Source organism: Gossypium hirsutum, chromosome D09 (genome assembly GCF_007990345.1).
Source record: "Gossypium hirsutum isolate 1008001.06 chromosome D09, Gossypium_hirsutum_v2.1, whole genome shotgun sequence".
Lineage (NCBI taxonomy): Eukaryota > Viridiplantae > Streptophyta > Magnoliopsida > Malvales > Malvaceae > Gossypium > Gossypium hirsutum.
The window spans coordinates 6,392,376-6,448,830 of record NC_053445.1 but is presented as its reverse complement, the minus strand read 5'-3'; the positions used below and the strand labels follow the sequence as shown (position 1 = coordinate 6,448,830).

The window sequence follows — 56,455 nt, the reverse complement described above, 5'->3', positions numbered from 1 at the left end:
TAAATAGAGGCCTCCCCCTTCATTTGTATCATCCCATTATATTAAGTTATTCTTGAGTTAAGAATATATTGAGAGCATTTACTCAAATACTTGTGTCCATTACTTCTTGTGGCTTTACAACTCTCTTGTTGCTTTTTTTTCGTTTTGAGTTGCTTTTGCTATATTTTTTGGCTAATTTTTTGAGAGCTAGGTTGACTTAGATAAATTTGAAGCGAAAAAATCACCAAAAGCTGCACGAATTTTGAAACTAAATTTCTAGCTTCATGACAATTGGTATCAGAGCTAGAGTTCAAAAGTACTGGTTGAGATGTTGAAAGGAGTAGAAGAGCAAGAGTCAATAGAGACTCGTGGGAGGAAGCAAGTCCATCAAGGGATATGCTATCAATTTTAGATGGTAGAGTGGCCAAACTTGAAGGCTCCACATGTGATGTAAAGGATAACCTCTAGGAAGTTGATGGGCGTGCCACAAAGCTGGAATTAAGGCAAGATTAGCTTAAGGACCAAGTGGCAGAGGCCCTCAATGACAATATGGATGTGATTCAAGTATCATTAAGGGTGAGCTTGTAACCTTCTAACCTGACCTAAATGTTATGGCTAGATTGAGAAGGCTACATTAGCCACAGAAATGACTAAACTAACTTACGTTACTTTTGGAGACCTTAAATAAACTCATTTTAGAGGAAACCGTAGTTGTACTCCGGGGCGAAGCCAGAACAATCTTTTAGGGGGGCCGAATGAAATTTTAATTTTTTATAGTCTATATCTTTATAATTTTTAAAGGATTAAATCAAATTTTTATAATTTTAGGGGGGCCAAAGTACAATTTTACCTTTACTAATTTAAAATTTTTAAAAAAAATTAAGAGCTTAAATAACAATTTTACATTTTAGGGGGCTGGGGTCCATGCTAGCCCCCTTTTAGATTTGCCATTGGTTGTATTTTGAGTTAGCTTAAAAGCATTCATTTATTAGCTCGTGTATACTTAGGATTCATTTTATTTTTGATAGTGTTGTTTTAGAAAAACCGTTTGCTTATCGTTTTTTTAAAAAACTTGACGTTAAACTAATGCAGCGACAAAATCATTTTTCAAGTCATTTTAGAAACTTAGTTGCCTTATAGATTTATTTTTCAAAAATGGTTCCTTTGCAATGTAGCGAAAACTAGGGAACAATATCAAATTTTAAGTAAGCCCGGTATCATGCGTTATCCGATTATTATGCTTGAGTAATCCATGCATGCAAAAATCCCATAAGAAAAGTTACCAAGCCACAAACTAAAAGTCACCAAAACCAAAACCAAAACCAATAGAGACTGATTAATACTTATTAAAAATAGTTTGAGGTCCAAGGAGATTCTTCGAATACCGAGTCTGGTCCTAATTTCGAGGTTTACTTGAAAAGTTAAATTCTATTAGAGGGTGAGCTTAAAAAAAGCTTAGTGTGAGTCAAATAATTATTTAAACAAACATAAATATCGAATACAGTAAAACAAATTAGCTTTAACAGAAGGAAGGCCTCTATTAGGCCCAAGTGGGCCCACACGATCGTGTGGCCCATTTAGCCCAAATTCAAACACGACTATGTGAACTACATAGCCTAGTCCAGTATTTGCCACTTAACGTAGATTCTATCCGTGTGGTGCCCACGAGCCCATTGGGCCCACATGACCCATTTTAGCCCAACGAGGCCCATAACGACCCAAGAGCATGAGAACGCTCGTGCTGGCCTCAACAGTCAATCGTGCATAATTGTGGGCTTAGTTTACCACACGAGCTTTCACACGCCCATATGGCCTCAATCGTCATATTTTTGGCTTTTCGGCTTTTTCCGATTTGCAGTAGAGACAGTGTGATTACACACACTTTTGGCTTTATGATAGTAACGATTTACGGTGTACAGTTACACACCTGATTACGTAGAGTACTAGAAATCCACGCACACCAAAACCTTGACTAGACCAGTCTACTGTGATTTGCTTACTTGATCTTGAGCTTGGTGTAGCCACCCTTTCGCATCCTGGCAAAAAATCCCGAACAACCGACACCTTACGCCGCTTAAACTTGGGAGTGGAGGCTGCGCGCTCAAACTCAGCCGGTACCTTTGCCATCACTTTATTACTAGCACCCTCTTCACCCATCGAAAGTTAAGCAATTATTCCCCTTAGATCGCTGGTTGAAAACGATCACCTATTGCTTGCCGAATATCTGTGTTACAAGTGCACTCATCTTAACCACGATTGTTTAAACCCAAAGGTTGATCATACTCACAAAACCTCTAGGTAAAGGAAAGTAATATTCAACCACAATAAAATATACAACCAACACACTCTAAATTGAGCACAATAATAGCAATAGGGTTACCTTCAGACGAATGACAATAGGAACATTTTGAAATGCTTCAGTATTTCTTGAGTACTCCTTCACTCCTTTTGGAATTCTAGGACCTGAGGAACACAATCGACAACAAGAAAATCAAGAGGAGAAAGAAGTATTTGGCTTAATACCAAAAGAAAGAGTGATGATAGAATCGGTTAGATAAAAAAATAGGTGTATTCGGCCGAGCACAATAGAGAGAGGAGATGATAAAATGAAAGTACTTGAAAGGCCTAAGATGTGTTCGGCTAGGATTGTGAAGGAATGGGAAGCAGAGAAGTAAGTGAAGAAAGGTGGGGAGAAGATTCAGCTTAGAAGAGAGTCCAAAAGGAAAAGAATTAGAGAGGAAGGGGAGAAGCACTATTTGGTTTTGAGAAACAAAGAAGTAGAAAGAATGGAAGAAGAAAGATGATTTGACAAATATTGAAAAGTGAATTCGACAATACTAACCAATTTTCCCCAAATGGTCAATTCGACAAAACTTCAACAGCCAAAACGGAGAATAGAAAACTATTTCAGTACTTAAGTATTTAGAGCAACCGATCAAAAGAAAAATGACCAAAAATTGACCCAAAATGAGAGGAGAAAGTCTCCTAGTCGAATTTCCCATACACCAACATACCAATTGGAACATCCTTCTACAACTCAAACTCCTCATTTCTCTCCACAATCCACTCCTAAAAATCCTCCCTGATATCCTCCATATATCACTCCAACCTTTTATCTATCAGAATTTTACTGCAACATAACCACTAGTTGAACCAAGCTGCAAAATAAATACCCCATTGCACCTCATAGTTACACAACACGCCACCTTGCCACTACACCACAAGCTCTTTTTGTGTCACATTTAATCTTCAACTAATTAAAAGGTCTAAATGCCAAAGTCAAGGTTCCTTTAAAAGAGCCAGGACTTGAACTAAGGCTCCCTTGCAACCTCAATGACACCACAACCACTAGACCACAAGCTTCCTTGTGTTATTTTTTTAAACACAATAATTTAAAAGGCCTATATCCAAGCATCTAGGGTTTTGTCCATTTAAAACCAAAATTTTTGCTAAAGCCCAAGTATGAACCTAGGACTTTTCCAACTCCTCTTAGGACCCTTAACCACTAAAGCAAACATACTTTTGTGTCATTTCCTAGCTCACATAAACTTTTATGCTCAGCTTCCTAACCGTTTCCTTGCTCAAGGCCCAATACTTCTAGGCCCAAATTTCGGGGCGTTACAGGAAATTACAATATCTATCGATTTTTATAGAGAGAATTACTTTGAAAGTAATCAATTCGTTTCTTATTCTGTGTTTGGTTCGTGTTGTTCAAGCCTACACTCGACATAATTAATTGTATGAGGATAGCAAAAAAGGTCATTCGGTTGAAAGCTGAGAATGAATCAAATCCGTCTAACATAAAGCACAGGTGTAATACCCCAAAAATTTTACAGTGAAATATTATCTTTGATATAATAAATAAGGAAATAAAGTGACAAAAAGGGGAAATTTTGGAGTTATGTCAACATTGGAAAGTATATTATGACATATTAGTTCAAGGAAGGATTAAATCGCAAAAGTGAGAAAAGTTTTGTTGCCCAAGAGTAAATACTCAAAATTTGAGGGGTTAAAGTGTAAATATGAAAAAGTTGAAGGACCAATGGTGTAAATATTTTAAGAGTGGAATGATCTAGAAACTAAGTAAAATGATGGATTAGGACCAAATTGAAAAAGGTGAAGAATTTTGAGGGACTAAATTGCAATTTTACCAAATTAAGTGATGACTCAGGGATGGAATTTTAAAAGATTATAAAGGGCAAAATGGTCAATTAGAGAGAGAGAATTCTAAAAGGTAATGATGATGTTGGTGATATTTTTAATTAAATAATTAGATAAATGTTATTTAATTAATATTTTATTAAGATTTTTAGTATTATTTTATTATTAAATGATTAATATAAAAGGGAGGAAAGATGAATAGAATTCATCATCTTTCCCATGCACCAACGTGAGAAGAAGAAGAAAGAAAGAAAGTTTTCTTTTCTTTACAATTTGGTCCTTTTTACCAAAAATCCCCCATTTTCACTTAGAATTCAAAGAAATTTCCATAACCACCAAGGGAGAAAATTCATAAGGAGACTATGGGGAGCTAGAATATCAAGTTAGATTCTAGAAATAGAGGCTGGAGGAGAGAGAAAATCAAGCTAAAGATTGAAATCAATAGAGCAAGGTAAGAACATCAAGTTTTCAATATATTTTTGAGTTTGATATTATTGAACAAGTATGAAATTGATGTTATTGCAGGATTTTATTATATAAGGTTCTATGTTATTGATATGTTAGTGAAGAAAAATAAGAGAAAGTGATGAGAAATACTATAGAGAAAGGGAATAAGGGTGTTATAAATTTAGTAATCAACATTTTGCACTAAAACAGTTATGGACAGCAGCAATAGGCTAACTTTTAAAAATCACTATAAATTGTGTAAATCGAATTAGAGGGTGAAAAAAACATGAAATTAAATATTATTTAGTCTAGTTTCTCATAAAAGAAACGGTGTAAGCAATGGAATTGTAAATAATGAGGTATAATAAAGTATGTGAGACAATGTTAGAATGATTTCGGGTTCTCCTGTTCTAACTTTGGAAAATCATTAAAAATTGAATAAAGATAAATATGAGCTTAAATTTATATGTTTAAAATCTTGAATGAGTCTATTTTCAATAGAAAGAAACGGGAACATCATCTGAATCCCGTACAAGGAGATAATTAATTTTTAGTGAAGAAGGGTCGAAACTGTCAGACAGCAGAACAGGGATGACTTTAAAGAATAAACTGTACATATTGGCTAAACTAAAAATTCTGAAAATTTTATAGTAAGAATATATGAGTCTAGTTTCAGATAAATTTAGCGGATCTTAATTTGGAGTTCCGTAGCTCAAGATATGAATAATTTAGTGATTATTACTCAAGTGGACAGCTTTGAATGAATATATAAATAAATGGTGAAATTATAGATAATGTTACATATAAGCATGTTTTATACATTAAGGATGTGGAATGGAGTGAAGGAGGAGGAAAAATATATGTGAATATTCAGCTAATATGAGTTTACTTTAAAATAGCTAATTTACATGTTTTAGGTTCAGGGACTAAATTGAATAAAAGTAAAAGTTTAAGGGAAATTTTATAAAAATGTCAAAAATGACCAAATTGCATGAAATGAATTGTTTTATCATTTAAATTAATAAATTGAATAAAATATTAATTTAGATCAAGATTGAGTGGAAATTTGAAGAAAATAGAAAATTACCAAAATGTCCCTGAATTTTGGTATTTCTGCAATTTAGCCCGGTAAGTTCATGTAACTTGAATTATATTCTTAAATGTTAAAAATGTTTGTTATTGATATGAATATGATTTGAATGTTCATTGTATGAAAATTTATAAAACATTGATATATTTGATAAAAAGGGGAACAAATCCCAGTTGAATGGAAGGAAAATTCGATGGATCTCTGAAAAGGATTTGACGGTAAAAAGGATCTAGCCCGGACGGGTGATCCTATCCTGATATAGCCCTCCCGAAGAATATGTGTGAAAAAGATCTATCCCGGACGGGTGATCTTGATATAGCCCTCCCGAAGAATATGTGGAAAATGGATTTAGCCCGGACAGGTAATCTGAATTAGGGTCTGAATTTAGCCTGGACTGGTAATTTAGATCCAAGATCGTTAGATTAATTGTCGTTGCAGGGGATTTAGCCTGGACTGGTAATCCCGACAATACTCTATGAGTTTATATTACAGGGGATTTAGCCTGGACTGGTAATCCCACTGTAAGGAATAAGGTTCGCAGGAATGTGCTCTCTTGCAGGGGATTTAGCCTGGACTGGTAATCCCGCTGCAAGGATGAGGTTCACGGGAGTGTGCTCTCTGAAATGGAAATGTGTGCACATGAATATGAATTGACGGACCCGGATTTGTACACTAAAAGTGTACCTCTGAAAATCCATCGAATTTCCAAGAAATTCAACGGGATAAATTTGGTAAATAATAAGGGTAATAGAAAACATGGAATTGAATCATTATTGGAAATATATTATCGAATTTAAAACCCAATTTGGATTGAACACGGGATTGAGTACAATCGTTCTGTGCCAAAGGATAAATTGACGGCAAATTACCCAAGTAAACCGAGGTTCAGCATTTGTTGCGGACTTTCGTGTTTATTATCTGTTTAGCTCTCATGAGCTTACGTTCAGCCTTTGGCTTTTGAAAACGATGTACTCATATTCGTAAGTCGTTCTTCGATACAGAAAGAAATGGTAAAAGACTTATGTGGTTGAATTGAAAGATTAAAAGATTATTATTGGTATTGATCTAAAATAAATGTAACCATTGATATTTAAATGATATAACGGGTAAAGTTCTGAAGTGAGATAACATGAGTTTGAAATGAACTATTACCGGTATGTATGCGAAATTCATGAAAATGATGGTACATGAAATATCGAAATAATGAAATGAATGATATATGCCTTTAAAGAAATGATAAGAGAATGATATGTATCATGACATGTAAATGTATGATTATCTTTAATATGTTGATACAAGAAAATTATGCATGGTGAGTTTATATGTAATGTGTACAAGTATCCTAACCAGTATTCTTGCTTGATGCTTAGGCTAGTGCCAAGCTAATGGCTGAATGGTATTATGATTATTTATATAATGCATTGAATTGGAAAGTATTTAAGTGAAAATACGCTAGGGCTCACTAAAAAGTGGTAAGGTTTAGATTATGCAATTTCTTATTAAATGACTTATCATGTGATCAATTCGAAAAAGACTGTGGTTAAATGCATAAGCTTGTGACATGGTTGAATGATATATTTATGTTCTGTGTGATACGCATAGGAAACGGGAGTGGAAAAGAAACGAAATACTAAGTTCATACTTGAAGTGTAAAATGACACAAAAAGGGGACTTTAAGTTAAACTATAAATATGTATTAGTATTTAACTTTATGAAATTAAACTGTACGTGAATTAAATAAATTATTGTGGTATTGAAATGAATATTGAATTGAATAGTGAACATGAGAATCATAAATTAAATGAAATGGAAATAAAGTATTGGATTGCATGAGTATGTATTAGGTCCCAGATGCCCCATTTGTCACAAATATAGTATTTTGAAGTTATAACGTGAAGATTTATAAAATCATGTTAAAAATTTTTTAAGAGTTTAAATTTGAATGAAATTTTATAATTCGGTTTAACATGTTTATAAGTGTATGTGTTCTAGTAATGCCTCGTACCCTATTCCGGTGTCGAATATGGGTAAGGGGTGTTACAACAGGTACTTTTCAGGAAAATTTTATTACTATTAATATCATAAATTAACTCAATTTTCAAAATTTTTAAGCTTACCCTGCAACTAAAAACCCTATTCTAAATTAGATTTTTTCAGCAACTAGTATCAAAGTCAGATTGTGCTATGTTTATAGTATAAATCGATATTGAAATTGCTCTGTTCTTCATGTTTGGTTAATTTTTTATAAGATGTGACATTCTTTGATTATATACATGTTTTGGATTATGTATGTGAATGAATATATTTTATTATTTTATTATTTATATATGATAAAGTAATTTTGTCAAATTTGTGATTCTTAGAAATTAGATTGGGTGTACCTTTAGTTTTCATTAAATTTTGGGATATGGAATTAGATCGTGAACTACCATTTCCGCATAAGCTATATTTAAATTTTAATTTTTAGAATAACTCATGTATGCTGGAAAAAGACTTAAGGTTTTTGTAACCATATTTTTCGGCAAATACTGAAGAACCAGGACACATAAAAAATTGTTAGAAATGATGCAAACCCAACCCAACCAATCGATAAATAGATTAGCATTGGGCAAGTCGACAAAAACTGGTGGCAACTAGTGGTATTCTAATTGGTGGCGGCCATGCAATTGAAGGTAGCGGTAGCGGTGACCGATGGTAGTGACGACTATTCGACAGTAGATCACTTTGATGATTTTTGAAATCCTTTGGGTTTTAGGTGACCAAAAATCCAAGATAGTTTGGTGACCAAAAATCCAAGATAGTTGGGTGAAAAAAAAAGACAAAAATGAATAGTTGGAAATTATAGCATTTGTTAGTTGGAAATTATTAGATGATTGAATAAGGTTAATGTGTTGATTATGTATTGTTTTGGATGGTTGAATTGGTATATATGATTTAGGTAACTTAATGAACTTTGGTTGCAATTATGCTAGTATTAGAAAAAATGATGCGAAGTGATTGTTTTAATATTAACCTTATGGTATGAAAGGTATTGAATGCTAATGGTTAAAATTTTAATTACAGTGTCATTGGTGGCATATTGGTTAGACACTTAGGTTGGGTGATATATGATATGTTTTGGCAAGTTCTTTTCCATGTTGGCAATGGTTTGACTTGTGGCCATAGTGAATTCGGTTGAAAATTGATTGTTTTAAAAGGCACTTTTGGGCACACACACGACCTATGACATGGTTTGCCAAAGAGTTGTGTGTCATACACAGTTGTATGACACAACCATGTGGACTATTTTATTTTTTGTGCAAGTTTGTCTACACGGTCTCAGAGAGTTACACAACCTGGCGACATGGTTGTGTGACCCTAAGTTACACGGACTCAGGTTGTTACATGGTTTGGCCACACGACCATGTTTTTGAGCCACCTGGTCTGGGCTCTGTCACACGGCCTGGCCATATGGCCGTGTGACCCCTGTTTTTAGTTTTTACCATATTTTTCTATTTTCTCTCAAATTAGTTCATACTTGTTTCTAAATTGATTTTAGGATTCTGTAGGCTCTATTTAAGTCTCGTTTTCGAATGTATGATATGAATGATGTTTGTTTATTAATTTATGATGTTTAAATTAATCTTTAAATTCTGTCACTATATTATCGATCTTATTAATTGTCGTAATATTCTGTAACCTCAATCCGGCAACAGAGACGAATTAGGGTGTTACATGTAATAACTCCGTAAATATCTTTATTTAATAATTACAAACTCAATTTATAAAAATAGGGTCTCGAAACCATAATTTCACCATTAGAATCTAGGTCGTTACAAAATTAATTCAAAAATACTTAGTGAGAAAATGCATTCAATTGTGAATATGACCCATTTCTCTATCTTCATCATTTCCATTTATTTTTGTTCATTTGGTCTTACATCCAATTTGTTTATGGTTCCAACATGCTAGTGGAGGGATCAATTAGACATATATGATTAGGAACCAAATAATTTATAATTATGTTCCAATTTTTTATCTATTAATTATAAACTTATTTAGCAACAAAGTTTTTCCACTATAATATCGTGACTGAGCTCTCCCTAATTACATACCATTACAAAAGCTACTTAATCAGCAGTCATTACAAAAGCTACTTAATCAGCAGTCATCCAATGACCTTGTCATAAGTGTGTTACCCTCATAGGATATCCTCATATGAAATATTACAAAATGGTCACCTAAATATTGGTAAATTTCTCTTTTGGTCATTCAACTATTCAATTTATGTTTATTGGTCACCAGTTGCTAACGTAAAAATGGAAACACCCAAAAATCCAAGATAGTTGTGTGACCAAAAAAGACAAAATTGAATAGTTGCGTGACTAATTTGTAACTTTAAGTAATTGGATGACTAATAAAGAAATTTATTAATAGTTGGGTGACTACTAATGTAGTTTACCCTACTTTTTATTGGTACCTGGCTAACATTGTTAGCTTTTCGGCTGACAACCAATAGAATGTTGACATGTGTCATAAAAATAATAAAAATGTTTTTTAATTAAAATATTTTAAAAATAAGATTTCTTATTTTTATTTTGCACGCATAAAATAATAGAATGTTGGCACATGTCATAACTTGTTCTGTGTTTGGTTCGTGTTGCTCGATCCCACACTTGACACAAATCGTAGTACGAGGATAGTGGAGAAGGTCATTCAGTTGAAAGTTGAGAATAATTTAAATTCATCTTGCACAAAGTACAGGTTCTTTTCAGGAAAAGTTTATTGCTATAAATATCACCAATTGACTTAGTTTTCAAAATTTTTAAACTTTCGTTGTAACTAAAAATCGTTTTCTATATACTATTTTTTCAACAATTGGTATTAGAGTCATATTATGCTATGTTTGTGGTATAAATCAATACCAAAATTTCTCTCTTCTTCATATTTGGTTAATTTTGACAAGATGTGACATTCATTAATTATATACATGTTTTAAATTATGTATGTGAATAAATAATATTTTATTATTTTATTATTTATATATGATAAAGCAATTTTACCAAAGCTGTGATTACTAAAAATTAGATTGGGAGTAAATTAGGTTTCATTAAATTATGGAATATGTAATTAGATCGTGGACTATCATTTCCACGTAGGTTATATTTTAATTTTAATTTTTAGGATAACTCATGTAAGTTGCGAACAGACTTAAGGCTTTTGTAACCATATTTTTTGGCAAATCCTAAAGATCCAAATTTTTTTGAAATGATGCAAATCTGACCCAACCAATTGGTAAAAAGATTGGCATTGGGTCGATCAGAGAAAGTCAATGTTGACTGGTGGTGGTTTGATTAGTGGTGGCCAATGGTGGTTCAACTGATAGTGGTCAGACGACCGATGGTGGCCAATGGTGGTCTAATCAGCAGTGGCCAGACGATTGATGGCAGTGGCCATGGCATCGAAGCGATGATAGCAATAACACATGATGGTGACGACGGTTCAACGATATAGCCGTTCGATGATTTTTGAAATATTTTGGGTTTTAGGTGACCAAAAATCCAAGATAGTCGGGTGGCCAAAAAATGAAAAAATTAAATAGTAGAGTGACCATTTTGTAACTTTTCATAGTTGGGTCTCCAATAAATAAATTTATTAATAGTAATATATTTTACCCTGTTTTTTATTGGTACTTGACTAACACGGTCAAATTTTGGGCTAACAACCAATAGAATGTTGACATGTGTCATAAAAATAATAAATATTTTTAATTAAATTATTTTTAAAAAATAGGATTTTTTTAATTTTATTTTGTATGCATAATGAACCTAAACAAATGGTTGTCCAAATTCAATTTTTAGTAATTTTATATTTTTTATAATTTGAAAAATAAAAATAAAAATTATTAAAAAATATCGTATTCTATAAAATTTTCTATTTTTTGTAAGTTTTTATTATCATGTTACAATTTAATTCAATAATCATCCTGTCAAAACGTAAGCTATCAAACTAACATGAGACAATCTTAGAGTCTGATGACAATATGCCCTTGAAAAAAGCTCTACCTTAGAAGGAATGGTCGCACCAAAAGGTTAGATGTTCCTTTTCACCCGAAAGAGAAGAAACAAAAGGAGAAAGGATATGTAAATCCTGTGACTCCCTAGACTAAAGCAGAAAGAATTGCTCAAAAAAAAAGGTCAAACTTTTCTCTCCATTGCCTGCACCAATCGGTACCTGTTGTTTTCTAAGAAAATATTGAGGAGCAAAACATCGACGAGGGAAGCTTTGGTGGTTGATGAATCAATGTGATCTTGGAGAAGAATAATTTTCTGGAGTTATTAAGCTTTGTGCAACTGTATGTCTAGGAGGTGGTCGTGGAATTCTCTACCAATCTATCGAAGTCGATCAATCAGATTAATTACATATAAAAATATTTTTATGTAAATTTAATAATACAGTATATAAAATATTAGTGTAAAATAATTTAAAAAATCATTATTTTTTATCTAAATTATTCTTTTTATTCTTTTTTATTATTAATTTCAAGAAATAATATTTTTACTAAAAATTTGTTCGTGTTCAATTATATATTTAACAATGGTTGGGTCTCTAATCCGTCTTGATAACAAGCACATCTCCGTCAACCAATTGCAAATGGTAAGAATGAATTTTAATAATTTTTAAAATTTTTTTCATAGTTATAATTGAACTTAATTTTTTTATAACTTTTATGTAAATAAGCGAAAGATCGAATTTTGGAATGTCATATTCGTAATCTACCCGGTCCTCCATCAACATTGATCGAAACATACTTGAGGGAAGCTGGTTTTTGCTTGTGGCCCTTGTAGGCCAGGGGTGTAAGTTGGACTCGAGACGCACACATTCCATGTTTCATGCGATAAGTGTACTATCACTCTGAAGAACGTGCAGTTACAGTTGGGGTTACCCGTGGACGGGTCAGTAGTCACCAGGTGTGTTCAATTTGCTGATTGGGGAATAGTATGTTACGATCTTTTGGGTGTGGTTCCAAAGACGATTTACAGGGGTTGAATTGAAATGGCCTAGTTATGAAATAATTTCGAGGAGCTGGTGGTGGATTCTATTGAAGAGAGAAGAGAATAATACACTTGAGCGTACATCTTTCAGATTGTTGGGGGTATTCTGATGCTGAATAAGTCATGAAACCTTGTACATTTAAGGTGGTTGTTGAAACTCGTCGATTTTAGAAGAGTTAGCCAACTCAGTTGGGGGTTCGCTGTGTTGGCGACATTGCACCTAGAAAAAATCATGGGTGGTTGCATTTTACTACTACAATCATGGGCTCGATACCGCTTTCTATTTTTTCGTCATCGAGTGGACTACCAATATACATTCTTACTCGTAACAAGGTAAAATTCAATAGATATTACCACTATTAAATTGATTTAAAATAAAATTATTATGCTAATAAGTTATTTAAATAGGTGGAACCATGCCCCGAGTCACGTGGGATTACCTACCGAGCTTAAGGATATACAGCTTCTATTAGACCAACAATCGGAAGCGGATGTATGTATTTATTTAATTTTGAACTACAAGCAAATAACGTAGTTGATTTCGTATTTAGTATTCAGTAGTATATATATAACTAATGTTTTGATCACGTTCATATAGTTTGAATGGATACCATACGAGGACCCGACAATTCAGGTAGTAATTCCTGATGAATTCTTTGTAAATCCCAATGCCTGGCACGTTAAGGTCCCAATGGTAGTATATGTTACTGTTGAGACGCATAAGGCGGATAAAGTGTTGTGGCAGTTCAAATTTCGACAATCGATTTCTGTGGCACCTCAGGAGCTTAATGATCTGCATCGTATCAAATTACGATGACCATATATGAATTGGTCGGTATTCCACTCACAATACATCAACATGTGGAATAACCGGTATGATTTTTTACCTACTCGCAACACAATTCTCGTTCCAAATTTAGCATGTGATCCGGATTACATGTAATGGTTTAGGATCCATGGCAAGCTTTATTTGTTAGGGGAAGAGGCAAGGTGTTGGTGTCCTCATACAAGTAGGCCATGATGGGCCCCTTTAAATCCAAAGGGCGGCGACGCGGGCCTATCATCAGCGTCCACTCAAGAACCGAACCCAATGTCCTCAGCACCGTCGCCATCACCACACTTCCTTCAGTATGTATCACCTTATTTTGGTCCATATCCTAACATTTTTTTTCACAAAAGCATAAAATATTGTACCACATTTTTCTGCTCCTAGTCCTATGTCAGGTTGAACTATTGGTTATCCATCCTCAATGTGATACACGTTCGGGCCATCTCATTTCCTGATGACGGTGATGCCTAAAATGATGTATATGCCATCTATGAATGAGGCACTAATGGAGAGTCCACTTGCTATCCCATCGGCTTATGGGACTCAACATAATTACATTCATTCGCCGTGGGTGACGCAAACACCTCCAAGATCTTTTTTCTATCAAGGTGGGTCATCTTCCCAACCACCTATTTATAGACTGGGGTATGCATGAGTGCAATGATCTATATCGACCAAAGGCAAATCCTAAAAACTACAACTCCACCCGGAAGCTGAACCTAGAAGGAATCCAGCGCATAACTGTTGACCACGCCGATATGGCATATATCTTGACTAGCATATGCACTAATGAATTGTATATTGTATCATTTAAGAAAATAGAAGTCCTTTTGAATCTTTTTTGTACATGGTCTGATTTTTGCACCATTAAATCCTAATCAAAATGGAAATTTACTTTGATTATTTTCACATAGTATAATAATAAGATTTCATTTGAAAAGAAATATCAAATGTTTATGTTGAAATTTCACATGAAGAAATATCAAATTTAGTTTGGATTAAAAATGGCTAACAATTCCCATGAAGACATATATTATAATGTTTAATTTTGATGTAGACAAGACAACATTGTATGACGCGGGTTTCTACACGACCCGCATAATCTCTGTTGGTTTAAGCACTCTTGAATATCCATGTTGTCACGTATTTGAGTCAAGCATGATCGACCTTTTAGTTTACGACGAAATTCTCTATCATGTAACAACTTAAATGGATCAAGTGATATAGGTGGCCACTTACGTTTATCTAAGACCGGTGGGAATACGTGTCTCTACACATTGTACAAGTTTTCTAATTTGTACACTTTGTCAACAAACCTATGGGATCCAAACGGAGAATTAAACAACCTGCAATTGCATGAACGCATGGAAAATGAAGTGCATCAAATTTCTCGCAATTACAAGTCCTATTTCTCAGGTGTACCTGATATATTCCTCTAGTACTACCTTGATCCAGTCTATCGAACTCCGTCACTCGAAACTGTAGGACGTCCCGCAAGTGACAATCTGCGTGCATGCAGTTGGCTTATGCCTTACCATTATTAATTCCTTCCACTACCATTGGGCACCATACATGGCCTTCCTATAATTTTCCGGCATAACTCGCCACTCGCTTTGGGAACATTTCCACCCAACAGAAGTATGTCTCTTTCATAACCAAGGTTATCGACAAATGATGCGTTCTTTTTGAAACAAAACTGATGCATTTCGCCAGGTTCGAGTTCATCTGGCCATATTGTAGTTTGCCATCATATGCTTGAATCCACAATTCAAATGGTATGTTTTCGAGTTATGATGCCCCTACCAATTAGTTGACTGCAATATTGTCAACATCTCATGAAAATGATTCTTCATGACCTCGTACCCTATCAATATAACTGCATAGAGACGATTACATACCAAAAAATATAAAATACAAATGGAATACTACAAACCAAATAATATTGATGGTAATTCGATATCCATGTTGGTCACTTGCCGTCGGTCAACAGTAGACCGATATTCCTGATAGTAGTTGGATGCAATGTGCCTTAGACAGTACCGATGGTGTGTGCGATCCCAGAGGCTTCCCTATCATTCAATTTCGTACAAGATTCCAATTTCCAAATGTGAGATGACTCATATATTAGGTTGGGGCAGACATGCCTCATCAACCTAGACAGAAAGAAATCCTAATTGTCTGCTTTCTCCCCCTGTGCTATTGTAAACGCAATTGGAATGATCCTCCGATTACCATCCTATGCCACAGCCAACAACAGTCAATGAGTATATCTATCATACATGAAGGTATCATCTATTTGTACCAATGACTTGTAGTACTAGAATGCATCCCAACACTTGAAGGTTCAAAACAAACACTTGAACATTTGACACCCACAGAGCAAGCTATCATTGTAGTACGCGGGACCTGTTTCAAGATCTATTTGCAAACTAGTACGTACCTCTTCAACACCTGACACCACTGCCATACCTTATTGTATGACACATCCCACCCACTGTGCATCTTCTCTAAGGCATTCTGCTTCTCTATCCATGCCTTGCGGTACGAAGACATGTAGTTGAATTGACTATGAATATTGACAGTTAAAACCAACACAGCAGTCTTCAAATCTACTTTCACCATCGATAGTATTAAGCCTGCGATCATATCTGAATCCAACTTCGGATGACCCGTAAAATATATGCAAGCCAACGAGTACGTAAAATTAATTTGAAATAATCCTAAACTCTAAATTAAACCCTAATAACCCAGTGATAATGTACCAGATGCAACATATGTATGCAGACTAAACTTTTTTATCATCCATAACCCCATCTTCTTCTTAACAAAAGCCATGCTTTTCTATGAACAGGTGTCATCTCGCATTACACACTTTCCCTCGAACTTCTTAGATTTGGATTTAACCACGTGAAAGTTAACCCCATTCTTCATGTTGTATCGTTTCAATGCTGCGAGAAAACCATCTTTACTGGAAAAGTCCATGCCCACTTCCAAATCGTTCAAATCCAACGATACACTTCTGTGGCCAGGCCTCTTGTGTGGTAGTTCTGCAAACTTCAACGCATCCTCTACCGAAAGATTGACGTTATGCATGTGGGCTAGTGGTGAGTGCTCCGTGAATCATGGATATTTTTCTTCTTCATTTTCACCCCCTCACCGTCTTAAGGTTTAGAAAATAATGATACTTCTAAACAGTCGACACTAGGCTCTTAGGGTGGATCCACATCGGATTCATTGCCATCTTTGTTCTCCGATCCTCCAACATCTATCATGTTAGAGGTCCCCTCACCTGTGGGCGTCGTAGGAAGTACATCATCCTTTCTCATGTATGTTTCAAAATGTCCAAAATCACATGTCGATTGCCAACCACTGGAAGATGATGCCATTCTCCAGTAAGTATTCCTAGCGTTGAACACTGACCCATCGAGATGCATGTCCTATCTACTAACTAAGTGTCGTGCAAGGGTCATGCATTTTGTTCTACCACCAAAACCCGATGGTTCGGTGTTTTGCCTCCCACGATTAAAATCTAAGGCTGAGACGGATGAGTGTATTCCCATTGATGATTTCGGGATATCATAATGGGAACTTTCTAACAAAGTGGTTGTATTATCGAAATTTTCAACCATTCTTGCCTCTCAAATAGGGAAAGATGTTGAAGTCGCAAGTCTTTCATTTGGTCTTGAAAATTCCATATATATCTCAAGAAACGGTAATCCACTTTTGAAGTGCGTCTATACCATCGCCTCCAAGCCCTAAGCACCTTTGATATCAAATGAGTCATATCTCATGGGACCGATCGAAACACAAAATTGATACTTAATAGACGAAACCCTCAATGCCACAGATCCAAAGAATTTTCACCTAACTCTTTTACAAAGTTCTGTCAACTCTATGTTCTAGTTAAAAGACAGTTGTGCTATATTCTCTGATAAAAAAAATCATGTCGTTCTCGGTGTCACGAATTTTTCCATTCATTTTCAACCAATTTACCTGTCGAGAGAAATTTGAAATACGAAAAATCAAAACATTATGCAATAAATATAATGCTTCATATAAATATTAACACGAAAAATCAACTTATACCTTCAACCCCAACTTCTATTCTTTTGAACTTCTTCAATTTGTATTGCTCCAACTTATGCCACCAGAGGCTGAAGTATAGGTCATTTATAGCCTAAGGGATAGCATCCCACTCCTTTCTGTAAAATGCCCCTGAGAGTAGGGGTTGAAATTTGTAGAAGAAAAACGCTCCAAGCAGGACGCACTATCAGAAGCAGTACTAAAAAAGGCGTTTAGCTGGAAATGTTTTCAGTACTTTTGCCGATAGTGCATCCTACATGGAGCGTTTTTTCTCTACAAACCTCAACGCCACTGTTTAGGGCATTTTCACAAACCTTAGCTTGAGATTTTTTTCAGAACCATCTCCTCAAATTTATTTTCTCAAAAGCAGCAGTACTGAAAACACTTCCAGCACTGAAAAAGACGTCCACCTGGAAACGTTTTCAATACTTTTGTTGATTCTGCATCCTACTTAAAGTGTTTTTTCCTCTACAAAACTCAACTCATCTCGTCAAAATTATTTCTTCAAAACCCTTCCCCTCAAAATTATTTTTTCAGAACCCATCCTGTACAAATTATTTTTTTCAGAACCTCTAAACCCTAAAAATTAAATATAACCCTAAACCTAAACACTTAAAATTAAAAAAAACCTAAACCCTAATTGGCCCTAGGATAACATGGGAAAAAGCATACCTACATGGAAGTGCTTTACTAAAGCACACCAAGTCAGTGCACTTTTTTGTTTTTCCCTTGAAAACGATGCCAGCTCAGCACGTTTTAGGAAAATCGACCCTTTCCAGTAATTTTTAACAAAATGGCCCATTTCCGTAATTTTTTTTGGAAATGGGCATTTTCTGGTCATTTAGTCATGAGAATGTGTCATTGGTTGATTTAATTTATTTTTAACTGAAAATCGGGCTGGGCTAGTGGGCTGTATAGAAGTTATTAATAGTATGGATACTAAAGTGATAATCTAACTATAGTATAAGGGTCAACAGAGGTATTAAGCCATTAAATTAAAGATGGCTTCCGAGTCAAAATCTAGGAAACCACAAAGCCTCATCTAAAAACAGCGAAAGAATTTGAGAACGACATCTAAGTATATGTCACCCACTCTTCCGTTTCCTATTTTTGGTTTCAAGGACATCATGTGCCGGTGTTCTCTCTTTTATATTCCTATAAATTCCTGAGCAAATCATCGGTGAATCACCATCCTTTATTTATCTGAGAACATGAATAAGCTTTCTTTCTTGTTATTTTTGCTGCTTGTGGTTTCTTTTGCTTTCGTCAATGGCGAAAAATCAAAAGATGACAAATCAAAAGATGACAAATCAAAAGACGAAAAATCAAAAGATAGCAAGTCAAAGCATGAAGTCGGAATATATGAGCTGAAGAATGGGAACATGTCTGTTAAGTTCACCAACTGGGGTGCATCCGTTATCTCGATTATTCTTCCGGACAAAGATGGTTGGTTCCTTCTGTCTGGTTTGGTTTCGATTTCCTTGTCTTTGGGTTGACTTCTTCTTTCATATTTTTGGTCTTTCTGCTATTTTTCAGGGAAACCAGGTGATATTGTTCTTGGATATGATGATGTGAAAGAGTATATGGTGAGTTTTTGTTTCGCGTTTCTCCAGAGTTTTGCATTTTTTTATTTCCATGATTCTGTCTTGATTTTGCTTTGTTTTTTGTCAATGGAGACATGGGGAATCACTGAGTTTTTCTAAGTCTCTTTCTCTGTCCGATACATTAAAGGAAAAAATGTTACTGATAGATTATTGTCCTATATGATAATAATAATATGTTTGAAGAATCTAATCCAAATCAAGACCTGGGTTTTGGTTTTTTATCAGCTTTGATTCTTTAAATATTATAAATGACAGTTACGTGAAGCCATTTTCTTTTAATACATTGGCTAGATTATGCATTGAATAGTAGTGACCTGCAGGCTTGTAAGAATCGTAATTTTCTTTTCTAAATCCAAAACTCTCCTCTGTATTTGCAGAGCGATGCTAATTACTTTGGTTCAGTTCTGGGGCGGGTCGCAAATCGAATCTCAGGCGCAAAATTACCATTAAATGGAGCTCAATTTACACTACCGGCTAATGATGGGAAAAACACACTTAATGGTAGAGTTGAATAAATCTTTTAGCTTTCTAAAATTCCTTGCTCTTCTGATACTTCGTGTTGCAATCAATGGAAAACATTAGGTGGCCCTAAAGGATTCTCTGATGTTATCTGGGAAGTGAAGAAGATTAAGAAAGATGCTGAAGATCCCACCATAGTCTTTGGTTATCGTAGCAAGGATGGTGACGAAGGTTAGCAAATATACCAAGCATCTTCATTCCAAATATGATCATCCACTAATATATTTGATTTCTGGTAATAGGATTTCCCGGCGAAATCAAAGTCACCGTCCGGTACCTGCTTCGTTCCGATAACCGGTTGAGAGTGCAGTTGAAAGCCAAGACTTTAGACAAGCCTACCCCTGTGAATCTAGCGACGCATATCTATTGGAACCTTGGTAACCATGACAGTGGCGATATCTTGTCCCATAAACTTCGGATTTACGGCCCCCAATACACCCCCGCCAATGAAGAACTCATCCCCACAGGCGCCCTTCAACCTGTACAAGGCACTGCATACGATTTCCTCGAGTTGAGACCCATCGGGAGCGGAATCAAGGAACTCCAGAAAGGTTACGACATAAACTACGTCATAGACGGTCCTAACGACCACATCAAGATGAAGAAAACAGCAGTAGTAAAGGATGAGAAGTCGGGGAGAGTTATGAAACTGCATACCAATCAACCGGGCGTGCAGTTCAACTCCGGAAGCCAGATCAATAATGTGAAGGGAAAAGGTGGGGTTATATATAAACCTCATGCGGGACTGTGTTTGCAGACTCAAGGGTTTCCGGATGCAGTGAATCACCCCAATTTCCCTTCCCAAATTATTACCCCTGAGAAGCCTTACAAGCATAAAATCCATTACAAGTTCACCATTGCATCATCTGACAAAAAATCAGATAAGGCATAACCAGCACTTTCCTTCTTTCCTAACAATGAAACTATGAGATTTGATTTTACCAACTTTTCCGCGTCTTCTTCTTTCATGTTGTAACAGTTTTGATTTTATTTCCGAGTCACAGTTCCCCCTACGGAAATTCATTGTAATTGTTATAGTAATTCTTTCATTTTTGTGATTTGATGATTTATTCTTTCATCAATCAATTAAATACTAGTAGTACTTTTTTTTGTTTCATCTACGGACTTCTTGTCATTTAGCTTACTGATTGCTATATAATCATTTTTTTTTTCTTTATTTGGGACTGGTTTCCGCTAAAAATCTTTATCTCGTTGTCCCTTAATGCCATTTTCTCTCTAGTTACTATAAATATGAAATGCTACAGTAATTAGATAAAATTACATCTTAATTTAGGAATTTAAATTCATTTAAATTCATTTTAAATTATACTCTATTAGTCAAACATATTTAGGAATTTAAATTCATTTTAATCACTAGAGAATGTGATCATGAGTTTAATAATTGCATTTTCATCCAATTACTTTGTGGTGTCCAAACATACTTAAAAGTGAATTCATTCTGTTGAACATTTATGCATAGATAGGTGACCTTTTTAAACCTATACCACTTGTACTAGATAGAATTGGTTTGGTATTTCGAGGCTTTTCATAAATCTTGATTTTGTATGGTAAGATTTTTGTAACACCCTAACGTTTCTGATTTGACATGTTGCATGATTTCGGTATCAAATATGAGAATTTTGTAACACCCCAACGCACCAGTTTTCGGTTCCTTACCTATTTGAACTCAGACTTTTACTTATAAATGGTAGAATATTGGTTTGAAAACATTCAGAGGGTTTTCGATGAAATGGCCTGTTCCCGTGATGATTACCTCACATGTGTCATGTCTTTGAGTAAAGATGAGGCTTATAATTGGATGTCAACATTAACAACGGTAGTATCGAAAGATGGGGTTAATTGGGATTTCTTCAGATTCGAGTTCAGAAAAAAGTATGTTAGTAAACGATACCTAGAACGGAAAAAGAAAGAATTTCTTGATTGGAACAGGGAAGTAAATTTGTAGCAGAGTACAAGCGAGAGTTCGTGCAACTTAGTAAAGATGCCCGGGATATTGTGCCAACCGAACAATAAATATGTATCCATTTTAAATATGGGTAAAATGATAAGATTAAAATGTTAGTTGGCGAAATATAATTACGAGAGTTTGTGGTGTTATTTGATCGAGCACAACAGATGGAAGAAATTTGCAACAACAAGAAATAGAATAAAAGAAAAGCTTGGGATTTCAGTAAACGAAGTTTATCTAGATCGTTTTCAGTTCCTCTGTCAGAGAAATTGAGGGAAGCTTTCAGTCGATTTACTTCACCATCTATGTTTTTGAGTAAAAATAAATCAAGGCAGAGTGATTCGAGATTTCAGTTAGTACCTGCGGATAGTGTTGGTAGTGTTTGTAATGTTCCAAGACCTGTATGTGAACATTGTGGAAAATTCCATGTTGGTGAATGTAGGACCAAGTTAGGTGCATGTTTCAGATGTGGACCGATGAATCATTTCTTAGAAATTGCCAAAAAAAAGGCATGAGACACTGATGAGCGGAGTGTAAAGCAATTGCCTATGCCTCAGAAAGGTAGATGTCCTGGTCAAAATAGTAATACTAGAGTTAATTGCAGTGGGACCAAAGATACAGCTGTTAGACCAGAAGCAAGAGCGTCTGCTCAAGCATATGCCATATGAGTTAGGGAGGAAGCTACTACACCCAATGTTATTGCTAGTACACTCTATCTCTTTGATGTTACTATATATGCACTGACCTTGGGTCAACTTATTCATATATTTGCACTGCATTAGTAACATATCAGAATTTAATTGTTGAGTCAGTTGAGTTTGATGTCCAAGTCACAAATCTGCTAGGTCAAAGTGTGATAATTAACTTAATATGTCAAAATTGTCCATAGAGAATACTAAGTTGTGGCTTGCCTATTCATTTGATGTTGTTACCATTTCATGAATTTGATATCACTCTGGGAATAAACCGATTGATGTTACACGATGCTATGGTGAGTTGTAGACTGAAATGGATTAATCTTAAATGTCAGACTATTGAAATGATTACAGTTGAGTCTAATAGATCAGATAGTGCTACTAGAGTTATTTCAGCTATCTCTGTGTAGAAATTGATTCGAAAAGGTTGAAGGCATGTCTGGCATATGTAATGACCCAAAATTCACAGGCATCAGAAAAGTATGATATCGGGCCTCCGTCTTAGTAAATCGAGTTCGAAAATAATTATTAGAAATATTTACGAGACTAGTTGTGTGTTTAATTAGGTTTTAGATAGGTGGATTTAGCTAAATTAAGAGTAGTTAGTAAAAAAGACTAAATTGAATAAGGGGTAAAAGTTAAATTATAGATTAAAAGAAAATATAAAGGACCAAAATAGAATTATGCCATTTGTCCTAATTGAGGCGTCTTAGATTGTTATAATGATTTAATTTAAAAATATATATAAATTAATTATAAAGTATACTATTAAATTAATTATATTATAAATATTATATTAAAAAATAAATGAGAAAAGAAAAATAAAGGCAATTGTATGATGATAAAATAATACATGTGTAATTAAAATATGTCTACAATTGTAGTTTATAGATTTAAATTGCTTATTAATTAAGCATAAGATATTTATTATTTATTATTATTAAATTAAAAGATATTTAATAATTAAATAATTAATATAAGATTTTTGCTCAATAATAAATTATGATTTTGCCAAGTGTATGGTAAAAAAAATATAAGTGTATTATATTTATTTATTTACTTGAAAATTAAGTAAAAGATAATTATTAATTAAATAATTATATTATAAGATTTTTATTTGATAGACAAATTAAGTAGTGACAATTGTATGGTTTTGATGGTGTACAAATGTGAATATATGATTAAATATTTAATAGATATTTAGAATAAAAAATAATAAAATAAATTAAGCTAACAAATAAAATAAAGTAAATGAATTATAAAGGAAATAAAGAACAAAAGATAGAAAGAAGAAACAGAGAGGAATTCGAAACAGGGGAAAGGAAAGAAGAAAAGAAAAATAAAAGGGAAAACTAGGATTTTGAAGCTTAAAGCTTTGATTGGTAAGTCAATTAAGCACTTTTTACTTAATTTTGATGTTTTAGAAGTTTTAAAACAAAATTTTGTTGAAAATAAGTTGAGTTTTTGGAAGTTTATAGGTTTTTAAGCATGGTTCATGTTGAATAAATTGTTGAATTAGGGATTTAATTGAATACATTTTAAGTTAGAATTGATAAAAGGATTAAATTGTAAAAGAAACTATAAGTTTTATGTTTTAGGGACTAAATTGAGGGAAATTTGAAATTAGGAAAATATGCTGAAATTTTAATTGTTAAATTTGAGTTTGGATGAAATTTGAATAGAAATAGAGCGTGAATTGAATTAGAAAAGTAAGAAAACTTACTTAGGATTAAATTGAGAACAAGGTAGGAATCAATTAGAAATTCAATTATTTATTATAATTAGTGCTGTAATTAATAGTGTAAATTATTATTATTTTCGTAGCTAACAAAGAACCCGAGGCATCAACATCAAAAGGAAAGGAGAAAGCTATCGAGGACTAAAACGGGAGATTTACAGTTTGTATTAATATAATTTGAATTTATTTATTTTCAATTGTTAAATTTCAATTAAAGCACTTGGTAAGTGAAATTGAGGTGAGTATTAAAATATTGCATTGAATAAAAGTGAATGAAATGAATCGAATCGAAGTGAAATTATCTGAACTGTGTATTGATTAAAAAGTGGAAAGTGAAATTGAATTGAATTGTGATTGAATCGAAAGTGAATTTGAAATAGAAAAATGGTTTGAATACCCTAGTAACTAGTCGGGCTGAGTTGGATATAGTTGGCATGCCATAGGATTGGAAGAGTTCAGGGATACTTCGACCTCGAGTCGATGAGACACTGGGTGTCACTATATTTCTTCGGATAGATTCGATGAGGTACTGGGTACCAACTTACTTCGGCTTGGCCGATGAGACACTGGGTGTCAACTTTGCTTCGAACTATCCGATGAGGCACTGGGTGCCATTCTGGTGTGTTTGGTTGGATCCGTGTATCCGCCAAAGTCCGAGTCTTATTAATAGGGGCAAATAAATGGAATAGCAAAAATCGAATGAAAAGGATCGACTTTATTCATGAAATGGAAAGTGAATTGGAATTGAGAAATGAGAATGAAAAGAATGAATCAAAGATTCACGAAGAGATTTATGTTCAAATGAAATGTTATATGATATTAAATTGATGAATAGCCAAATTGAGTTGTTATTGTTGAGAAATGAAAGTTAAGAATAAATTAGTTTATTTATGAATTAATTGTTATATAATTTGACATGTTTATTTTTTATTTTACTTAAATAATTTAAATTATAGTAATACCACTGAGTATGAAATACTCAGCGTACGGTTGTTTCCGTGCGCAGGTCGATAGAAGTCAAAGGTTTCGGTTCAGCATCCAGATCAATCCCGACTTCAGCATAACTTCGATGATGTATTTTTCCTTTTGGTAAACGTGGCATATACTTTGGTCTTATTAAAGAGTCTTGTAAGTTTTGGTTGAAAAGAATTTGTTTCTAATGTTTGAATGATAAACGAAACATTAAGTTACAAAATGGTATGTTCGGTACTCAAGTTGAACTGAGATGAACGAAGTTTATTAGTTAACTTTTATAAAGTATTATGAATATTGTTGATCAATTTGATAACTAAATGTTTAGGCATGATTTAGACATGTTTGAATGTGAAAATGTGTTGGTTTCTGTATTAACTGTAAATTGGTTGCGGTTTTAATTGTAGGGGGTTTTACGTAAAAATAAGAAGAAATTCTGTCAAAATTTATAAAAAAAAAGAGAGGGAAAAGAAACGAATGTAGTCAATTGGTAAAACAAACATATGAATTTATGATTATATTTTAATATGTTTGTCATTTATTTAAGAATTATTTGTAAATTGTTTGATATGTCCGGTAATGCCTCGTAATCCTGTTTCGACGACAATTTGGGGTTAGAGGGTGTTACAGCATATATACTTGACACTCGGGAATCGAGATCGAAGATTGATTAGGTATCGATTGTCAGTGAGTTTTCTGATGTGTTTCTTAAAGAGTTGTTAGGATTACCGCTTGAACATGAAGTTGAGTTTGTAATTGATTTGATGCCTGAGGCTACTTCGATATCAATTGCACCGTATCGAATGGCACCAGCTAAGTTGAAAGAACTTAAAGCACAATTGAAAAAATTGTCAGATAGAGTTTTTATTTGGCCAAGTGTATCTTCCTGGGAGCACATGTGTTTTTTGCGAAAAAGAAAGATGGGTCGATGAAACTGTGCATCAATTACTAGAAATTGAATAAAGTCACAATAAAAAATAAATATGCTTTGCCTTGTATCGACAATTTGTTTGACCATTTGAAAGGTGCAACAGTGTTTTCAAAAATAGACCTCATAATCGGTTATTATCAATTGCGAGTAAAGGATATTGACATGCCAAAAACTACTTTTTGAACTCATTACGACCATTATGAATTTCTGGTAATGTCGTTTGGATTAACTAATACTTATGATGCTTTTATGAATTTGATGAATCAGGTTTTCTAGCGTCATCTGCGTAGATTTGTGGTGGTATTTTTTGATGATATATTGATCTATTCTAATGCAGAATCTGAGCATGCTCAGTATTTGAAAATTGTGTTACAGGTTTCGCGTGAGAAGTAATTATATTCAAAATTAAATAAATATGAGTTCTAGCTCAGAGAGGTTGAATTTCTTAGCCACGTGATTTCTAGGGACGAAATTTGTGTTAATCTGAGTAAAATTTCCACAAATTGTTAATCGGGAAGCTCCAAAAAATGTCTCTAAGGCGCGTAGTTTTTTAGGTTTAGTTGGTTATTATAGACAATTTGTTAAGAATTTTTTGATACTTGTTTTGCAGATGATAAAGCTGCTTCAAAAAAATGTTGATTTGTTTGGTCGGTTAAGTGTCAGCAAAGTTTTGATCAGTTGAAAGTTTTATTGACGGAAGCTCTTGAACTGACTCAGTTAGAATCCGAGAAAGAAAGACTCGATCTAGATTATTATTGACAGGCTGACAAAATCGGCTCATTTTATTTCGGTCAGAATGAATTACTCGCTTCAAAAGTTAGTTGAATTATATGTATTCGAGACTTTTAGATTGCACGAAGTGCTGTTGTCTATCATTTCAATTTGAGACCCGGGATTCACCTCCAGATTTTGGGGTAAGTTTCATGAGGCTTTTGGTACTTGAACTTAATTTCAATATAACATTTAATCCACAGACCGACGGACAATTGGAACGGATAATACAGATCTTGGAAGACATGTTATGATGTTGTATTATTGAATTCGAGGGTAGTTGGGAAAAATATTTGTCGTTGGCCGAATTCGCTTAAAATAACAGCTATCAACCCAGTATTAAAATCACATCATTTGACGCTTTATATCGATGAAAATGTTGAACTCTTTATACTAGTCAAAATTGAACGAAAACATGCTTGTTGGGACATGCTTGATTTGTGAAACTAAAGATAAAGTCTATGTTATTCGTGATTGCATGATAGCTACATCGGATCGTCGGAAATCGTATGTTGACCAGAAAAGAAAACATATAGAATTTTTTGTTGGCAACCGAGTGTTTTTAAAAATTTCATCATGGAAAAAGGTGCTAAGGTTCGGCAAAAAAGGGAAACTTAGTTCGAGGTTTATCGGGTCGTAGGAGATTAATGAAAGAATTGGTCTTGTACTTTATAAATTAGCTTTACCTCCTGAACTCGAAAAGATTTACAACATTTTTCATATTTCGATGTTGAGATAGTATAGATAAAATCCTTCACATGTGATTTCTCCCAGCGAAATTGAATTGTAGCTTGATCTGTCATATTCAGAGGAGTCAGTATCGATTTTAGCTCATGGGGTAAAATAACTTCGAAAAAAGGGGTACCATTTCTAAAGGTTCTATGGCATCGACACGGTATCGAAAAAGCTACATGAGAAACTGTGGAATCGATGAAGTCACAATACTTGAACTTATTTTTAGGTAAAAATTTCAAGGACAAAATTTTCTAAAGGAGGGAGAGTTGTAACAACTCATTTCTAGTGGTGTAGGAAGTACTGGTTTCGGGGCCACAAATCCAACAAGTGAGTTCCTAAATATTATTATTTCATATTTATGAGTCAAATATAATATTATATGAAATTTTTATTTGATAATTTTTGCTAATTGGACGAATAATTAAGTACAAATGGTTTGTCCCTAAAGTCAAGTGGTTTTGGAAATTGAGATATTAGGACCTCGTTTTCATAAATCGAGCCCATAAATATTTTATTAAATGTTTACGGAGTTACTATATAGGTGTATTAAAGTTTGGCCCGAAAATTTTAATGTTTGATTAGTTAATTGAAAAAAGGACTAAATCATAAAAGACGTAAAATTGAATTGCTATTGAATTTTGTTAATTAAATGACTTATTTAGCTAATGGGAGAGGACTTATATGGTAATTAAACCATATTGATAAAGCATGGACGGTTAAGGCATTAATTTCTAGTTCTTTTGTATTATAACTTATAAATTAAAATAATAATTAAATGTGAAAATATTAAAAACAAAAGAACATCATCTCCACTAGTTCTTTCTCCATCGAAATTAGAAGCAAAGAAACACCATTGAAGGAGTTTAAGGTTCAGCCAAATTGTATCTTTGCATGTAAGTCCTTTGATTATCGGTTTTTCATAAATTTTATGTTTTTGAGATCGTTATAGCTTAATCTAGTTAACTCAAGGATTATATTGTGATTATGTAAAAGTTTTGAAAACTTTTCATTGATTTTCTTGAAGCTTTTTATTTTTTAATGGTTTAGCTTGAAGCTTGATGATGAATTTGGCCTAGTTTGTAAAGTGATTTTGAATAGTTTTGAGTTTAGGGACTAATATGAGAAAGTGTTGAAATTGGCTTGGTTTTATTGTGAAATTTCAAAATTGTAGGGCTACATAAGGATGGTTATAAATTTGGCACTATGGGTTAGGGACTAATTGTGAAAATACGCTTGTTCGATTTTAAGAAATAAATTGAATAAAGTACAAAAATTTAGGGAAATTATGAAAAATGTTAATTGAAAGTCATATGCATTAAGTTGATTATTATAAAGTATATGGGAGCTGATAATTGAAATAAAATTAATGTTCAAATCAAGAACCGATAGATAATTGTGGAAAAGAGAAAATTGTTGAATAGTTCCTGATATTGTCTTTTTTGTTGTTTAGCCCTGGTAAGTTCATACGGGTTAATTTGGTATATGTTTTAATATTATATTGATTTATGAATTGTGGTATGTTTAATATATATGTATATATTTTAATTGTTACAAATTGGTAAAATGTGACAAAGTGGATTGAATTGAAAAGTGTTATAAGATTACTTGTATCAAGCCCAGATGAACATAGGATAGGATACAATTGGCATGCTAATAGGTTATTTTGTGCACTATATGGGATTGATATATGATGAGATGATGATACATGAATTGATATTGTACGCTGAATATAACAAAATCCAGCATTTTTTGCAGATTATCGAGTTATCTTTATAGTGATCTTGGTGTGTTTTTGGGGGCGAATGTAAAGCCTACAAGCTAAGAATTTGGTGCCTAGGTGTGTTTCTAAAGGGATGTTAGCCTACGGGATACACACTTGGTGCCTAGGCATGTTCTTGGTTGGATTAGCTTAGTTGAGCATTCTAGCATGTTTTGGATGGATAACCGCATATCTATATCTGTATAATAGTTCATCAGGTTGAATCTTAATGGTTTAATATCATAATGATTTATATTAGATACTTGTTCAACACGCCTTGATGAATTACTTGTGATATGCTCGTGCTTTTTGATATTGTATCATGACTTATTGAATAGCTTCGTGACTTAGTATTGAATAGCTTCGTACAACTTGAATGGTTATATGACTTGTAAATAACGAACTCACTATTGAATGACTATGATGACATGGTAAATGTTAGTTAATTGTGTTGTTAGTTAAACTATGACTACGATCATAAGATATGTATATTGTTTCCAACCTATAAACTTACTAAGCACTATTGAAGCTTACTTGTTTCATTTTTCCTATTTCCTTGTAGATCTCATTTTGTGGAACCAGGCGATAAGATCAACTTGAAGATCACAATATCCAGCCATATTTTGGTAGACTTTGAAACGTTATATTTTGGTTTTGTGGCATGTAATAGGTGTAGCTTGTATATGTATATAAGTGTTCTTTACAAATGGTATGTTTTGTGCTTGTATAAAAGTTGTATGCTTGTTGGCTAAAAATATGGTTGATCATGGCTTGGTATGGTGACTTGAATGTGATGTTAAGCTTGATAGGTGATGAAACATGCTTGATGGAATGAAATGCATAAAGATGTGTTATAATGTGTTAGGGAATGCTTGAATAGGTAAAACCTTGATTGGATTTGATTTGGTTGGCATAAACTAATTTGTGCCTTGTTTCTTCTTATGGTAAATGAGTTTACGAATGTGCCATGATAAAGGTATATTAATTGGTGAATAAATTATGACATTTTGACATCTTATATGACATTTTTGGTTATGAATGAATTTGATAGCAAATGAAGTTGGTCATTAGTTTTGAATGTTGTTTGTGATGGTGTCTTATGGCATATTGGTTAAAATTAGGTAAATGACATGCTTTGGTATGTTTTTGGTGTGTTTTGAATTGGTTGAATGAAATTGTATGACTTCAATTTAAAGGTAATTTTAGGTTCACATGGGTTGCCAACGGTTTGATAGTGTGCCTCACATAGGCATGTGGCACAGCCGTGTGCCCTGTTTGATTTTGGTGACTTTAGTTACACAAGACCACAATCTATTACACGGCCTGGAGACACGACTGTGTGACCCTTGTATACACGGCATCAACCTTCCACACGGTCTGAGTACACGACTGTGTGCTATTGCACCACATGGCCTAAGCATGTCACACAGCTTGGCCACATGGCCATGTGCCCCTTGTTTTAAATTTTTACCTTGCTTTTCTAACATGATTCGAATTAGTCCCTACTTATTTTTTAATTGGTTTTAGGGTTTCATAGGCTTGATTTAAGTCCTGATTTTGTATGAATAGAATGATTATTGAATGATTATCTATTAATGATTGTTTAAATTGAATTTTGAATTGAAATAGCATGTTCTTGTCCTATTGAATGTAGTAGCATCTTGTAACCCTAATCCGACGATAGAGACGAGTGAGGGGTGTTACAGTTGAGGTGAGTCATTGATGATTATTTGAGTTGATTTGGTACATTTGAGATTGATTATCAATATAATGACTAAATTAAATAGAATATAAAGTTAGAAATTTGATTGATAATTGATAGTCGATATGAAATTGTGTTGAAACATGTTGTATATGTTATGAAGTTGTAAATTATTGTTGAATCGTGATTATTGAAATGTAAATCAAACTATTGATAATGAACCGAGAATAGAATACTCTATTAGTTATTTGGTCTGAGTCGGATATAGTTAGCATGTCATAGGGCTAGATTATTTATTAAAGCCATTGTTTTTGGACAACCTGGGGTGGTATATATTGTTCATTGAGTCATTGTTGTTAGGTAAACCGAGGTGATAATTTAAGAGAAATGAGGAAACCATTGTTGTCAGGCAATCTAGTATGGTAATATGTTCATGTTCATCATCATCGTTGTCGGGCAACCCAGGGTGAGAGATCCGTGTATCCACTCTGAGTCAATATATGATGCCATGCGAATTGAGCTGAAAACAAGCCCCGAGGGCTACTTGAATAAGTCTAAGCTTATAGACTTAGAAATTATTGAAATGATACATGAAATTGAGCATATATGAATGTGTAATGTATACTAATGTATTAAATTTATACTTGTGAAATGAATGGTAAGTTTAATTGTAACACTCCTAACTTGTCTCCGTCGCTAGATTAGGGTTATAGAGTATTACAATAAAAATCGAATCAATTAACATCACATAGAAACAATTAATAAATTTAAAATATTAACATTAAAACAATTAATCAATTTAAAATATTAACATTCAATTCCAACACTTATTCAAAGCATAAATACCAAGCCTATAAGGCCTTAAAAATAGTTTGGGAAAAATCAATGACTAATTTGAAACAAAACAGAAAATTCTAGAAAATTTTGAAAATTTTAGAAACAGTGGTCACATAGTCATGTAACCAGGCTATGCGACTCAGAAACATGGTCATGTGGCTAACCATGTACAATTCGAAATGTGAGTCACACGGCTATGTCCCAACCCATCTGTCCACCCATGTGAGTATTCAAAATAGGGTCACACGGCCGTGTCGCAGGCTCTGTGCCAGACTAAGTGTGCATTCAAAATAACTTCACATAGTCGTATCGTTAGACTGTGTAACTCTCTGAGACTGTATGGACCAACCTGCACCTAAGAAAAATCAACAAGGCACATGATCGTGTAAAGAGGCCGTGTCTAGCACATGGCCATGTGGAAACCTATGTCTCATGTCATGTGCTACCAAAATGACCCCTAATGCAAGCCATCTCAACCTCTATTTCTTGGGCACCAAAACAAACAAAATCATTTCCAAACACATTCACATGGTTCAAACCCATTTAAAAACACATAAAACATGCCAAAATCATTCATCCTATGTGCCTCAATAATATGCCATCAAGTGGCACCACAGTTCTCATACCAAAATAGTCCAGCTCAATGTCACAAATCCATATCTTATACATACATCACACATACCATTTAACCACTTTGATGCGGTCGTTCGAAGCACCAAAAATATCCTATCCCTAATAAATAATGAAAAAGAATAGTAAAAGGGAAGTAGGGTCAAATCCTTAGGGACTAGATTTGCACAATATCCTGTTCTGTGGAATCCCAGGCAGAGTCTTGCCCAAGACAACCTGCATTCCTGAAAAATAAGAAAATAATAGAATTAAGGGTTTGAATCTGGAAACGAAAAATAAAATAAAAACAGAATTAAGAATATTGAATCGAAAAATTGAGAAATTAAAAATAGAGTTGAGAGAAAGGAAATTCTTATGGGAGATTCCAGCCTCCAGTTGTCTCGTTCCACCGTGGGTTCAATCCTCAACTTTTAGATGATCCTTCCCAAACCGAATAAGCCAATTATAATGGAAGAGGACGCCTACGACCACTAGTTCCAAGGATTTAGACTTACAATTTAGTGGAACCTGACTCTAGCCAACAATCGCTTCTGTGGGATCGTCTTATGCTAGATCAACGCTTCTCAATGGCGAATCCCATGCCATTTTGTCTCTTGGGCTCGCCAACCTCTGACGCAGTAAGCTAACGAACCGACTGTGCAACCTTCCCAAAACATACAAAGCGGTCGCCTTTGCATACGTTGAAAAACTTACTTCTTAAAGGACATGGATGGAAGCGTCAGCCCCGTAGTAAGAAGAAACGATGAATACTCAGCGAGGAGGCTAAGTACGGATTCTAAGCCTCATGAACCCTTTTGGGGATTTTTGACAACCTTCGGCTAGATGGGTTTAGTGGCTCATGGTTGTGGTAGAAAAGAAAATAAATAAAATAAAAATAAAGATTTTATTGAAAAGAAAGATGAGAAGAACAAAAGCCTAGACTTTTAGGCAGAGAGTGTTTACAGGAAAAAGATGGGATCCCCTTTTGAGTCACTTCACCCCCTATTTATAGTGCTAGGGGAGATATTCTAATCCTACTTAAATTTCTAAAAGATAAATACATTTAATTGAATATAAATAAAGATAAAATAAAATCCTAAAATAATCCTTAATAATTATCTCAATATTAATTATCCTAATATAATAAAAATAGAGTTTAATAGAATAAAATCTCTTCTTTTTGCATTTCAACCCTTGTGTCCTCCATGCTTGCACTTTTGGCACCAACTTTTCCTTGTGTCGGACATTGGCCTATTTTATCTCTAAATTCACGCTTTTAGCCCTTAATTTTACTTTTGCTTCAAATTTAGTCCTTATGAGATAAAAGATCATAAATAGCTCAAATTAGCAGGATCATACTCAGAATAAATACATAATTAATACATAAAAATACGTTATTCTAGAGTTTATCACACTTCAATCGCATTCCAATATACCATAAGCCATATATATTCACAAGGCATTCACAAGTGACCAAAAACACATATTTACATGTACATTTACAAGCACAATCAAAGTATATAGACAAGTAAACTCAAACCACATCACATTGGCAAAATAGCATCAGAACTCCTTTTACATGCCATTTATAACCATTAACAAAATAATCCAAAAACTACCAAAATGATGGATGGATAGTGTATATGTGCTCCGATGAATTTCCAACTGATCAAGCTTTCTAATGACCAACAAGACAAAGAAAACAACTACATAAGCAAATAATGCATAGTAAGCTCGTATAATTTTAAACATAAACTTACCTTTTTTTAAAATCAATTTTTATAAAATGATGCATAATTTCATTACCATACTCATGAATTTATGAAATCTTATACACATCATAAGCCCCACAAGTTATGAATTTATGAAATCTTAAACTCAATTTTTATAAAATGATGCATAATTTCATTATCAATATACTCATGAATTTATGAAATCTTATACACATCATAAGTTCCACAAGTTAGTGAGCTCAACAAGAAAAACATGTAATTTCATCATGTCATAAAACACATAATAGTAACATGTCAATATACTGTTCATTCATCATAATACCAATTTGCATATCTCATCCAAGTAAAAGCATTATACCAACATCTTCCATTTCAACTTTCATGATCACATAACAATTCATATAATTAAGCTTACTCATTTAAGTCTTTATTACATGTTGAACCAAATGAAACAACGTGTTAGAATTAAGTGACCCAAATCTTTATTTAAATAAAATACCGTGGTAAAATAAAATAAAAGTAAAATCCCTATAGAATTATACTTCTTTTATTTTATTTTAGAATAAGGTTTTTTAAACCTTATTAAACTCCATCTATTTGATATTATTAGAATAATGAGTTTCACTCCTATTAGAATATGGTTTACAAGCCTATAAATAGGCATAGTCTACTCCTCTTGTAATTAATTCGAATTCGACATAGTGAATTTTCTTCTCCTCTGCTCGTGGTTTTTCCCCGAAAGGGTTTCCACGTAAAATCTGTGTGTTCTTTATTTTTCTATTTCTATTTTTTCTTTGCGATATATTGTCATTATCGACATTCTATTTTAACACAACGTTAGATACACTAGAACCATGCTCACACAAAGTGTGTATGTATCTAAAACCATAACCATATTTGTATTGCTCGCACGAGCTATGAAGTGGGCCCACTCACACGAGATGTGGGTTGGGATATTAAGCCACATGATGCTGCTCAAACGAGTTGTAGAGAATCCACAACAAATACAAGATCTAAGCCATCCGTAGGACATTCAAGACCAGCACCCGAAACCGTGTTACCCCTATTGACATGTCATTTGTATCCTTGGTATTCACAATGTTCAAACGGGACACATTTCATAACTTTATCCTTGAAATTCATTTTTGTTATAACATTTCATACTTGTATTCATATAACTTGCATTTTTTCTTTAATTCCGTCTATTTGCTCAATAAAACAATTTCATCCAACTTAGTATATAACACAATAAACATATATATTATACCTAACATAATCATTTTCTAAAAATTACATAAATAAACTAACGATATATTAAGTTATTATATGAACTTACCTAAACTTAAACGATTGCAAAAACAAAGCCAACGACTAGTCCAAAACTTTAGCTTTTCCTCAATTTAAATCTGATTGGTTCGTTTCTTGATCATGCAAGCAAGGTTGTGAAGTGAATTCTCCCAAGCTATTTCTATGGTATTTTTTGGTTTTAAAAGATGAGTGAAGAAGATCACAAATTTGATTTTGTTTATGTTATTTTATTTACTTATTTACTATTTTACCCCTAAAAATTAATAAAACACTAGTCAAGACCATCCATTACTGATACAAATGGTCCAATTATCATTTAAACCCACCAACTCACAAATTTATAATCATTTAACACCTTTAACAAACAGAATTTAGCTTTTGTAACTTTTACAATTTAATCCTTTTTACTTAATTAACTATTTAATCATTAAAATTTCTTAGCTAAATTTTAAAATGACTTTAATAAATACTCATACATACTAAATAAATAATATTTACTAACTTGCTTGTCAAAATTGTGGTCCCAAAACCATTGTTTCCAACACCACTGAAAACAGTTTGTTACATTAATCACCTAAGTGATGAATAGAGTAGGCAATTAAGATTGGTATAAGCATGACTATTTGAAATTGAAGTGGTTGATATAAATGGCATGAGATTGAATAGGAATTGATCATGATTTAGATGTGTGTATTTGCGTAATCTTGTTTATGTTAACTTGAGTCATCGATTTACCACTAAGCGTTTTGCTCAGTGTACTGTTTGTTTTCTCCGTGCACAGATTTAGAAGATTTTCGAACAAGCAATAAGTAGATTTTAGCATTTAAAGGACGATCCCTGACTTAGCAAAGTTTTTATATTTCGTTTTCATTTAAGTATGACATGTACCTAAGTTGAGTCAAGATTTGGTTTGCTTCTAAATTCATGTATCTTTTGAAGTTGACATATTAAGGTGTAAATTTGGTTAAATGATCATATTATGTTTATAAGTTCTTTGCGTATATGTTCTAAATGGTATGAATGATTGAAATGTTAAGGATTAGTTTATTATAGGTATGTATGTAAAAGTTTTTTTGTATGAAATTGCATTAGCCGTTTGGGTAATGAATGATAAGGTATTAGTCTAATGTGGTTAAAGTTTTGTTATGTTTAAGTTGGTGTTAGAATGCTCCTTATAATAGTTGTCCATTAGGTGTGAGTGTTGTGTGATGATGCTTGAAAAAATTACAGGTTTGTGCACTTTGAAATTGTAGAAACAGTATGTGACATTGCAACGTCAAACGTATCATGTCGAGACAAGAAATGACTTATAATGTCATGGCGAGATGAGGAACCCTGTCGTCTCGACAAGACCAAAACAGTATGTTACGTCGCGATGAGGAACTCTCTCATGCTACGATGTCAATCCTATAATTTAATTTCTTTACAAATTAGTATTAATTCAATCTCAGGTTAGTTTTAGACCTTTTGTAGGCTCATTTAAAACTTGAGAATGATTTCTTATCATATTATTTGCTTATAATACTCATATTTGCATGTTTAATGGTATGGATTGTATTTATTTTGATTGTAGTTGCTTCGGCAATGAATGTGACACACTATAGCTCGAATCAGGAGATTGGGTCGGGTATAGGGTGTTACAGCAAAAGAGATCGAGACCTCTTATTAAGCGAAAATGAAATATTTCACAAGATAAAAGCACTCTTCCGCTCGATGCAATTAGTTAGACAAATCCGAGGAGCATCTACCAAAAGACATTAAACAAAAACGCTTATGGAGAAACAACTCCGCAATTAAATAACATTTACTTATATTTAAAATTAAGTCTATTCATTATATATATTATTTATATCATATTATACATAAAATATATAATAGAATTGAAAAGAAAAGAAAAGAAAAGAAAAGAAAAGAAAAACCCCATGCTGGGGCGCACTTCACTAGCGCTCCAACCAACTCGTCTTCTTCCTATCCCAATTCTTCCCCCATGCGCCCCAGCGTTGCCCAAAGCGCCTTGGCGTGCTCGTCCCTATTTCTCAAATTTCTGTAATTGTTTAAAGAAAATTCTTTCTTCCCCTTTTTTCTTAAGTTTCTTTCTTTTCTTATTGCTAATATTAAAATCCCCTCCCATGGCCCACATCTCAATTACTAAGGGTGAGCATTTGATCAAATCAAGTGAAAAATTTTCAAGTTAATCGAGCTCATAAGTCCTATTTTATCATCCTAACTTGATTTGAATTTTTTTTCAAATTAAGTCGAATGAAATGAAATTTGAGTCAAGTAGAATCGAATCGAGTGAAATTATTCGAGTTAACTTAAAAAACTAAACATATCAAATTAAAATATTGTTATAATATAACTAATTCTATGTTAGAGCACATAAATTTGAAGCCATATATATTTGAAAATTTTTGCAAAGCAAAATAATAAAAAATTAATATTCTTTAATATGATAAACTTGAAACATTAATTAACTTATTTAGCTCTCCAAAATTATTATTTTAGAAAAAATTTAAAAGTTTAACTTTTTTATATATTTCTTAGAATTTTTATAATTTTTTTTAAAAAATAAAAATTTTATAAATATTTTGAGTTTTGAAAATTATTTTGAATTTTTGAAAATTATTTTGAATTATTTTGTAATTTTTGTTGAGAGAGACCAATTTGCTCATTTTCAAAGTTGACAAGGACCAAAAGAGTATTTACACCAATCTGTTATTCGAATTATTCTAATTATTCGAGTTATTTGAATTGTAAATTTCAACTCGACTCGAACTCAAAACTCGAATTGAGTTATTCGAGTTGACTCAAATAATTTGAATAACTTGGTTCGATTAACTTGAAATTCAAAATTTTTTTCGCTTTTTTCGAATCTAATCGAATTTTGCTCACCCATATAGATTACCATCCATCCCAAGCCCCCTTGTTTCTCTTCCCCCATTTATGATATATACATAGATTTTATTTATTTATTACTTATGTATTTATTTGTTTTGTTTTGCTTCCAATTGTTTGTTTATTTTTATTCATTTTCTTCCCACTAATATAATTTTCCATTTTTTTTGTGTGTGTGTGTTGTAGATACCACACTTTGATAAATCAAGTTTTTGACATTTCAAAAGGAACAAAGGATATGTCTACTTCGATCAATTTTCTAAGTGCTTAAATAGGGAAGTTTACTAACTTTTCATTTACTTTTGAAACATTAAGTACAATATTCGATATAAGTGTGGGAGAGTTGAGTCGAGTCAATTTAATTTGCATGGATTTTTTTATTTTTTAATATTTTGTTTTATTTTCAATTTTTGCATAGTGCATGTAGTTTGCATGAAATCTTAACCTGATGAGATGTTGAAATATTTTTATACATCTTTAAGAATTGTTAATGTGTTGTAATGAATATTTTCGTACCTAAATGTTGACTTTATATAGAATTTTTAAAATTGATTTATGTTCTTAGGATGTTTGTTATAACAAATAAACACTTCATATGATCTAAATTCAAGATTTTTTTTCTATCGATATGATTTTTTTAATCGATTTTAGAATTTTTGAGAGAATAATTTTGTTTGAAACATGCTTACAAAGAAAGATCTAGGTGAAAATTTGATATGTTCAAACTTGAGTATTAGATTGAATATTGATGAATGTGCTTACAAAGAATTCATTACTCCGCTATCCACTTTGTGAGCTTCGAAAAGAACTAGTGACTCAACTGAGTAACCAGAGTAGGTTCTTGGTTCTCATTTACCTTCGTGTTAAAGGTTCGGTGTTTCCTAGTATACTCCATTGATGTATATATGAGTAAAGTCAAAGACTATTTAGGCTTGATTAACCGAGTCGTTTGAGATAGATGCTTGGGTTGTCATCTACACTCGTGTTCAAAGGTAATCGTCCTAAATTCGAAAAAAAATATTAACTATATTATTACTTGAATTATTCTTTTATTTCATGCTAATCAAGAAATTTCTGTGGTAAAGTTAAGGAAAAGAAGTTCAATTTTATGCTCGACTGAAATTGTGAATTTTGAAAACCTAGTGACTTTTGATAGCATGATGAAGTTTGAATATATTCTCTTGATTTTTTTAATATCTATACATTGCATATTATTAGGGAAGACAGTCACACTCGAGCGAAAAGGTCTATTGCTTCTAATTCTTTCTAATTGTATGAATCATTGTTGCTGCTATATCTTGTTTAGCATACTAGATTTCGAATGTATTTGTAAAAATATGTTTATTTCTTGTTCCATTTGATATATAATGATAATTTCAAATGTCAATTTGAGTTAAGTATTTCTTTAGGTTGTATTTTATTCACATTTCCATTTGCCCTAGTTTATGCTTGAGGACAAGCATGGCTCAAGTGTGGGAGAATTTGATAAGTGTATAATTTTTTAATTATTTGTGATATTTCTCACCTTGAATTATGTTATTTATGCTCTTAATTATATTATTTATACTTATATTTTATTTATTATTGATTTATGAAATAATTAGAGAAAAGGGAGCTTAAAATTTAGTTTTTGCAAGTTTTGCGATTTGGGGACTTTCAAAACAATGCAATTTCAATATTTTAGTTGTAACTTGAGCTATAGACCTCCATATTGGGATAAGAATATACCGATTTGAAGGGAATTTAAAGATCTAGCTAAAGTTCACAACTCAAGCCCAAAAATGCAAGGAAAGCACCCTAAAAATGACCTAAAAGTTTGATGCGAAAAGTACCAAAAAACCTAGAAACATTCTACTCTATGTATTCAATGGAAATTTTTTATTTTCTCCATTATATTATTTTTTCCCTATAAATATACATTATTAGGTTGAGAGAGATATAGTTGCTCTTAATTTCATTTTGATTTTGGGTTTTATTTTCTTTATGGGTTGTTATTTGGTATTTGCATGTCTTCTGGTTTAATTACAATTGTTCAAGTTTGTTAAATATGTGGTCAGCATTTGATAGCTTAGAAAATTTGTCTTGTTAATTAAGGATTTAGTCAATTGATTGATTTCTAATATTTGTGACGAACTACGTCATTGTTTGTATAGTATGGGCATACGATCCAACTTAAATAAACTTTGATTGTGTGTTTGCTGCTTAGATTTAGGTTTCTTTTGTGCTTAATTCTATTTATAAATTAAATTCCTAAGTGATTACTATAAGATTGTTTGTTAATAAGAGAAGTAATTAATGGTGATTGTTTTAATTATCGAGAAGGTAAAAAGAGGTTAGGTTACTAGGTGATCATCAATAACTATAACCAATTTATTAGAGAATATTAAAATTCATCTATTGGGAATTGACCTGATTAAGCAACGAATAAGTAAAAAATAGCGGCGATCATCAGTAACTATAGCCAATATATTAAAATTCATCTATTGGGGATCGACCTGATTAAGCAACGAACAAGTAAAAAATAGTGGAAGAAATTGTAAAATTGAACACACAAATTTAACGTGAAAAAATCTCTTCAAAGAGGATAAAAAATCACGGACAAAAATAATTTACTATAATGGCAAAAAAAATGAAGAGTACAAAAGATGGAGATAAAAAACTAAACCCTGAAACCTGAAAACAAAGAACCCTTAAAACGTAAACACAAAATTCTCCAAAAGTGTTATGAGTTCTAATCTTTAATGGGTGTATTTTCTAAGGTTGTAAAAAAACCTATTTATAGGTTAAATTCGTAAGTCAAATAATAATAAAAAATCTGGACTAATTAGAGTTTGACTGTAACAAATAAATAAAGTTTAAATGAGAGATTATCTCTGAAATATGAGTCATACTCAACAAATCTCCACCTTGACTCGTATTTCCACAACACCATCTTTGCCAAAGCCTGCCACAGGCCTATCTTGAACTATGCAGGGAATTATCTAAGTCAAATTTGTGCTTAGAAGTTGGAAGACTTCTAGCCTTCGACTTGTGCACCACCAAATCAAAACTAACTTGAGTTTGATTTTCACAAACACAATGCCCTAACTTTTCAAAACCTGCATCCAAAAGAGAACCTCTCTTCAACGAAACGATCATACCTTTTTCCCTCTTATGACCAAGTTGTCTCCACTCTAAACGGGTTGACTTCAACTCCGTAACGGATAAGAGATATCTGGTTTCACTGGTCATTGTAGAACCTTTTAGAATATAAAGGCTATCGGTCTTTTTACCTTTTAACAAAATGAGAGTCTCGTGAGATACCTTAATGTCGCTCGACTCGATGTTGATTCTGCAACCTTTCGAGTCTAAAATACTTAAGGAGATGAGGTTCTTTAGTAAATTAGGTACATACCTAACATCTAAGAGGTCCTAATTATCCTATCACGCATCCTAATTTTAATAGTACTAATACCAATTACCTTACTGGATGAATCGTTTCTTATGCGCACAACTCCACCTTCAATCGAATTATATGAGGAGAACCATTCTCTGTTGGGACACATGTGGAAAGAACATCTCGAATCCAGGATCCACTTGGACGTAAGCTCGGAGCTATCACTCATTGACACTAACAAGGAATCACCACAGCTTTCGCTGGCCAAATTAGCACTAGCTACATCTTCTTCATTACTCTTAACAGCCCTTTTATTTCATAGTTTATAACAATCTGCTTTGACGTGACATCACTTCTTGCAATATCGACATCTTTTGTCTTGCTTCTTTGATACTACCAAAATGCAAGCTTGCCTATCTGCCTTGCTATCCGAACCAAACTCATTATCTAGTTTGTCTCCACTCAACAAATAACCATTCACATCCTCGAACGAGAGTTTGTCTCTGCCATAAATCAGGGTCTCTCTGAAGGACTTGTATGAAAGGGGTAAATAGCACAATAATAGTGTAGTCTGATCTTGATCATCAATTTGAACCTCAACGTTCTTTAAATCATTCAAAAGAGTAATAAATTGACTAATGTAATCTCTAAGAAGCCAACCTTCGTTCATGCGAAATGTAAATAAACGTTGTTTCAACATTGAACGGTTAATCAAAGACTTAGTCGCATAAAGAGTTTCTAACATTTTCCATAATGCGGTTAAGGTTTTCTCCATCAATACCTCTTGCAATACGCTATTCGCGAGGCACAACTGGATTGCAGTAGGGCCTTTTCATCAAGCTCTTCCCATTCTGTTTGATCTAAATTCTCAGGTTTTTACCCGGCAAGACCTTTTTTAGGCCAGTCTGAACTAGAATTGTCATCATCCGAATTTGCCACAAATTAAAATTTGTGACACCATCGAACTTCTCAATGTCAAACCTTGTTGTTGTCATCTATTAACAAGCTAATCTACGAAAATTGAACTAGCTCTTGATACCACTTGCTGGGGATTGACCCGATTAAGCAACGAATAAGTAAAAAATAGTGGAAGAAATTGAGAAATTGAACACACAAATTTAACGTGGAAAAATCTCTCCAAAGAGAATAAAAAAACCACAGGCAAATATAATTTTACTATAATGGCAAAAGAACAAAAAGTACAAAAGATGGAGATAAAAAACTAAACCTCGAAACCCAAAACAAATAACCCTCAAAACGTAAACACAAAGTTCTCCAAAAGTGTTGTGAGTTCTAATATTTAATGGGTGTATTTTTCTATTGTTGTAAAAGAGTCTATTTATAGGCTAAATTCGTAAGTCAAATAATAATAAAAAATAATCTAGACTAATTAGAGTTTGACTGTAACAAATAAACAAAGTTTAACTAGGAGATTATCTCTGAAATATGAGTCATTCTCAACATCATCTTTGCATCAATGATCAAATTCTTGAATCAAACAAAGAACTTACTTTGACTAGAGTTTCGTCTCATCGATTTTTCCCCAATTTTGGTTATTATTTTCTTTGCTTATATTCAAATCTTAATTTTAATTTTTCTTTAAACAAAACCTTTTTTCTTTATTTCATTTATTTTAGTTGAAGGAATAAAATTACTATTCATCTCTTTGAATATGAACTTACTTATCGTTTCTACTAATTAATGTTTTTGAAATAAATTTTAACGACTTCGACAACCATACATCAATCCATTAAATACTAAAGTTTTCTTCTTCTTTTTTTCTTTTTTGGTTTCATCAACAAAGTAGTTTTTATTTAGCTTAGAGATTGCTATGTAACCAACTAATCAAAATAAAATATTCGTGTTTGAATGGTTTCCCAGGCTTCAAATCTTCTCCGTGTCCTTTGAGGCATTTTCTTGGTGGTTGCTACACCACCAACAATCAACTGCTACATTTCTCTGCACTGGCAAAAGGGCACTCTAGGAATAGATGCTCCATGTTTTCCCCCTAGGCTTGACAGAATGTGCACGAGTTTTCACCTCTCTTTATTCTTTACACAATTTCAGCTTTTGGTAGGCAGGAGTTTTGAGAGACACTGTTTCAGTTTAAATACAAGTTTTTAGACAATTCCAGGATTTGTTCCTTCCTTGGGTTATGCTGTGAGACACAATATTACCATTATTTTGTTCCACGTCAACATGGTAAGCCGATTTGACTAACCCACCTGTTTTGAGAGCTGAACATACCGGATGGAACCATGTTTCATTACTCTCTTGAGGGTTGTTATCATTCGACCTGTCTTGTTCCTCACTGTTCCTTCGCACAGGGACAATAGAGTTTCTTTGCTGTGGGGAAACTTGCCTACTTATGCCTCTCTTTAAGAGATTCCCTCCCTCAACTATACTTCTCCATATCCAGGTGCATGGAGGAAATCAAGTTTTGAAGAGCTTTAAGGGAAAACAATTAAGGAAGATTGTTCAAGGACACTTCCAAGAGAACCTCCTTAAGAGAACTGGAGGTATTTTTTGCATCATTGCTTAATTTACGTTGGTTAGAACACCTCAATTACGATTTAAACCCCTGTTTTCTTGATTGCTGCAATAACGATACCAATTGAACTAAAGCACAACCAACCAATTGGATTCCAATCACATTCAACCCCTCATTTTGCTTTTGCCTAATTCATATTCAAGGATCCAAATTCTTCTCCATTTCTCAATTCAGTTTAACGTCTTTTGTCTATGTAGATACGATTTCAAGTATCATATTCAGACTAGTCTTGAATTTCACATCAATCCTATTTTCAAAAGGAATCTTAAATTTCGTGAACCAAACGTACACTAATTTTTAAATAGGACACGGGGATACAAAGCAAAGGATCTAGGCCTAAAACCATGCTTTCAAGTTCTAGTCTACGGTTACATCATCATAATTGTGGAGACAAGATTTATTGATCCCATTAACGTTCATGCATGCTAAATGTAAATGTAAATGCTTGTACACGCAGGGAGAAAGCACTTACGGGCAAAATAATTAAGAGGAAAGGATGAAGCCTGCCTCTAAAACAGATCATGAGGATGGAGCTTTCTCTTTCAGGGATTCTTTAACTGCATTCAACAGTAATGGCATTAACTTCTGGTTAGTGACAATGATGCCTGTGTCCACATCAAGATGCTTTCCCTTGGAAAAATCCAAGGGCTGCCCTGCAGCATCTGTGACCACACCCCCAGCTTCTGCAAATCATGAGTTGCAAACAGGTAAAAAGGAAGAATAATAAATCAATGTCAGCCAGCTAATCCTTAGCACTTTGAAAGAAAGCCAATGATGGAGTGAAATTGGTCCATACCAGTCACAACAATACACCCAGCAGCATGATCCCATATTTTCTCTCGATACCCTTTGTGAGGAAAACGCAGATATATGGCTCCATCTCCTCTGGACAGAGCACCATATTTTGCCTGGCTGTCAATTCTAACCGGAGGTGCTTTGACACCGAGTTTCTGTTTACAACTCAACATTTTCAGTGCATTATCCAAGTGTTGGTCTATATTTGTCTGTGTGTGTGTAGAGAAAGAGAGAGGGGGAGTACTTGGGCAATCAAACTAGATAAATCATGCATGGAATGTGCTGCTTCATATGACTCAAAGAATGATGCTTCTTCAGGATTTTCAACAGCACTTACTTGCACCTGGAACCCATAAAATTGTACAAGTTGCAAATATGTACTCAGATTAATAGCAATAAATTATAATAAATTATAAAATCATTATAACCTTCACTGCCGAAGAACCATCAAGTGGCTGCATATAAGTTCCACCACCAACTACAGCAAAGAAAAGGCAGCCAACTTCATTATTTGGAGAATGTTGGCCAGCATCCTTGAGGGAAGTTAGTGGAAGATTTGGACAAGCCAGCACACCCAGAACAACTTTTCCTCCATCTAGCAAAGCCAATGCTATTGCATACTGATCTCCTCTCAGAAAACTACAATGTAAAACATCAAAAACCATTGGCTAAAGTCATCAAGTTGGTCTAAAAGCACAAACAATGATTGGAAAAAGGTAGAGATCATTATTTAGATATCAGATATGAAAATTAAGCAAAAATAAAATAAAAATATCAGTTACTTCTTTTACACCAAATTGTAAAGAAATCCAAACATAACATATATCAAAACCAAGACAGACTTGTGGTTTATCTTGCATGAAGTACTGTCTAGGTAGCCCCTTTTTCTTGCTCTCCAATCAATCCTTCTATACTAAATAACAGAAGATTGGAAGCAAATCTAAACATCTCCCTGCAGCAGTCATGGCTGAGTTAAAGACCGAAAAAAAAAGTTACTACCACATTTTAGAGCACTCAGTGGACATGAATCACTATTATATCAGACACCAACTTCTTTATGACTAAAGTAAAATCACTTATGTTAAATATAAAGTTTCAGAGCTCACCCTTTAGTACCATCTATAGGATCTAAAACCCAATGTTGACCTTGGGAACCACCTTCAGATCTGCCACTGTCAATGGCCTTGAGAACGTCTTCTGTGGATAAAGTAACATTGTATGATCCATCACTAGTTAAAGAATAGTTCACAAGTTTTGTAATGCGCTCTACTATTTCCTGGGCACCATCTTTGCGAAGATCTTTAGAATCCTAAAGAGAAACCAAACATTATTTAGAAGGAAAGAAGGATTCTATGATGTTAAAAAAAAGATGGCTGATGCATGCTGCTGAAACTATTATTCGCAAGTACAGAGAATCACCTCCTCGGCAACTAATGAGAATTCAGCACGAAGTTCCTGCTGCAGCACAAAACTAACCAGTGCCTGTGAGCCTGATGAAAATTTTAGAATATAAAAATGTCAAGGCAACATGTTAGTAATCAGTTTAGGATTCTTTTCTGCCAACCCTATAGTTGAAAGATGACGAGACCAAGAACAGCATATATTACTTAAACCATAAACTTTTAGGGATAAACAATGTAAAAAAAAAAAAGACAAAAGAGCATCGCATCCAATAGAAACTTTTGCTCAATGCAGGAAGGAAAACATCATTCAACTTTGTAAATTCCCTAATATAAAAAATTGTGAAAAGAAGGAAAAACTAAGTTCCTAGTAACATTCTAGCAGGAAGGAAGAAGCAAGGAAATCATCAGGGTAAAAAAATGGGAACCCATTTCAAATCCAAGATGCATATTTCTTAAAGGGAATTAAAAGACTGGTAATGTTGGGTGAAAGAACCAAAGAGGAAGGAGCAGTTTAGAAACAAACCATAATCAGCTACTGTTACAGGAGTTTTATCAGTTTTGGATTGAACATCTGATTGCAGCAAAGCCTTTTGTACATTCTGCAGATTAAAACAAACACCCAAAACCCAAATTCAGCTTCTATACATATACACAGCTTGACACGATGAAATATTTCACAGACCAAACCAAATGATAAAAACATCTGTATATTTTCCTTTTGAAATTAAGTATGGTAATTGTCAACGAAGAGCCTAAACTGAAAAACTTGAGAAGCAATTCAGTGACTTCAATTTCCCCTAATACTAGAACGGTCGATAATTCCAAAGAATCGGAAAAGGGAGTTTATGTTTTGACACAAAATATTAAACATACTCTGTAATAAGTCATTAAAGAACCCCCCTCCCCCCCCAAAAAAAAATAGAATAGTTTAGATTTAAAGTAAAAAAATCCAAGGATGTGAGAAAATTACTGGAAACCCAAAAAACCAAAATGCATAGAAAAAAATGAGTTATTGATGAAGAGGGAAACCTGACAGAGACGAGCAGCAAGAGAAGCTGCTTTCTTTGCAGCAGCCAGCTCTTTATGATAAGACATTGCCACGACCACTGCTGAAGAAGAAGAAGAAGAAGAAGAAGAAGAAGAAGAAGAAGATAAGTGAGTGAGATGAAAAAGTGAGGGCTTCGTTTTCAAAACGGAGGTGTAACAGTGACCTTCACGCTGGTCATGAAATGTATTCTATTTTATTTTTATCCTTTGGTTCAAAATGTATTAAATTTCAATTCGGTCCATTCAACATGCTTTTTTTTTTTTATAATAATTGAAATTCACCCTCCAATTTTATAGATTATTTTATCAAATCACCAAAATGAATGTAAAAATTAAATTTTGTTGATGTACTAGTTAGCAATTAATTAATTTTTTAAAATTTCAAAAATATTAAAAAAATATCTTTTATATTTTATTTTTTTAAAATAATTTTTATATTTTTTAAAATTTTTAAATGTTAAAAAAATTAATTAAATTACTGACGTGACATCCACGTGTATGTCATTCCAATTTTAGGGTAATTTAGCAAATAATGCAAGTTTAAATAATACAAAGGCTCAAGTTAAATGTTTGGCTAAAATTACTTCTTTTTTTTAATTGGAGGTCAAATAAGTCATTATACCTAATTGAAGTGGTAAAAGTACCGTAGAGTGTTTTGTATTATGAGTCAGATTATATTTTGTCTTTTTTACTTAAAATGATAAATTAGTTATTATATGTTAAATTAAAGAATAAATTGGTTATTTCTATTAAAATATTCATCCAGTTGTACTATTAAAAACTGACGTGACTGTTAAAATAATTAGCCAGTAACACGTGTTGTGCCACCTATCCCTTTTGCTAATGTATAGGAATTTGTTTTTAACAATAGAAATGGATGAAGTTTTTTTAATAAAAAAATTGTTTGTTATTTGGTCTAACATACAATGATTAATTTGTCCATTTTCTAAGGTGGCAAAATGCAATTCAACTCTTAGTATAAGGGCTTCAATGGAGTACAATATCTATACTTATATTTAAGGCTAAACTACCCCATTAGTCACTAAATTATAAGTAAGTTTTCGTTTTGGTCATTTAACTAGAAAATGTTACAATTTGGTCACTAAATTATTCAAAAGTTTTCATTTAAGTAACTAAACTATTCAAAAGTTTTTATTTAATTCACTATGGTATTAATTTTTTTTTAAGTTACTCCAACAAGCTTTAAGTGATTATTCAACAACCGGTATGGTGGATCAATACCCATCGACAAGTAGAAGAACGTACCTTAGATTCAAGTTGATCTGATGGCCAATGTTAGAGATCAGAGAAAAACTTGTTTGAATTTTGCTTCGCAAATTCTTGATGTAATAGCCCATTTTTTGCCCGGGCCCAGTACACTCAAAACCCTAGACCCAATCTAAAAACAAAGACCCAATTACAATGTGGCCCAAATGCCCAAAACAGTTTCTGGAACCCTAGAGCAGCAACAGTGGCATTTGACGCCGCAGCAACCAGAGTCCTTCCCTGCGCGTGCTGCGCCTCCACGCGCGTGCGCTCCTCCAGGAATGTACTTGCAAAAGGCAACAAACAGTGTAGGCAAGAAAATCAAAAAAATCGTAAATCAAGCAGAGAATAGAATGATCTTTTTCCTTTATTTTCTTGTTTCATTACGGCTATAAAAAAGCCATGGATACACTGTAATAAGGAGGCGAAAATCAATAAAAAAGCTATCATTCTCACAGCAAACAAAGTACCAAAGAGCAAATATCAATCAAAAAGATCAAAAGGTTGATAGTTTTTCTTCGAAATTCAGTTTCTCTTCTTATTTATTTTCTTTCATTCTATTACAAAAAAAGAAAAACATACCTAAGGTCGGGTAGTGTGCTATCATCGGAGGTCTTTTTCGGTCATCTGAGCCACGAAAACCCTTTAGGGTTCTGTTTTAATCGTGACCGAGAAAACAGGGGCCGAAAGGCCCTTCTCTCTTTCTATATTTTCTTTTTTTTTTTAAATACCTAAATCTCTTTTTTCCATTTTTTTAAAAATATGGAAAGGTAGAAAAGGGAGACTGCGGGCCTGCTAAAATGGCGGCGGCAGTGGCTGAGTTGAAGCCCTAGTAAAGGCTAGGGCTTATAAGTTTTTTTCGGTTGAAAATAGCGTAGGAAATGTTTTTTTTTAAAGAAAATGTTAGTTTTATAATTGATTTGAAATGGCGCCATTTGATGGGGGAGGATCCTCCCGTCGACCCGATTCGACCTGCAGGATCCGCGCGTTTCTTTAAATTGGGCCATTTGTGCAATTGATCCTCCTGTTTTACAATTCTTTTAAAATTACTTTTTTATTTCTTGTAAATTTCGCAGCGTATTTTATTATTGTCTCAAATTAGTCCAATGCTGTGCAGTGTTTTGGGAGTCTTAGGTAAATTGCTCCTTCGGTCCTCCTCCTGTTGCGCGTATTTTAAATTGCCCCCTTTCTTGTTTTTTCAGCCTTTAAATTCTGTTTGTTTTCAACTTAATCCTTTATTTGTTATTTTAAGTTTTCTTTTTATTATGTTATTAATACTGTTTATTAGTATTATTATAAGTTTTTATTTATTATATCATATATTATTATACCTATATATATATGCGCATATGTATGATTATATAGGTATATTTTAAACGTTTTAAATACATATGCATATTATGTATATATTTTATTATTATTTTATTTTCATAGTTTTTATATACTTTATATACATTTATATTTTATAATATTTATATTTTCATATTTTATAATCTATATATGCTTATACATTCTTTATAATATATATATATATATATGTACATGTAAATATATTTATTTTTAATGAATATTTTTTATATTTATATATATATGAATATACATATGTTTGTTTTTTATTTTCGAAAATGTTTAAATACATACTTATATTTTTAACATATATTTTATAATTTATATAAATATAGTTTTTTTCTTCTTTATCTTCTTAAATGCATTATGACTTTTGTTTATATAAATTTTATAATCCAAATTTTATATGTAAATCATATGTTTTTTTTATTCTACATAATTTCAATGTATATATTATGTACCTTATATTCCTTTTGTTTTTCATTTGTTTATTAATATGTGTTTTCATTTATATTTTAAAAGATTTTTTAGCTTGCTCATTTATTCGATACTTTGCATGTCATTGATTTTTTTTTTCTTATGTACATTAATTTCGTTTATTTCTATGTCATTGTTGTATTTATTATTGTATTTTACACTTAATGTAGCATTACATCATTTTTTTTACTCGATTTTAAATTTTCAAAATTGAGATAATACTCGTATTTAGGATTTTCAAGGAAATTGAGCCCTAACGTATTGGATTCCAATTTTCTTCGTTAAATCTAACAATCGAGAATTGCTTATTAATCAAAAAATAAAATGAAAAGCTTGTTGTCGGGAATTTAATATGTTGTATCCTAACGTATTGGATGTGACGTATTAATTTCTCGAGACAAAGATTTTTTTAAAAAAATAATAACAAAGGAAATACTCCAAGTTTAGGATTTTCAGAAATTGTGCCCTAACGTATTGGGCCGCGATTTCTTTATAAATCTTAAACAAATGAATATTCTTTTAAATTTTATTACACGAGTATTTTGGACTAATTCATTTTTGAGGAATTAGAATGTCGTGCCCTAACGCATTGGGTGTGATATTTTCTTTCTCCGAAATGATAAGAGTCTTAATAAGTAACGTTTTTTAAGTTTTTATTAAGGATCATATTTTTAAATTTTCGATATTAAGACACTAATTAATTAACTAGGTACCAATTTTGGGCGTTACGAGGGTGCTAATCCTTCCTCGTACGTAACCAACTCCCGGATCCATTTTTCTAAAACTCGTAGACCAAAGCTATTTTTTAGGTGATCCAATCACACCTCAATAAAAGATTGGTGGCGACTCCCATTTTTTGTTTTTTTAAAGCCGACAACTAAATTTTTGTTTTCAAAAAAATGGTTTTGACACTTGGCATCTAAAGTTGTTTCATGAAAAATAATGAAGTGTAGAAGAGAAGGAGAAAAAGAGCTTTTGATTGGTGCAAATAGTGCAGACAAAAAAAAGCCATATTGCATCGACTTTAACAGTCAAATGACTTAAATAAAAACTTTTGAATAGTTAGTGATCAAATTTTAACTTTTTTTTAATTAAATGACAAAAACAAAAACTTACCCATAATTTACTGACTAATAGTGTAGTTTGCCCTATATTCAAATATTTGATTTAATGTGACAAATCCATCCAACACCTATTTAATTAAAAAGTTTTAAAAATATTTTTCTATATACAAAATAAATTATATTATTATAAATGTTATTTGTCATTTTATATAAAATAAAAAATTCAATTATAATACGTGACCTTAACTCTGTTATTTCAATAAAAAATCATTTAAAATTTTATAAATTTTTAATAAATATATTTATTATATAATTTTTTTAACTCACATCTGCCAAAATCTATTAGATTAAAATAAAAATATTTTCTTAAAGTGACCCGTTGATATTGATTAGTTACTGATGTTTTCAACCAGTAGTCGGCTCGGGTTGAATAATTAATTTAACTAGTTCAATCAATTTAAATTTTTTTAATCTTTATTTTACTTTTATTAATTTTTATAAAATTTTAATTATTTAAATTATTATTCAACTATCAATTGAGGTGATTGACTAAACAGCATATCCCTTAACCCATTCCATCACCAATTCAATTTTTAAATATTAATTTTCAAACATGAGCATGTAACCGTTTCCAGAGGTGCATTCAGTTCGGTTTTGTTTAGTTTTTTGGATAAAGATTGAATTGAGTCGTTCCATTCAGTTTTTCATTTTTGAAATCGAAACCAAAATTGTATAGAATAGAAATCAGAATATCTAAAATCGATAATTGTGGCTCAACTCGATTCAGTTCGGTAATTTTCACCAGATTTGGGCTTATTAAAAAACTAATATCACCTTGTTTTGGGCCCAAAAAATTCTAATAATGCAATTCTTTTTTTTTTTTGCAACAATCATAATACATGCTCTAGATTTATTTACAATTTATAAAGTGTATTAAATAATTAAATTAATATCATAATAATCAATTAGGCTATTTAAAAATCATTTTAAGTTAAGCTATTAAGTTGATAAATCATTTAAAGTTGTTAAAAAGAAAGCTAATACAAAAATCATCAGTATACCTAAAGTTTTTCTGTGTCATTTTTTAAATTAGTTTAATTAGTTATATCTGAGTGATTATAATATGTCATATAATTGATTAACTTCATAACTATCAAACATATATAATTGTGAAAAGTTTTTTTCTTTTATAAATAAAATATTATAAAGTTTAATAAACTATTTTCCTAAAATTAGAATTTTGCTTATAATAGGGTTATTCCTTGAAACGTAAATTATTTTTATTCGATTTGATTTAGATAAAACGGATTCCATATGAAAAGCTAAACCTAAATTAAATTAAACAATACAAAACCCAAATCAATTCAAATATATCAATTCAAATCAAAATTTCAATTTTCTCGATTTCTTGACTCAATCCTAATATTTTCAGCCTCTCAATATACCTACCAGAAAAAAGAAACCCACCTCACCTAAGTGTCTGTAAAAAGTTCTTTTTAATTAATGATGAGTAAAGATAATAAATATGACAAAATGCCCAGCACATTATTATATAAGTTTCTTTTAACAAGAAAAGAGAGCAACAGTCAAGTTAAGTTTGAGATAAATTCAAGTGATTAATGTCTGAAGAAAAGATTGGTCCAATGAATCTTATGAAGCTGAATTTTAGATAAGGTAAGAAGAAAAGGTGCTTAAAGAGTGTTTATATTGATAAATTAATTGAACATTGTGTATCTTAAGATGGCAATTCTTCTTGAATGCACTACCATAAGTACTTAGTTCCAAAACTTGAAAGAACGGTGGGTTGATGCAGTATTATAAAATTCTTTCTGATTTTTTGACCCTCCCACTTTACAAAAAAAAAATAAATCATTTTATCATCTATTTAATTTTCGTCTCTTTTAATCATTAATTTTATATTTCTTGTCAAATCACCTTAAATAGATGGAAAAGTTAATATTTATTAGTTTTACTGACGTAACAAACATATACGTAGATTGCCACATGAATGACACGTCAGCATTTAATTAATTTTTAAAATATTTTTTATAATGTTTAAATAATTTTAATATTTTTAAAATTTTTAAAATAATTTTTATATATTTTTAAAATTTTTAAAATTAATTAAATACTGATGTATCATCCACGTAGCAATTCACATCAATAATATTAACATACTTTAACTTTTCTATCCATTTTAGAGTGACTAGACAAAAACACAAGTTTAAATATTAAAATAAACAAAAAATTAAATAAAATACTAAAATAATTTTTTTTATAAAATTAAAGAGCAAAATAAATCATTATGTACTTTTTAGTTTTGCTACTCACCTCCCTATAGCCCAAAATTAAATGGTGATGGAGGTTCTGAATAGTATCGGGGAGACCATTTTGGAGGTTAAAGTATGTGTGAGGTACTTATAGGACGGATTAAATTAAAAACTTTATTATTAAATGAATTGTTTTAATTTTATACTATTTAAAAAAAGTAAATAAATTTAAATTTTTTTGTAAAAGAGTTAACATTTATTATATAAAAATTATCTTGACAATTATTTTTTCAATTACAATTCAATTCTATATAAAATATTTCATTTATAAAACCATAAAAAATTTTAAAACATTAACTATATTAAACAATAAATGATATTTTCTAAAATAATAAATGTTAGCTCTATTCCAATTTGATCTTATTTGATTCTTTTTAAATAATACAATGACTAAATTGATCCATTTAATAGTACAGAGACTAATTTAATTTGATTAGTTAATTGGTGAGGCAATAGCTTACCAAGGCGATAGTAGCAGGTCCAAGAGGATGATCAGCCACACTGGGACTAAGACACGACCTAGACTCCTATGGGAGGTAGTAGTAGGGAATTTTTCATAATGGGCAAAAGCCTAACGGAGCAATGCTGCGTGGAAGTAGAAAGCCCACGGGTCATGAACTTCTTTTCCCGGAGAAGAAGCAATGTCGATATATGAGGAATAAACATCGGCTAACTCCATGCCAACAGTCGCGGTCATACAGAGGATACTAGGCGTTGTGTGTATTGACCTATGCAGTGTTGTAGCTATTGCGTTAAGTCCATGTAAAGATCCATTTTCGTCCGGCCCAACAAAAAATAAACAAATAAATAAAAAGTTCATTAATATCAAAGTCCATTTACAAAGATAATAGCCTAATGACCCTAATGCATTACCTAAACCCTAAAGCCTAATATTACACCAACCCAAGCCCAAAACCTTAAAAAAATGTTCAGAAATCCTAGTTTCCCCTTAGCCTTTCAACGCCACAGTCTTCACCATGTCAGCAAGTGTGTCGCCCAAGGCCTAACGCCTCCTCTTGCCACCACCACCTGCAAAGACAAAATAGAAGGGCAGAGAATAGTATCGAATAGTATAAACAAGAAAAGAGAAAAGAAAACGACAAAAAAAATATTTTGTAATTTATTTCGACTATAAAAGCTGAAAATGGATTGTAACAAAAAGAGGGGATGAAATAGAAAAAAAAACAGAACAAAAGTTAAAAAAAAAGTTCTTTTATTTAGTTTCGAAGCAAACATAAAAAAAGAAAACAAAATAGAGAAGGTTTTTACCTATTTGCTGGTCACTGTTGTCATGGTGGCCCTTGCCGATTCGAAAGGTCTTCGAATCCAGTGGGATTCGACGAGGGCCTCATCGAAAAAGGTTGAAGCCTAAAGGTTTCACTATTTTTTTTCTTGTTGAAGGACGACGTTTTAGGGGTTTTTGACCCTAGATCTGCGTTCTACGCGTTGAAGGGTCCAAAAGGGGGAATTTTTGGGTACTTCGGCCATCGGAGGCGGCAGTCTCCGTCGCAGATGACCGGTGCTGGCGGCGGAGGCTCACCGGACCTTATGGCTGGCCTAAGGATGGCTTGAGAGAAAAAATAAAGAACGGTTTTTTTTTAAATAGGTTACAAATGAATTTTTTAAATATTTTTTTACTTATATAGCCCACATGAAATGACATCGTTTTGGGCTTAGCTTCAAATGTCTAAAACGACATCGTTTTAAGTACTGACCTGATGATCTAATCCAGATCCATCCAGGATCCGCGAGTTTTCAAGGGAAGAGTCTAATTGCCATTTTGGTCCTTCCGCATTTTTTCTCTTTTTTAATTTAGTCCTATTTTCCTTTTTATTTTATTTTTACCCCTTTTATTTTGTTCTTGTGCAATTTTATCCCTTGACCCACTGTTGACCCATTGAGAGAATGACGCGTGTAATATGGTCAGGATAATTTCCCTTTTGATCCCTGTTTATTTTCGAATTTTCTAATTTAGTTCTTCATTTGCTTTATTTGTTTTTATTGCAATTCATACTTTAATTTTTTTAAATTTCATCTTAATCCCCTGTTTATTTAGTTCCACCCTTTTACTTTCCGTTATTTAATTTCTAGCATTTTTAATTTCCCTATTTATATTTTTACCCTTTAATTTACATAACTTCCATTTTTATCCTTAATTTTCTTGATCATTTCATTTTAGTTCATTTTTATTTTTTTTAAATGTTGATGTTATTGTTAAATGGTTATTATTACTAACTAATATTTTATGCTTAACATTTTTTCGTTACTAATATTACACAACCATGATCATAGCATTATTATACTTTTTTTATTATTTTACCATTTTGTCATTGCTAATATTCCACTTATTATTTTACTACTATTACCATTATTAAATAGTATTATTAATCGACTAAAAA

At 32.6% G+C, this 56,455-nt stretch overlaps 2 protein-coding genes across 3 annotated transcripts; one reads left to right on the top strand and one right to left on the bottom strand.

The window, feature by feature from the left end:
• The first annotated feature begins 18,647 nt into the window (after positions 1–18,647).
• Positions 18,648–20,863, top strand: LOC107892351 (galactose mutarotase). Its single transcript, XM_016817418.2, has 5 exons — positions 18,648–19,069; positions 19,160–19,209; positions 19,605–19,728; positions 19,810–19,917; positions 19,989–20,863. The coding sequence occupies exons 1-5, from the start codon at positions 18,835–18,837 to the stop codon at positions 20,636–20,638; spliced, it is 1,167 nt and encodes a 388-aa protein (XP_016672907.1). The 5' UTR covers positions 18,648–18,834; the 3' UTR covers positions 20,639–20,863.
• An 11,503-nt stretch (positions 20,864–32,366) lies between these two features.
• LOC107892352 (SAL1 phosphatase) lies at positions 32,367–47,758 on the bottom strand. Of its 2 annotated transcripts, none has more exons than XM_016817419.2 (9): positions 47,555–47,758; positions 47,049–47,124; positions 46,542–46,612; positions 46,229–46,431; positions 45,551–45,761; positions 45,367–45,465; positions 45,124–45,277; positions 44,800–45,010; positions 32,367–32,709 (listed from the first exon to the last, which is right to left on the bottom strand). In XM_016817419.2, the coding sequence occupies exons 1-8, from the start codon at positions 47,618–47,620 to the stop codon at positions 44,847–44,849; spliced, it is 1,044 nt and encodes a 347-aa protein (XP_016672908.1). In that variant the 5' UTR covers positions 47,621–47,758; the 3' UTR covers positions 32,367–32,709; positions 44,800–44,846. The 2 variants fall into 2 exon arrangements, with proteins under 2 accessions (XP_016672908.1, XP_016672909.1); XM_016817420.2 differs by lacking the exon at positions 32,367–32,709 and adding an exon at positions 33,828–34,142.
• Between the last annotated feature and the right edge of the window lie 8,697 nt (positions 47,759–56,455).

Excerpts from the sequence above, each read along its gene's own strand:
- LOC107892351 (XM_016817418.2), top strand. The coding sequence starts at position 18,835 with ATGAATAAGCTTTCTTTCTTGTTATTTTTGCTGCTTGTGGTTTCTTTT. Across the intron at positions 19,210-19,604 it reads ATGATGTGAAAGAGTATATG|AGCGATGCTAATTACTTTGG; the intron begins GTGAGTTTTTGT and ends CTGTATTTGCAG. Across the intron at positions 19,729-19,809 it reads TGGGAAAAACACACTTAATG|GTGGCCCTAAAGGATTCTCT; the intron begins GTAGAGTTGAAT and ends GGAAAACATTAG.
- LOC107892352 (XM_016817419.2), bottom strand. The coding sequence starts at position 47,620 with ATGTCTTATCATAAAGAGCTGGCTGCTGCAAAGAAAGCAGCTTCTCTT. Across the intron at positions 46,613-47,048 it reads TGTAACAGTAGCTGATTATG|GCTCACAGGCACTGGTTAGT; the intron begins GTTTGTTTCTAA and ends AATTTTCATCAG. Across the intron at positions 45,466-45,550 it reads ATGGTTCTTCGGCAGTGAAG|GTGCAAGTAAGTGCTGTTGA; the intron begins GTTATAATGATT and ends TATGGGTTCCAG.